We start from the raw sequence: 72089 nt of genomic DNA on the forward strand, positions 1-72089 counted from the left end.
TTTATGCACAAGTCACAATAATAAATAATATCTTATCTTATCACTGAACTGCATGGCATCAAATTATTATACACCGCTCTTTATTACACAATGCTGTTTGATTATGCATTAGACGGCGTCAAGTTGAAATAAATCATTTCATTTTACACTGCACGTACTCTTGTTGTATTAAACGGCTTCACATTGAGCTGCATGGAATCATGTTTTGTCGGATGATTTCATATTACGGTGTATCGCAACAAATCTTAAATGGGCAGCATGAAGTTTTGTATTAAATGGTTTCAAAATACAATGCGTTGAATTTGAATGCAAAATCATTGGACGGGATGGTGTTTTAGACTAGACGGCGATGAAATGCCCTACACTGACTGATTTGTTTGTGGATGGATTACTAACCCCCGCCCATTGTTGTCCACTATCTGCTTTTGCACAGGCTTCCATTTCGAAGTCTAAACCTCAAGAAAGACACCTTGTGTAATCTACAGATGGAATAAAGACCAGGCCAGAATCTTTAAATTACTAAATAATAAATATTTATTGCTGAAAATGCATGTACAATTTCTTTGATACTGTATAATAAAACATGTAGGGAATTTAGCAGATATTTTTTTTCAGAGACTGGTTCCAGAAGATTATTTTGTCATTTATGGAAAATATTTGAATGTTTGTAAATACATCATGAACATTGAAAATTTCAAAGGATAAGACAAACGTTATTTTCCTGAGAAAACATGGTCAAACTTTCTCAATATGTGAATCTGACTAACGATTTTAACAAAAGTGTTTCGCAGCAATATTTATTTCTTACAATGAAATAATAAGGATTTTCCTCAGATTTTTTTCACGCTGTTAGCTGAGTAAAATATCCGTAAGGTCCGTAACCGAAGTTGCTGGTTGAAGCCTCGATGAGAGTAAAATGTGACCGTTGTCTCTACTCTCTATTTCCAGCCATTCCATTCATTTTTCATAAGATCTCGCGGAATTAAAATGATGCAGCTCGTCGGGTTTTTTTCTGTCTTTCTTTATCTATATAGAACATATTACACGAATGTCTTTACATATTGAAATGATTAAACTAGCTGCTCCGCCGAGCATTTTACTATTTTTATTCAACGAGTCTTTACTTATCAATTCGGCCAACCTATTGTATACTTAAGAACGTTATATATAAATCCAGTTTAAATATCATCCTTCACGCCGGGTCCAAAAGCTTAGCCAGACAACTTACAATGCTATGACAGTAAATTTATCTGCTAGGAAGTTGAAATTTAAAAGCTTACTTTTTTCCTGTATCCCAAGAGCTTAGGAACGTATTTCATCTTTCAAAGCATGTAGGTAAGATGGTGAACACATTTGCTGCGTAGTATTTGAGTCCGTTTGAAAACCTCGACCGCTATGCTGTCGTCACACGGGTCTGCAATTACTTTGCAGACCTTTCCTGTTAGGTTGACTATTACTTTTCAATGATCATTATATTTCTGAAGTAATAAGATAAAACTTAAGCAAAAGAGACATATAATTTTAGTATATTACAATTTGCGTTGAAGTTTTAACAGTTTTGCAAATAAAGTCAGTTCCATCATGTATCGTTATACATCTGACGTACAGCGAACATGTCTGGAGTCATTTTTGACTTGTTTAATTGCTGTTTTATCAAAACAGGGTTGTACTTACGCAATTACATTCATTAATAAATGATTTCATATTGATTTGTCATTGATTTAGCTGATATTTTATTTCGATTCAGTTTTTCAGTAGATTGGTTCTAACCAAAATCATAGAATTAATATCTTGTTTGGTGAATTCTTTACCTTTGTTCGAAGAGTATATCAATGAAACTAACTGCTTTGATAATTTTGGAATCTGTATAAAAGATGATTACCACTTGTCATAAAAAAGGCATGGCCAATTACAACAATTTATGTTATGTTCTTCTGTGATATACTGAAATTTATCAGTGAAATAAAATTGATATTTTCACTGTTTCAAACAGTGAAAATATCATTTTTATTTTTCACTGGTAGGCCTACGTACGGAACTACATTTGAATGCGAAATGATATGAACTATAAATAATAGGAATTTCCTTGCAAATGTTCTTCAGTAAAGGTAAAGATGTATAATAATGATAAAAGGATCATAAATATTTACATTTTATCATGGTGAAATGTAAAAGAAATCAGGAAACTAAAACAAAACTATTTATAGTTCTTTCTACAAAGCACGCCGACGTCACGACATTATGATGCGATGCACGTGACGTTGCGCGGACAAACTGAATATAATTTGGTTAAAAATATTAAAAATGCATAAAATAAATAGAAAATTTGTTTGTTTCAGTGTAAGATCGAAATATTTTTCACTCGTGAACACCATAATTTACATTTTCACTCGTGGCTGCGCCACTCGTGAAAACATTGCATTATATTGTTCACTCGGTAAAATATATTTCGATCTTACGCTGAAACAAACAAATATCCTCTATGTACGTTCATATTACAGTAGCTTTATCTCACAGTTAAATATTTGAAGTTAAAATATATGCTAGTTAGGTACTCTATCGAACAATGACGACGTATTTTTCGCACTTGTTTATAGTCGTATGTTAGAGATAAAGGCGTTTAAAGGCTAGATTTTGGCAGTGGGCCATGGGATTTCTGTCTTCACCTGCACAGTTGGGGGCTAATGACCATCACAGTATGGTTCCAATAAACAAGGGTCGTTGTTTATTGGAGAGAGTATGTCTACCTTACAAGTGTATCAATTAGTGAGAAGTGGAAACAATGTAATTTATTTTAAATTAATGAATAATTGATAACTTTTAAAGCTATACTAGTTGTTTTTTTTACATTTCTATGTGAAGAAAAATATTTGTTGATCAAACACAATAATAAAATAATCAGAAACTTATTTCGACAATAATGAAATAATGAGAAACTTACTTAAAGAAATATGCAAGTTTTTATTTTTTCAAATTCTGTTTGGAGAATTGTGATATTTCAGAAAAAATGTGACTTTCACTCATCTAAAGCTTGCAGAATACTGTAAATAACATTTGTCTAAAACTGAAAACAGAATGTGCATTTCAAAGTTACAAAGCAAAGCATGAAAAAGTCACATTTGGCAACATACTGAAAATGAAAATTTAGTATAGATGGAACACAATAATTTTATATTCAAATAATGTTGATTACAGGAATACAAGAAAATCAATTTTCAATTGGAAAAATATTGTTTGTCAGCACAAAGAACTCATGAAGTTTTCACTATACTTGTGTTGTATTATCATTATTATTTTCAATATTATTACTGTATATTTTATCATCCTATATATAATATAATAATAATAATAATGATTATTATTATTATTATTATCATCATTATTATAACATTAAAGTAATAGTTGTTATATCATATAATATCAAAATAATAACTTTTATTATTATCATTCCACATTCACTGAAGAAAAATTAATTTCTTTCAACTCCACTGCACACATCTTCATGGTTTAGTTGGGGTCCCTGCTGTACTAATTGCCCTCTAATCAGTTACTATTACATAATCGCTGATAAGCAGCAGATAAGATGGGAGTTGTATATTGGATTTGCGGGGGGACACTTATATAGTAGTGAATCTAGGCCTTTAAATAAAACATTGTATTCATTAAAAATATACATGGATTTATCATAAACAAATATAATCCAGTCACACATTTAGCGATGAATTTGTTTATTTTCACACTTTAGTATGGTACAAATGGCAGTGAATCTTGAAATTTCGGATTAAGTTCGTTATAAACGAGTGAAATACTAGTATCATGTTGGGACATAGAAATGTGTTCCTTATATCAGAGTTATGACTATATCCGAGTTCGTTATATCCATATGGTTTTTATATAAAATATATAGGGGGGAAATCGGACCAGAAAAAAATGGTTCCTTATATCAGAGATTTTCCTATTACCGAGTTCGCTGTAAGTGAGTTTTACTATATTTTATTTTGCAGGAAGTTGATTTTCGTGGCATTTTCCGGACTCTTATTAAACCCAAGAAGCGATCACTGCCGATAGAAGACAAACTGAGTGATGACAAATCATCGAAGTCTTTCAGATATGATAAAGAATATGTTTCTAGGAGGTCAGTTGCTACAGGCTCTAATACGTTAGGTCTAAAGGCGCCTGGTTTGACCCATGCGGAAAGCTCTTACAAGCGTCAACATGAAATCGCTGCTGATGGTAATAAAGGGCCGCAGACAGGACAAAAATATAAGTCAAAATCTCAACAAAAGCGAGGTCCTGGAGGAAACGCATGTGGATGGAATAAAGACTTGTGTCAAGGATAATTAAACACAAATGGCATAAACCCAAAGCTCGGAAATCTGTTTATCATGAGACAATCATGTAGCAAAATAAAATGTTACAATTTTACAACCTGTTGATGTTGATGTTATTAATCTGATAAAAACTGTATCAAAATCAATAATGTGACAAAAAAAGTGGACAACCATGTGAAAAGTGATGGGCTGGAAGAAAAAAGTAAATAAATAGTTCCGTACCAAAATTTAAGTAAACAATTAACTTGGGTCTAAGAGTTTCAAGTAAATAAATTATTTGGCAGCATGTCAAGCAAGGATGTTCAATAATGTAAAACAGAAATTGCCCACTTAGTACACAATAACTTTTCAATTCAACTAAATACAATATCGAGGATATTATTATAATATAGACTGCAAATAAAGACTTTAGTAACGTCTGTCATCATCAGCATATCTTAACTTACATAGGCTTCAACAATTAAGCTGACTTTTGTTTTGAAAATAGGTGGTAAAATTCTAAATGTACGCCTAGCTATATACATGAATCTTTCATTTTTTATGTTCTTTACAAAATATTTACAACCTTGTATACCCCTTTTCATTACATGTATATTGTCTATTTGTGTTAAAATTCATATAGAAAGTTATAAAACAAGAGGGTCATGATGACCCTATATCGCACATCTGTTACACTTGTCCTTGGAATCATCAAGATAAACATTCTGACCAAGTTTCATGAATACAGGGTCATAAATGTGGCCTCTACAGTGTTAAAAAGCACTTCCTTTGATTTGAGTGGTGACCTTGTTTTTGACTCCACATGACCCAGTTCGGACTTGGAAAGGAATCATCAAGATAAACCTTCTGACCAAGTTTCGTGAAGATAGGTTCAAAGATATAGTCTCTAGCCTGTTAACAAGCATTTCTTGATTTAAGCAAATGACCTAGTTTTTGACCCCATATGACCTAGTTTTGAACCTGGCATCGGAATCATCAAGATAAACACTCTGACCAAGTTTCATGAAGATAGGGGCATAAATGCGGCCTCTAGTGTGTTAACAAGCTTCTCCTTTGATCTGATCTGGTGACCTAATTTTTGACCCCACGTGACCAAGTTTCGATCATCATGATAAATTCTATGTGGCGGAAAGGGCCAGAATAGAAAATTTTCTCTAGAACCCAACGAGGAATCTAGCCGGTTTTCGAAAGGAGCCGAGATAATATTGTGAATTTAGTTGTGTGAGTGTGGGTAAAATCGAATGTAAAATGTCACTTCTATCGTGTTCAGAAGGAAAAAATTAACAATTTTTGGCTCTTTCAAGTGTTAATCAGGGGCCCTAACTCCGGAACCTATGACTGGACCTGACGGATTCATCAGTGAATCCAAGATCTATTGTAGTTAAAGATATTTTGCAAGTCTGCATCTAATAAAAAAAAACCCTACATTACCCAGACTCCAATTTGACCTTGGGATCGTCAAGATAAACATTATGGTCAACTTTCATGGAGATACGGTCATAATTGTGGCCTCTAGAATGTTAACAAGAGGGCCAAGGTCGCTCACCTGAGTAACACACCATAACAGTGTAAGTATGTTTGACCTAGTGATTTCATGGAGACAAATATTCTGACCAATTTTCATTAAGATTGGACCAAAAATGTGACCTCTTAGGTGTAAACAAACATTTTCCTTGATTTGACCTAATGACTTAGTTTTTTACCCACATCACCCAGATTTGAACCCGTCCAAGATTTCATGAAAACAAAACATTCTGACAAAAGTTAGGGAAGATTGGAGCAAAAAGTGACTTCTAGAGTGTAAAAAAGCTTTCCTTTGATTTGACCTAGCTTTTTACACCAGGTGAACCAGATTTGAAATCATCAAATGATAACAAACATTCTGACCATGTTTTATAAAGACAGAATAAAAAATGTGGCCCCTAGAGTGAATTGGGTTTTACGGCGAATCGACACAAAATGGTCATATATCGCCGATTGTAAACAAGCTTTTTCTTTGATTTGACCTGGTGACCTAGTTTTTAACCCCATGTGACCATTACCAAGTTTCATGTACATCAAATGAAAAATGCAGCCCCTATTGCATACACAAGTTTTTTCTTTGATTTGACCTGGTGACCTAGTTTTTGACCCCAGATGATCTAGATTTAAACTTGACCTAGATTTTATAAAAAAAATCATTCTGATTAAATTTCGCGAAAATCCAGTCAATAATGCAGCCCCTATTGCACACACTCAATTTTTCTTTGATTTGACCAGGTGACTTAGTTTTTGATTCCAGATGACCTATATTCATACTTGACCTAGATTTCATCAAGACAAACATTCTGACCAAAACTCATTTGTTTCAAACTTAAAATGTGGTCTCTTAGAGTGTTAACAGGATTGTCCTTTGAACTGACCTAATGACATAGTTTTTGATCTAACATGACCTAGATTCAATCTTGGACTAAAGATCATCAAAATAAACATTCTGACTAAGTTTCATAAAGATTTGGTCACAATTGTGGCCTCTGGAGTGTTAACAAGCTTTTCCTTTGATTTGATCAGGTGACCTAGTTTTGACCCCCACATGACCCAGATTCAAACTTGACAAAGAGGTCATCAATAAAAACATTCTGACCAATCCTCATGAGTTCAGACTTAAGATGTGGTCTCTAGTGTTAACAAGATTCTCCTTTGATCTGGCCTAATGACCTAGTTTTTGACCCCACATGACCCAGATCCAGACTTGGTCTAGAGATCATCAAGATAAACATTCTAAGTTTCATAAATATTTGGTCACAATTGTGGCCTCTGGAGTGCTGACAAGCACTTCCTTTGATTGGACTAGGCAGGGGTGTGGAATTCCTATGCCCGACTTGTCCGACTTTTTGCTGGCGGACTGGTGCATTTTTTCATTCCTTTTGCCCGCGGGCAAGCATACATTTTCAGGTATAAACTGAGCAACAAGAGGGCAATAATGGCCCTATATCGCTCACCTGAGTAGAGTTGTTTGCTTGAACAAATTTCCTAGCTGAAGCTTTAAGAATGGCAAACTTATGCTCAAATACTAGAAAGTAGGTCAGTAGGTCACATTCATGGTAACTGAAAGTCAGTTTTAAGATCGTATGCAAAACTGTACATGTCATCCAAATTTCAAGGCTGTATCTCAAAAAACAAGAAAGTAGGTCAGAAGGTCAAGGTTACAATAAGGTGACACGTAATCACTTGGATACAACAGGTAAATATAATTAAACTGTCCAGGAAATATGATCTGATAATTTTTGAAGTATTTTTCCTATATAACTCATATAACAAGTGACCACCAGGGTGGGGCCTCTTTTCAACCCAGGGGCATAATTTGAACAATCCTGTTAGAGGTCCACTAGGCAATGATACATACCAGATATCAAAGGCCTAGGCCTTGAATTTTCAGACAAGAAGATTTTTATTTTTTTCCCTATATAAGTCTATGTTAAATTTGGGACCCCCAGGACAGGGCCTCTTTTTACCCCAGGGTAATAATTTGAATAATTTTGGTAGAGAACCACAAGGCAATGCAACATACCAAATATCAAAAGCCTAGGCCTTGCAGTTTCAGCCAAGAATATTTTTAAAGCTTTCTCCTATATAAGTCTATGTAAAACTTGGGACCCCCAATGCGGGACCTCTTTTCACCCCAGGGGCACAATTTGAACAATCTTCACAGAGGACCACAAGGCAATGCTACATACAAAATATCAAAGGCATAGGTCTTGTAGTTCCAGATAAAAAGATTTTTAAAGTTTTTTCCTATATGTCTATGTAAAACTTGAGGACCCCGATGCGGGACCTCTTTTCACCCCAGGGTAATAATTTGAACAATTTTGGTAGAGGACCACAAGGCAATGCTACATACCAAATATCAAAGGTCTAGGTCTTATGGTTTTAGACAAGAAGATTTTTAAAGTTTTTTCCTATATGTCTATGTAAAACTTGTGACCCCAGGGGTGGGGCCTCTTTTCAACCCAGGGGCACAATTTGGACAATCTTGATAGAGGACCATAAGATGATGTCACATGCCAAATATCAAGGCTCTACGTCTTGCAGTTTTGGACAAGAAGATCTTTAAAGTGTTTCCTTTCGGTTGCCATGGCAACCAGAGTTCTGCATGGAATTATATTCTTTGAACAATTTTGAAAGGGGGCCACCCAAGGATCATTCCTCTAAAGTTTGGTGAAATTCTGCCCTGTAGTTTTCAAGGAGAAGATTTTTTTAGAAAATGTTGACGGACACACGACACACGTCACACGACGGACATTGAGCGGTCACAAAAGCTCAGCATGAGCCTTTGGCTCAGGTGAGTTAAAAAACAAGAATAATTAAGTAACGCTGTTGCTAGAAGTTAATGAAGGTGATAAAATCCATGTTTTACTCACCGAGGGCCTCTCGATTGCTGCAGTTTTGGAAAAACCATACACTTGCGTATAAATTTAGCATATTTTCCACGTTTTGATTGGCTCTTGGTCTCGGTCTCGCGTGATTTTGCACACGGTAACTCTACGAACAGAGACCAGAAACGTAAACAATTCTCGCAAACTTTTGGACAAATTTGTTTATAGAATTGTTCGCCAACAGTCAGGTAATAACAAAAATCAACAAGAGGGCCATGATGGCCCTATATTGCTCACCTGAGTACCACTGCACTTAATGCTATGATCAAGTTTTGACATAGACCACATAGGCACACATATTAAATATCATCATATAAATATTTTCTTGTAACTGTCCCTTTTGACCTGTGGGTCACATACTAGTCAGGGGCAATCTCCATATCAAGTTTGAGGGCCCTAGGCTCAAACGCTGCATTTTTGTACTACTATTTCTTACCCTAAAAGACTTAAATAACATTTAAAACCAATCTGATTAGATGCTGCTGAGGTATATTCATTTATATAAAATAAAGGGAGGTAATTTGTCATAAATTCAGTCAAAAGTTATCTACCCTGATCGTCCGAGTCCATCTGATGACATAAATGAAATTCCAAATCAGTATCTTCATTGGTTACTGAGATACACCCATTTTAATTTGAAACAAAGGAGGGCAATTTGACATAAAATCAGTCAATAGTTCTCTACCCAGTCCCGATTGTCTCAGTCCAACTAATGAAATTTCAAATGAGTTCTATAAATACTTACTGAGATAAATCCATTTTTATTGAAATCAGGGGAGGTTATCATGCATTGGTATATGCATGTAGAAGATACAGAGTACAAGCCTTTACAACAATATATTAGAAAAGTATTCATATCGATAAACCTTCAATCAAGAGTTATCTAACATGACTATTTCTTACCATGGAAGACATATAACGTTTCAAACCAGTCTCATTAGAATCTGCTAGGTATATTCATTTACATTTAAACAAGAGCTGTCACTAATGGTGACAAATGATCCCGCAGCACCTTGACCTTTGACCTGGTGACCCCAAAGTCAGTAGGGGTGGTGTACTCAATAAGTACTATCAGCATGTGAAGTTGGAAGGTCCTGGGTGAAGTGGTTCGCGAGTAAAGTGCCTTCATGCAAAAAGTTAACATTGACCCCTGTGACCTTGACCTTTGACCCCAAAGTCAGTAAGGGTGGTGTACTCAATAAGTACTATCAGCATGTGAAGTTTGAAGGTCCTGGGTGCAGTGGTTTGCGAGTAAAGTGCCTTCATGCAAAAAGTTAACGTTAGCCCCTGTGACCTTGACCTTTGTCCTGGTGACCCCAAAGTCAGTAGGGGTGGTGTACTCAATAAGTACTATCAGCATGTGAAGTTTGAAGGTCCTGGGTGCAGTGGTTCGCGAGTAAAGTGCCTTCATGCAAAAAGTTAATGTTGTGACGAACGAACTAACTAATGAACGGATGGACAGTTGAAAACTAATATGCCTCCCTTCGGGGGCATAAAAATAAAGGGAGGTAATTTGTCATAAATTCAGTCAATATGTATCTTCACTGATTGTCCAAGACAATCTGATGGCATAAATGAAATTTCAGATCAGAATCTTCATTAGTAATGGGGATATACCCACTTTAATTTTAAACAAGAGGGCCAAGATGGCCCTAGGTCACTCACCTGAGAAATACACCATAACAGTGTAAACATGTATGACCTAGTGATTTCATGGAAACAAATATTCTGACAAATTTTCATTAAGACTGAACCAAAAATGTGGTCTCTTCAGTGTAAACAAGTATTTCCTTCAATTTCACCTAGTTTTTGAGCCAAGATGACCTACTTTCGAACTTGACCTAGATGTCATCAAAGCAATCATTCTGACCAAATTTCATAAACCTCAACTGAAAAATACAGCCTCTATCACATACAAAACGTTATTCTTTGATTTGTCCTAGCGATCTAGTTTTTTACCCCAGATGACCCATATTCAAATTTGACCTTAATTTCATCAAGGCTATCATTCTGGCTAAATTATATGATGATCAATGGAAAAATACAGTCTCTATCGCATACACAAGGGTTTTTCTTTTAATTTGACACAGTGACCTAGTTTTGGCCCTAGATGACCCATATTCAAACTCGACCTAGATTTCATCCAGACAAACATGCTGATCAATGATTTCATGAAGATCCTACACAAGGTTTTTCTTTGATTTGACCAAGTGACTTAGTTTTTTACCCCCAGATGACCCATATTCCAATCTGACCTAGCTTTCATCAAGGCAATCATTCTGACCAAAATCCATGAAGATCAGTTTAAAAATATAGCCTCTATCGCATACACAAGGTTTTTCTTCGATTTGTCCTAGTGACCTAGTTTTTGATCCCAGATGACCCATGTTCGAACTTATCCTAGATTTCAACAAGGTAATCATTCTGACAAAATGTCATGAAGATTACTTGAAAAATACAGCCTCTATCGCATACACAAGGTTTTTCTTTGATTTGACCTAGTTTTTGATCCCAGATGACCCATTTTCAAACCTGGCCTAGATTTCATCAAGGTTATCATTCTGACAAAATTTCATGAAGATCAGTTGAAAATGTACAGCCTCTATCGCATACACAATCTAAAGGTTGACAGACAGACAGACAGACGACGGACATCGAGCGATCACAAAATATCACCAGAGTATTGCTCAGGTGAGCTAATATAAGTAGGTAATTTGACAAAGTCAGTCCATAGTTATCTATCCTGATTGTCTCAGTCCAACTAATGACAATAATAAAATTTCAAATGAGTTCAATAAGTACTTACCGAGATAAATCCATTTTGATTAAAATCAGGGGACGTAATCAGATATAAAATAACTCCAGAACCTAAAACTGGTTCTGACAGATTCATCATGGAATCCAACATTTATTGTTGTTGAACATATTTTGCAAGTTTGTATCAAAACAAACCATAAATGAACCCGCCCGCTTAGCTCAGTAGGTAGAGCGTTGGTCTACGGATCACGGGGTCACGAGTTCGATCCTCGGGCGGGGCGTATGTTCTCCATGACTATTTGATAAACGACATTGTGTCTGAAATCAATAGTCCTCCACCTCAGATTCATGTGGGAAAGTTGGCAGTTACTTGCGGAGAACAAGTTTGTACTGGTACAGAATCCAGGAACACTGGTTTGGTTAACTGCCAACCGTTACACGACTGAAATACTGTGGAAAAACGGCGTTAAACCCAAAACAAACAAACAAACCATAAATGAAGTCTCTATATGGCTGCAAAAGCCAAAATAGCAAATTTTGGACCTTTAAGGGGCAATAACTCTAGAACCCATGATGGGATCTGGCCAGTTTTCGAAAGGAACCGAGATATTAAGCCAATACAAGTTGTGTGCAAGTTTGATTAAAGCTGCTTGCAAAATGTGGTCTCTATCATGTTCACAAGCTCAAAATAGCAGATTTTGGCCCTTTAAGGGCACATAACTCTGGAACCTATGACGAGATCTGGCCAGTTTTCGTAACCGAGATGTTATGCCAATACAAGTTGTGTGCAAGTTTTATTAAAGTTGATTGCAAACTGTGGTCTCTTATGTTCACAAGCCAAAAATAGTAAATTTTGGCCCTTTAAGGGGCTATAACTCTGGAACTCATGATAGGATCTGGCCAGTTTTCGAAAGGAACCGAGATATAATGCCAATACAAGTTATGTGCAAGTCTGATTAAAATTGAATGCAAACTGTGGTCTCTATCGTGTTCACAAGGAAGTTTTGTTTGTTTGTTTGTTTTGGGTTTAACGCCGTTTTTCAACAGTATTTCAGTCATGTAACGGCGGGCAGTTAACCTAACCAGTACTCCTGGATTCTGTACCAGTACAAACCTGTTCTCCGCAAGTAACTGCCGACTTCCCCACATGAATCAGAGGTGGAGGACTAATGATTTCAGACACAATGTCATTTACCAAATAGTCAGGGAGAACATACGCCCCGCCCGAGGATCGAACTCGTGACCCCGAGATCTGTAGACCAACGCTCTTACACAAGAAAGTGTGAATGCACGACCAACGGACAGACGACAGACCATCACATAAGCTCACCTTGTCACTACGTGACAGGTGAGCTAAAAACACAGAGAGATCGTGAGTTCTATCCAAAACAATTCAGATCATTTCAAGAGTTTCTGATACTAATACGTTTTAGCTTGATTGTGATGAAAGCTTATTGTAACCACTCTCGAGTCCGCTTCCTGGAAAAAACCAGTACTAGCGTAATATGAGGTCGTGGTTGTGACCCCAGTGGGGCTCGAAACCACAAACCCTGGATTGAGCGGCCAACACCTTATCCACTAGACCACCGCTCCACTTTATGTCAAGCCTTTTATGAGTTAGTGTCCAGAAACCAAGAAAACCATCGTACCGACAAGCTCTCTCCTATATATGCCCCCCCAAACTTCGTTTGTGGAGGTATAATTACCTCTGACCTTAAGTATCCCTGACTTTCAAGTTAGTTGTCCTAAACATGCACATGGCCCATATCATTATGGAGTACATTTATGTAAAGTCCCTTAATGAAAGGCTGAGTAACATCTAGGGATCTCGGTGCGAAAATGACTTTTTGTCTAATTATGGGTTACCTTTGTACCAAGTTATATCAAACCAACTTGAAGAATAATGGACCTGGATCGGACCAAATTGTGGACAGACAGAATGACAGATAGTCCATGATGGTCCTGAATCGCTCACCTGTCCCCACGTGACCCAGTTTTGAACTGAGTATGACGTCGTTTTTTCTATTATTTGACATAGTGACTTAGTTTTTGAGCTCATGTGACCCAGTTTTGAACTTGACTTAGATATCATCAAGATAAAAATTCTGACCAATTTGCATGAAGATCCATTGAAAAATATGGCCTCTAGAGAGGTCACAACGTTTTTCTATTATCTGACATAATGACCTAGTTTTTGAAAGCATGTGATCCAGTTTTGAACTTGACCTAGATATCATCAAGGTGAACATTCTCACCAATTTTCATGAAGATCTCATGAAAAATATGGCCTCTAGAGAGGTCACAAGATTTTTCTATTATTGACCTAATGACCTAGTTTTTGACCACACGTGACCCAGTTTCAAATTTGACCTAGATATCATCAAGGTGAACATTTAGACCAATTTTCATGAAGATCCATTGAAAAATATGGCCTCTAGAGAGGTCAAAAGGTTTTTCTATTTTTAAATCTATTGACCTAGTTTTTGATCGCAGTTGACCCAGTTTCGAAACTGACCTAGATATCATCAAGGTGAACAATCAGACCAATTTTCATACAGATCCATTGAAAAATATGGCCTCTAAAGAGGTCACAAGGTTTTTTTATTATTTGACCTACTGACCTAATTTTTGACGGCACGTGACCCAGTTCGAACTTGACCTAGATATCATCAAGGTGAACACTTAGACCAATTTTCATGAAGATCCATTGAAAAGTATGGCCTCTAGAGAGGTCACAAGGTTTTTCTATTTTTAGACCTACTGACCTAGTTTTTGACCGCATGTGATCCAGTTTCGAACTTGATCTAGATATCATCAAGATGGACATTCAGACCAACTTTCATACAGATCTCATGGAAAATATGGCCTCTAGAGATGTCACAAGGTTTTTTTTATTATTTGACCTACTGACCTAGTTTTTGAAGGCACTTGACCCAGTTTCAAACATGACCTAGATATCATCAAGTTAACATTCTGACTAATTTTTATTAAGATCCATTGAAAAGTATGGCCTCTATAGAGGTCACAAGGTTTTTCTATTTTTAGACCTACTGACCTAGTTTTAGAATGCACGTGACCCAGTTTCGAACTTGGCCTAGATATCATCAAGATGAACATTCAGACCAACTTTCATACAGATCCCATGAAAAATATGGCCTCTAGAGAGGTCACAAGGTTTTTTTTTATTATTTGACCTTCTGACCTAGTTTTTGAAGGCATGTGACCCAGTTTCAAACTTGACCTAGATATCATCAAGATGAACATCCTGACTAACTTTCATGAAGATCCATTGAAAAGTATGGCCTCTAGAGAGGTCACAAGGTTTTTCTATTTTTAGACCTACTGACCTAGTTTTGGAACGCAGGTGACCCAGTTTCAAACTTGACCTAGATATCATCAAGATGAACATTCAGACCAACTTTCATAAAGATCCCATGAAAAATGTGACCTGTAGAGTGGTCACAAGCAAAAGTTTATGCACGCACGGACGACGGACGCTGCGCGATCACAAAAGCTCACCTTGTCACTTTGTGACATGTGAGCTAAAAATGTGCAATCCTATAGTCTACGAAACGGGGGTTTTTGCCAGTGGGGGACTTACAAACTTTCCCTCACTGTCATCAATATATAAAGTTTCATTAAATCCCCTTTCCTAGTTCTTTTTTTTAAGTTATCATCTGTGCAAAATTAAAGGTTACTTGACTTTAAACAAAACAGAATTCTTCAACTGTTCTGAGATTTTTTTTCCCTAAAGTCTTAAGCAATCTGCTCGATTCATGTTCACTATATACATGTATTCAAGGCAATTGCAACGGCTATACAGGACAAACAGTCAACAAAATAATTGCAAGAAAATGTTTTTTACATATTTATTCAATACAAATTCAAAACAAGAATAAAAATATTTCATTTCCATCACTCTAAATGATTTAAGCGATTAGAGATTGAGTTGAATCAAAACATCACTATTCTTGTGCTCTCATTTAAATTCTTTTCGATGTTAAAAATTCAGTAATAAGCATTTTAACAATTCTTCATTAAAAATGAAACTGGATGGTATTCAGATGAAATTCAGTACGAAAAGTTGTAATCATTTAAGTAAATTTCCTCCCATTTTTCAGCCAAGCTTGGACCTGTCTTTCAAATAAGTCTTTCTTGTCCTGTTCTGCCTGACGTGCTGCTAGAACGTTTGGTCGATTGTATTTCCATGTGCTGAATTTAAACACAGCAACGTAGATGCCAATACATACAATGCATACCTGAAAAATAGCAACAGACGAGCATGTTGTGAAAACTGGTTTATCATAATGTTACCATACTGAAAGGGTCAGCCATTTTCATTTAAGAGACACCTCCCCCTTGTGCGCACTGACATCCAAAATACATGTACAACTCCTTACATGCCAGACATCAAGCAGAAAAGAAATCAACAATTCCTTTATTAACCAGCCAACATGGACTAAAACCTTCAATCTTGTGTTCCTAAAACAAAAGTGTGAACCACAAAGCAAAGGCATATGGAATGCTGGGCATTGAAATATATTTTTAACCTGAATTCCAGAGCATTCAGGTGCTCCCTAAAATATATTGTCAGTTCAAACCGGTGCTTTATGCACAAAGGGCAGTGGTCTGTTAAAAGAAGTTCATTGTTTGGTTACAGCCTTTACTGGTTCATCTTATCAGGAGGGTTTTTGTGCTTTGGTATTACATAAAGCTATCACTCTAAAAAATGTTACCAGTATTACTGAGTAAAAACAAGAAATATCAGTAAAACTGATGGATGCTCCCCGAAATTTGCATATAAAAAGAACAAAAGTTGAATTCACTGACTGGGCATATTATAGTTTACCGATGCTAAATGATCAAAGGGCAACATCTCATTGAAAACTAATTCCATTGATAATGAAGAAAATATGTGCACCTCCATGTAAAAATTTTACACTCAGGTTCATGCATCAAATCACAGGACCCTCATTCGAGGACCATGATTCTGTCCTATTCCTCTCTCTAAAAAGTATGCTTTTCTCCCAGTTTGGAAAAAAAAATTAAATGAGCCGTGCCATGGGAAAACCAAGATAGTGGCCTTGCGACCAGCATGGATCCAGACCAGCCTGCGCATCCGCGCAGTCTGGTCAGGATCCATGCTGTTCGCTTTCAAAGCCTATTACAATTAGAGAAACGGTTAGTGAACAGCATGGATCCTGACCTGACTGCGCAGATGCGCAGGCTGGTCTGGATCCATGCTGGTCGCAAAGCCACTATGTTGGTTTTCCCATGGCATGGCTCAAATACATTTTCCATCTTACAATCTTATGAATGTATAAATTGTATGCCTATATATAAATTTACATTAATTTTTAAAACATTTAAAGACAACATGCAGGGATTTTTTTAACATTTCAAACCTGGGGCCTGGGGCCCAATCAGTTGGGAAAAATGGCACGTTAAACCTGAAAATTGGGAAATTTCAAAAATAAGGTTTACAATTATACGAAATTTAATTCAGCATTGTAGGTCAGTTTGCAAATAAAAGTAATTTTTTCTGTTGTTGTGTTTTTTTTTTTTTGTATCTTGGAAGTGTCTACTAAAATGTTCAAAGAAAGTCACAAAAACCCTAAAGGCAATGAAGGATCAGTAAAACCTTCAGATTATGATGGGTTAGTTCCAGCTGCACATGTGTACAGTCTTTTATCCAATGTTTTTAACCGGGCTTGGTCCAAGGATGTGCAGAACAGCGCTAACTTGATTAAAAATAAGGAACAAGAATCAAATCGGAAACCTGAAAATTGAGATTACCGCAAAATTGTTATTTTTTGACAGATTTTTGCGAAATTTAAACCTGAAAATTGGGAAAAAAGCACATTTCTGCAATTGGGACTGGGCAGAAATTCGGCCCCAAAATTGACCTTAAAAAATCCCTGACATGAGTTTTGAACTATTTTCTTCTAAAATACTATCACATTTGAAAATTCCCCCTTTTGTTGAATATACACGTCGAATTTATTTATTTCCTACGTTTTAACCATCAACAAACTGAATCGTGTTGGAACTACCTGTGTTCAGCCTGTATCCAATAATGGTGTCCCAATGGTTGTTAAATAATCAAAGGGCAAAAACTTAATGAAAATCATCCGACCGGAACATGAAGAAACATGCGCATCTCCTCTGGATAGTGAAGCTTCCGTATTCCAGGCAATATTTGTACTATAGGATACTATTACTATTACTATTGTTGAATAATCAAAGGGCAATAACTCAATGAAAAATCCTATGAAACTTGAACTTCACTAAATTCAAACCTGTGGTTGCAGAGAAATACTCTGGACAAGAATTGTACTATACTATTATTGAATAATCAATGAGCAATAACTTGGTGAAAAATCATCCGACCGGAATATGAAGATAATAATGTGCATTTCCTCTTGATAGTAAAGCTTCAAGTATGAAGTTTCGCTAAATTCCAACCAGTGGTTGCTGAGAAATACTCTGGACAAGAAATGCGGGACGGGCAAACATACGGATGAAGTGGTGACTATATTCAGGGAGCAAAAAAAACGTATTATATCCGTTTTGAGATACAAACATTAATAGTTGCAACACCGTCAGTGACACAAAAAACTCGAAATATTGCAGTTGTGAGCATTTCTAGGTTTTTGTTTGTTTTGTGTTTAATGCCGTTTTTCAACAGTATTTCAGTCACGTAACGGCGGACAGTTAACCTAACCACTCCCAGTGTTCCTGGATTCTCTACCATTACAAACCTGTTCTCCGCAAGTAACTGCCAACTTCCCCACGTGATTCAGAGGTGGAGAACGAATGATTTCAGACATAATGTCTTTCATCAAATCATCACGAAGAACATACGCCCCGCCCAAGGCTCGAACTCACGACTCCGCGATCCATAGACCAACATTCTCCCTATTGAGCTAAGCAGGCGGGTTCATTCCTAGATTTCCAGAACTTTATCAGTGCTAAAATTAAGTTGTTTTTTTCTATCATTTCCATATTCAACTTACACCGTATCTGCCCTTGATTGTATCAAAATTGAAATATTTCTTCCATCCTTTGTTCAGTCCGTTCGCTACGGACACCGCTTCAGGCATTGTCATTCCAGTCATCTTGGCTGTTTTTTAGGATTCTAGAAAGAAAAAGTGAAAATTTTAAGGGATATACCATACATGCAAACAAAACAAATGTGATTGGCAAACAGAGCAAAAACTACACAATACTGGTTCAAGTCGTAAATTCGGCCAGGTCGTAAATATTCGGCCACCAACTTTAAAGCCTTTTTTCGAGCCAGATGCTTGAGAACTCATATGTGTCATTACAAACACTTGCGTTAGCAACAAAGTCGGCAAAAAACAACAAATTGAGGTGAGTAGAACAAAAGTTGTCCTTCCCTCAAGTTGTGTACTCTAAATAGCAAATATTTTGTCTCGCAGGTCGCGTGACGTCGTCATTGCACGCGCTCGTTTATGCTGAGGCTCGGCAAGGGTTAATTCAAACCTAAACCTTATAACACGAGAAGAACATAATGCGCTAACTCGCATAAAACGAGTTTAAACCAAGTAAACCTCGATGTCACTGAATTTCCATGTCTACGTTGTTTTTTTCACGTCATTTCGTTTTGAATTATCCATTTTGGGGCCCTATTAAATATGTACATGCTTTGACACGGAACGCGCATTTATTAAAAGGTGATATAACAGCACGTGAGCGAGAGAATATCTTTACGCTCCAGTTAAATCACACCCCAAAAAGTTAAAAGAACAGCATTTTTATGCTAGAATGTGTGATAAACAGTGACATAAAAATTGAACTACGTCATCTCTGTTGGCAAATATTTCCAACGAGGTATGCTATTGACAACTTATTGCAGTTTGTTGAAAAACAGAACGATTTTGACTGTAGCATCGCTTTATTTCCAAGACAATGTTGAAAATATAACCAATTTTATGTTTAAAAAGTGGCCGACTATTTACAACCTCCAGAAGGTAAAATGTGGAGGCTAAACCTGTCCGTTATTTTAAGCGCGGATTTATTGTTTACCATACAGTAAACGGCTGTTAATGATAGCAATCAATGTTGCTTGTATTGAAGCACAAATGGTAGAAATTTTGTACAAATCAATTGTATAAAGGAAGAAATATTTACGAAAAAACGCAAAAAGTGGCCGAATTTACAACTCAAACCAGTATATAACAAGCAAATTCGATGAATTGGTATCCCCCGCTGAAGGTACCTGGGTTTGTGGTGAGGAATGGCAAAAAAATATATCCGGCAAAAAGTTAAGGATGTTAATAAGAAGCAAATAATTTCATTAGTCAAAATCAATTTAACAGAAAACGAATGTTTAACTAGAAATTGCTTTTGTAAAAAAGCGCATGTCTCCACCAATGCAAAGTCCTATAGGCATGAAGTCAATAGGGGTCAGGAGCGAAAGTCAAAGAGACACTGATGGTTGGCTGCAATAGGGATCATCTACTTGGCATGTCCAGTCATCCCGCTAAATTTCAACACTCTTGGCCTAGTGGTTCTCAAGTCACTGTTCAGGCTCCTGTGACCTTGACCTTTGATCAAGTGACCTCAAAATAAATAGGGGTCATCTACTCTGCATGTCCAATCATCCTATTAAGTTTCAACATTCTAGGTCAAGTGGTTCTCAAGTTATTTCCAAAAAATGATTTTACATGACCAGGCCCCTGTGACCTTGACCTTTAATAGACTGACCCCAAAATCAATAGGGGTCATCTACTCTGCATGTTCAATCATCCTATGAAGTTTCAACATTCTGGGTCAAGTGGTTCTCAAGTTATTGATCAGAACTAGTTATCAATGTTCAGGCCCCTGCAGGGTTTTTTCTGGCTAATCTGGGAACATAGCCTATTCCCCTAAAATTGGGAATTTTGACATGTAAATGTTCCAAATTGGGAAATACTTAGTCCCATAGGATATAGTAAGGATATGTTTTAGCACTTTCTCATACACTTGTTGCACATTGTAGAACCTCTTTAACATACTTCCATTATAAAATTGTCCATAATTTGGTCATTTTTTGTGCAATTTTGATGAAATTTTTTTCAGAATGTAGATTGGGAATTTTTGCACTCATTGTGGGAAAAATACATACTTTTTGGCATTGGGAATATAGCCGAATAACGGCTATAAAAACGGCCGAAAAAAAACCCTGCTCTGTGACACTGACCTTTAACGGAGTGACCCCAAAAACAATAGGGGTCATTTACTCTGCATGAACAACCATCCTATGAAGTTTCAACATTCTGGGTCGAGAGGTTCTCAAGTTATTGATCAGAACTGGTTATCAATGTTCAGGCCCCTGCGACCTTGACCTTTGATCAAGTGACCCCAAAAACAATAGGGGTCATTTACTCTGCATGAACAATCATCCTATGAAGTTTCAACATTCTGGGTCGAGAGGTTCTCCAGTTATTGATTGGAAATGGTTTTCCATGTTTAGGCCCCTGTGACCTTGACCTGTAACAGAGTGACACCAAAATCATAAGGTGTCATCTACTCTGCATGATCAATCATCCTATGAAGTTTCATCATTCTGGGTCAATTTCAAGTGGTTCTCAAGTTACTGACCGGAAATGGTTTTCAATTTTCGGGCCCCTGTGACCTTGACCTTTAACGGAGGATCCCAAAATCGATAAGGGTCATCTACTCAACTGTTACCTATTCAGTATTGTAATCATGGGTTGCACACAACAGAATTTGAATAGCTGCGGAGCAGGGCTTTAAACAATCCAGTTGTGACCTTGACCTTAAGCTGGCAGGGGTGAATTTTGAATTCTGCAAATTGTCTTGATTTATAAGGGAAATATTACAGCCAAGTAATATTAAAATCCTTCAAGGGGTTTATGAGATACATGTACAGAGCAGACATAAAATGGAAGGCTCAAACCTTTGACCTTGAGCTGTGACCTTGAACTTGAGCCAACATGGCTGACTCATGTGTTGTGCATATCGTCTTGATGAGGTGATTAATTGACCAAAGTTTCATGAAAATCCTTCAAGGGGTTTAGAAGATACAGAGCGGACACGAAATGGAAGGCTCAAACATTTGACCCAGAGTTGTGACCTTGACCTTTAACCAACATAGCTGATTCATACATTCTTCATATCGTCTTAATGAGGTAATCATTTGACCCAAGATTCATGATTATCCATCAAGGGTTAAGGAGATACAGAGCGGACACAAAATTGAAGGCTCAAACCGTTGACCTCCAGCTGTGACCTTGATCTTGAACCGACGCAGCTGACTCATGTGTTCTGCATATCGTCTTGATGAGGTGATCATTTGATCCAAGTTTCATGATTATCCTCCAAGGGGTTTAGGAGAAACAGAGCGCACACAAAATGGAAGGCACAAACATTTGACCTCAAGTTGTGACCTTGACCTTGAGCTGACATGGCTGACCCATGGGTTCTGCACATTGTCCTGATGAGGTGATCATTTGACCCAAGTTTCATGAAAATTCTTCAAGGGGTTTAGGAGATACAGAGCAGACACCAAATGTTACGTAAGGAGACCATTCCTATAACACCTCCCACCCCCACCCTGGGCTCCAGATAAATGTTTTGGCCTTTTGAGTATTTACTCATCATTATTTTTGTGAAGGAGTAAAATGGTAAAGTTTGAAATTGACTAGGAGTAATCTTACTCTTGAAAATTTGTAAATGTGGAAAAAAAAAACAGAAATCAGATTTATAACATATTTATTGAGTGTAACACCCATGAATTCGTTTGCAGTTCAGTTTCAATTCAGCATTCAAGTTTTTGCTTCTTTTTCGCCCTTGGCTTGCTTTGGCTTCACACTCACTATCGAATCAAATAGAATATTCAATATACCTTTAACTATGTTTTTGGGAACATTTTTGTTGGGTTTGTTCACTTTTTACATTCTTAGAGAGAGACATTTTGGTAATATGTTTAATAAAGGGGGCCGAAAAAGAAAAAGGGGGCTGAAATGACCTATTTGAAACTGCCGGGGGAAATTACCTAATTGGGGACAAGTTGACTGGGGGACAATTTGACTGTAAATCCTCTGACTCTTAAAGTTAAGACAGAGACTTTTGTGGGTGTATTGTCTCATAAAAGTATTGGAAGAAATATTGACAGTCTTGCCCTTAAATATGACATATTCTGCAATGTTGTTCTATTTCTATAGCTATATATAGCTTGACTTAGCTAGATTGTAACTTTTCTGGGACCCGTTTTGGCGTTGGAAGTGGCTAGGTAGCCGGCTCTCTCTCTCTATATATATACATATTGTATATGAACATCTATAGATATTGTATATGAACATGTAAATCAAGTTAGCCGTCTTTGATAAACTGTATTACAAAGGATCATTATCAGGGCTCCGGAAATTTTGATAACTCAATCGGTCCGAAACGAAAATCCTGACATCGGCGCTACCCCACCCACCGCATTCATATTTTGTAAAACGTGATAGAGTAAAGAAATAAGCATGTCATGCATTAAAACTGAGTTACTGGTCACTGCGTGTTTACATACAATGAAGACAGTTATTCAGTGTTGTGTGATCGTTACTTCGTTTAAATTTCGATTTTTTTCCGAGAAAATACTTGTAAGGATAAAATTACCGAGGCATTGACACCGTGTGCGTAACTAGTCTAAAAGCCAACGCACGTGACCGGTACCGTATACACGGCAGATACTTTGTGATGTTTCCTCATTCTTTGACGGAATTCTATAAAATACAATGCGTCAAAGTGAATTACACGACACATATTCTCTGCTAAACAGTCTCAGTATTTTAAGAATACTCTGCCGCGGACCGAATATGTACGTTATATGAACGCTGAAATCGAATTTCCCGCATGTATAGTACCAAAAGGTCACGCGTGTTGGCCATGGATATTTCATTTCACTTATGTTGTACTTCAATAAGCAACTACATTTTATAAAGTTATATGTTCTCTTCTGATGTAAACAAAATTTCATTTTGAAACGTTTTTTAAAAGACCGATTTGATAAACAGCGCCACTCTGGTTTTCTTTATCATTCGTGTTTGCCAGTCCATTTTTTTTTTCTTTTTCTTTTTTGCACAGTCAGGTTGCAAAGACGATTTTCTGCATTTGTTTCAACTGGAGCCCCAACAAATGAATCTTGTAATTTTTTCAAATCAAGTAATTATAAAAAATATTTTGATCGGTTTTCCGTGTGATGTCTCATTAAATCAAAGACCTATAATGTACAATTATAGCTCTTTGATTAAATGCAGTGACCATTTGTTTTTTACCGTGATCAAACATAGCCTTTTGAAATAAACCATCCGTCGGATTCTAAATAAAAGAAGTGGATCCCCGTCGAAATGATTTGGATCCAGTCAGACATATTTGGAAACCAGTCAAAAATGTTTAATACATTGCAGTCGGCTGTCTGCAAACATTAAAGGATGTGCCGCGCGAGCACTGATTGCGTCACATGCTAATTACGGACCGATTATCAAAGTGACAATCAGACCGTTTGACACGTTTATTGATTATCTGAGGGTGCGATCAACAATTTCCTGCTTGGCAGATGATGGTGTATTGAGATATCAGACCGAAATTTATACTTTTCTCCATTTTTACGGGACCGATTTTTTTCGTTTTTTCACTTCATGAATCGGTCTGAAAAGTCAAAAATCGGTCCAAAACCGACAAACCAGCAAATTTCCGAAGCCCTGATCATTATATTAGTTAAATAAATTACATTTCTTGTAATTTATCATTTACTATTAGTGATTTACCTGTTCATTTCGCCGTATCTATGCACTAATATTATCGTCGGCTGATATTTTGTTGTGTTATCAATAAATGATCAGTGTCGTTATCGCCATTGGCGTGTTTTTGAATTCTTAAAATAAACTTTTTAATTATTTTTGTAATTTATTATACACAAATGTATATTAAAGAAATATATTTGATAGACGATGTCAGTTGTCGGCGATCCTTAAGAATTAGGTCTTTTGATATGTAATAATAATCTTTCACATTTAGTATACGCTGGCCGATATGATAGGAGTGCGTAAATACGGTGAAATAAACAGGTTAAACACAAATACTAAATAATAAATCACAAGAAATGTAATTAATTTAAGTAGTATAATGATCCTTTATAATACAGTTTATTAAAACCAGATACCTCGACTTATATTTCATATACGCTACTGGTTGGCGACCCAGATTCGGACAATTTTACTGCCTTTTCAGCTGTCAAAGTTTCATTTTTAATTCAAGATCCATGAAATGTTACCTGAATCAAGTTCAGTTCTTTGGTGTCACAAAACGCAAATTTGTTTGTATATAGAAATAAACTGAACCCGTCACTGAGGCCCGAAAGAGGGTACGTAAATTTAACGTTTTTAGCGTTTTGCAGGACCGAGAAATCGGACAGTAGGAAAACGCTAATTATCATCATTTCTGTCAGGAAGAATCACTTTTAGGTCGGCGTTAATGATAAAAAGACATGTTTACCTTGTTTACATTCAACTATTAATGCTTGATAAAAGGATGTCGGGATTTTGAAACATTCAGCTGGCCTAAATACAACACAGAATTTTAAGTAAAAAAATGATTTAAACGCATTTAACTCGTGTTACTGACGCGAAAACTTGTTTTAAAACACGCAATTTTCATGTCTGCATTTAGCAGATTGTACATGAGTACCCCTTGAATAATGTTGGGGCCCCAAAACAAGTATGCGCATACGCACTGAAAGCACATGCAGCTTCCCCCCAGCGAGAGCTGTCACAACCTTTTGTGAAGAAATGTAGATATTCCAATTTTGTTAGTTTCACTTACCGATTTGCAATTGTTGCAGTGGATGTTGTACATAAAGCAAGCGTCTGTATACTTGTCAACAAATAATAAAAAATAAAGCCACAATAAGCGTTTACACGACTGTCCGATTTTCTGGGTTGTCCGAAATTCTGGGTCGCCAACCAGTATGTATATATAGAACCGGCTACCTAGACCTTTAGTTTAGGAACCGGCTACGTAGACTAAAGGTCTAGGTAGCCGGAACCTGCTACCTAGCCACTGCCTTTGGCGTTTACCATGTTTACCCCACCCATATCATACATTTTAATCAGTATTATCAATAATTTATAATCTACTTATTAACTGCCTTGTGTCCTGAAATTCATTACATATACAAGTGAATAAATTATCATTTCTGAATGTAATATAAGCATTATTTATCACGTTTTTAAAAAGTCAATACAGAACATAATTTGGTGGTCTTTGACCCAAGGTCATCACATTATTTTCAACAAGGTATTTTTGCACAAGTGCAAACGGATATAACTTCATATCAATGAAGAGCTACAAAAAATACAATTCTATCTTGGCTGGCAGAGAACAGCTGAAAAACGTCCGACTTATTAATGAAAAATTTAAAAAAGCAAACCCGTTACCTCACCAACAGAAAAAATAACGGTGTTAACGTAAAACTTTATAGACTGTGATTATCATCGTATCTAAACTACAGGAAAGAAGCGAAATGGGAACAAATAAAATATTGAACGGAACGGATCTACAAATCTGGGGTCAAACATTTCTTTTCACGTTAGAAGACAAAATTACGGTTTTCTTAACAGAAAAAAAAATCAGAACGGGAAAAATAAAATATTCAACCAAGTGTAACAAACTATAATATCCCCTGGAAGCACTGAACGCACCCAAAGACATTATAATATGATAGGCTATGACACGGCAGAATACAATAATTTCATTCGCATTCAGTGCATACATTAACAGAACATTAACTATGCTTAGCTTTTTACTGACATTTGATAACAAAATTAAAAAATGAAAATAAGAATATAAGATATTACATAATTTAACACGATTACATCCTTGGCTAACAGCTAGAATAAAAATAGGCTACAGTTTAAATATAATTTAAGACATGTGAGAACTGCATTAAATTTTGACAAGTGTCCAGGCAGTTAAAATTACAACAGACTTTGTTTGGTAGTGCTTGTTCATGGGAAATAATAAAATGTGCAAAACCCAGAAGTTTAATCGCGTAAACTTTTAAAAAGTAAATTTTACAGTCTTTGCATATGATAGCATAAATATTTAAATGACTGAATGGTAACTAAACTCAACTCAACAATTTTATTTTGCAATTAAAGGCCACCGGCCCACAATACACATACATACAAATAAACACATACAGTTGTGTACCCAGCATTTTAAAGAAAGACAACTCTTTTAGGCTTAATCCATTATACATATTAGGGCAAAGTGAGCATTCTCCCTTTAACATTCACATCCATATTAATTAAGTAAATGGTGAATACATGATGAGTATCTGTGAATTAAGTAAATGTTGAACAAACTTTCCATGGAAACAAAATGGCCGCCAATGTGACCAAATATTTAAATGCTCATAACTTTCTTATTTTTACTCCGATTTTGAAAATTCTTTCACTTCTTTAAATGATTTAAGAAATCCCAGCTGTCAAAATCAACGTAAGAACAACGTTTACTTTCCCTTTAAGATATTAATTTAGAGCGAGCGTTAGCGAAGCGAGAAATTTATATCTTAAAACTGCTGTACTCAACTTATAACCGTCTTACACTTCGCCATTAATTTTAATACATACAACTCTATGTGAATTAGAATGGCCAGATTTAAACGAAATGGAGCAATTCCATTGACAGTGCAACTTGGGCGAACTGTAATATCAAGCAGGATGAAAAAATCCAAATGCATGATCCTCTAAAGCCCTAACAGTGAGAACTTTTCGTGACTCTTATCAAAGGTTTGACAGCTTGAGTATTTTTTCAAACATTTCAAAATTCCACATGTAATGAAAGTCTCGATAGTTTCAGTCTGTCAATACTAGTATTGATTCTTAACATTTTAGTATATTGCTAAGTAAGAATTTATGTTAGTTCTACATTTTTACCGTAAAAACAAAACGGTAATTTTGCTAAACTACTAGTAGTGCTTATACATTACCCGCTCAGTTGTTTAGAATTATGCATGTAATGCCATTACTTTTGATTAGCAAATATACATTACCTAACAGCTACAACAAAACATTCATCACAAACATATATGGAACAGAATTAGGGCAAAAACTGCATTGTGGTTTCGTATATCCAATCTTGTGATTTACATATATGCATTCGTTATTCTCATGTTCACATGCTTCCTTCGGACATCCCTTTTTGCATTGTTACATGACCATTTGTGTTTACGTGTTCCTTTTTGACATTCATACATGCTTAATTGTTTCATTTTTATATCATGGTTACTTCTTCATTAGTCTATGACATTATCTTGCTTTCGGTCATGCTGCAATGTGACATGCATCAGTCGGTGCATTAGCTTGTGGTTAACCTAGACACACCTTCCCCATGTGTTTATGTTGTCTATATGCTGATGATATGGACAGAAGTGGCTCTTGGACAGGTTGAATGTGCTTGTAAACTCGTACGCATGAATAGCTAACAAAGTTTTAAACAAACACAATCTCACTTGTCACAATGCAGAATGCAGCATAGCACTAAGCATAATGAGGTTACCATAATGTACATTTCTCATGATGATACCAGAGGGCGCTTTTATATTCGTGCTCGGCAGCTTCCGCTAAGTCACGGAAAAAAATACGACACTGCGCGTTTAAGCTATGTGTCCGGTGACTGGACCTAACCTGTTTGAATTGTCTAGGCGTCCGGTAATCAAGTTCGAAAATTCCTGTGTATCATCAAACATGTACGCATCTATTTTAATGCATAAGGTCAATTGAGATACCATTCGTTTTAGCTCGACTATTCACAGAATAGTCTAGCTATTCTACTCACCCTGGCGTCGGCGTCGGCGTCACACATTGGTTAAAGTTTTGCATGCAAGTACATAAAGCTATCATTTTAAGGCATATATCTTTGAAACTTGTTTTTTCCTTTTTCTAGGTCAATTACAAACCTCACTAGGTCAAATCCTATAATTCTGACATGTATTTTTGCCAATTAAAGCCCCCTTTTGGACTTAGAAAATCCTGGTTAAAGCTTTACATGCAAGTTACTATCTCGCAAACTAATGCAGATATTGAATTCAAACTTCGCATATGTCTTCTGGGTTATAAAACTAGGTGATAGCATCAAGTCCAATAACTCTGACATGCATTTTGGACAAATTATGCCCCTTTTATACCTTGAAAATCCTAGTTAAAGTCTGGCGGACAAGTTAATAATGATAGTATCAAGTCCCATAACTCTTACCTGTATTTTGGCCAAATCATTTCCATTTTTAGACTTAGAAAGTCCTGGTTAAAGTTTTGCTTTCAAGTAAATATAGCTATTACTTTAAGGCATATAGCTTTGAAACTGTATTTTTGTAGGCCGATTACCAACTTCACTAGGTCAAGTTCCATAACTCTGACATGTATTTTGGCTAAATTATGTCCACTTTTAGACTTTAAAAATCCTGGTTAAAGTTTTGCTTACAAGTTACTACCTCCAAACCTTAAATCCAGATACTGGATTGAAACTATATAGAGATTTTGACATTTAGGGTTATATTCATGCTTCTGGGACAACAATTTGAATAGTCGAGCATTGGCTGTTTTACGGACAGCTCTTGTTATAAGCAGCATTTAAAAGCAACTTTTTTAACAGGCAGCTACTTTAATTGTTAATTATGTAATATATGAGTGTTGAACTTAAAAAAGTTTTATTTCACTTGGATTCTGATAAGAATATAATTTTGTTGTTTGGCCAGTCACCGGACGTGTAGTCTTAACACTCTCGGTACTGTTCGTGTATTTCCGTATTTTAGTACAAGGGGGTTATCTCCACTTGAACAAGAATTTGAGAATATAAAAATATATGTTGTCACAACGCATCATAACCCATAGCTAAATTTATGTGTAAGCATCAAAACTCCTTGCATTTAAACATTTAAGGAACACTCTTCATCAATAAGCATACACCATTGACGCTCCAAAGAAGACACGATGCAAGTGACCACTAGTAAATAAGATGAATGATGGATGTAGTTTGTCAGATTATAGCATGTCCGAAAGTAAAATGAATATTTTAGAAAAATAAAGTAAGCACAGATCATTTCTCAGAATTAAGCATGTATGAATATCAGAAAGAAACACGCAAACATAGGATGCACAAATGGTCATGTAACAAAGCAAAGTGGAATGTCAGAAGGACGCATGTGAACATGAGAATCACAAAGGCATACATGTAAATCGCAAGATTGAATATATGAAAGCACAATGCAGTGTTTGCCCTAATTATGTTCCATAAACATATAATTCTAATTTTGGACAAATGCAAAAGTAGATAGCAAATTTGCCATAAATTACTTCCAATTACTTATTATCATATATGTGTATACGATGATTTGGTAGGGGTGTTGGGTGGGTGGGGGATTGTGTGTGTTACATGTGTATCAGGACCTAAAGTTTGACAGGATCGATCCCTCTACGGTAACATGTGATATATACCGAATGAGATATATTATCGAATTAAAAAATGTGTCCTTCCGGCACGTGCACAGAGCATCTGACTTCGGAGTTTTTGGAAGAATACGCTTTTTCCTTTTGCCTAATCAATCGTCCACGTAACTTGTCTGAACCGCAACATCTTACACATCAATACAAATATGGACAGTATTGTCTTTATTCCAAACTCTACCTTTGAATTGATACAAACGCATATTTCTGGGCAAGCTGATGGACTGCAACGATTCCCGATTAAGGCAGTGCCTCATTTCATATTATTTTTTTCACATATTTTATATACCCAGGTTAGTCAGATTTCGTAGCCTCAACGGCCGAGCACTTAAGTAAGCTGGCGTTGAATAAGTTGTTTCTCACTGCTAAACCTCCTTCGGGCTGTAGAATTGCTTCATGTGAGGAAAACATTCAGCCGGCTTGAGTAAGGTCGACGGTTCTTACCAGGCGCTGATCTGTGCCTGAAATAATGCACGAAGCGGGTATCTATAATCTTTCTCCATCATAAAAAAGATTAAGAACGCTATAGGACCAATATTTATGCAACGTTAAACCCAAAGAAAAAGAAAAAAAACATGATTAGTTATTGTACACTTATGTATATATGTATTGCTTAGTAGTATTTTATAAGAACAATTAGTATTAATTCGTCGTATTTTATAACGTTTTAACGGATGTACATAATTTGCATTTGCATTTGCGTTCGTGTGCTTGTTTTTGAGATATTTACCCATGATTTAAGTGATCCGCACACTTCAAGCTGGCTTTAAGCCATTGTATTTTCATATATATTATGTTTATATGTATTCGTAATTTGATATTAAGGTATTGGACCCCTAATAGTAATGTTTGGTATATTCTTAAAGTTGACCATGTTTCGCACTGTGTTGCAAATTTTAAACAACTTTTACCATGCCGTTTTTTGTTAATTTTGTATAATTTATGGTATTTCCTCGAGCTCAAGTGGAGACAAATTTCAATGCGATGGCCATTATCTAAAACGTGTGTAGAGAATTCATTACAGCATTAATTTTTATAAAAGAAACATCAAACTATTGTTTAACAATTATAAAACACAAAATAAAACTGTAAATATCATTTTTCTAGGGTGCCTCAAGTAAACAGATTTAATGAGACAGAATTCTAACTCCAACATTGAAAAATTAAGGTCGAATCCTGTGGGTCTGTTTTGATTTTTGCTCACTTCATTCCGAAAAATAACCTTGGGGCATAATTAAAACCTACCTGCATTTCTTCCACAATATGTATTCTAAAGAATGAAGGCAAAATAGAGAACTTTTACCGGATGTAACTCAGTATTTTTAAAGATTTCTAACTCTACCCCTCCTGATTCAGAGGTAATTTCACTTTGAACAGCAAGAAATCGCTTATAAAATGAAATTTTTCCACTTTTGTACAATACATTCATAATAAGTCTTGAAAGAAGTAAAAACTTACTAGAAAAAAAGGAAAATATGGAGAAAAAAATTTTGGTCCCAGTGGGGCTTGAACCTACGCCCCCTCTGAAAATTGCAGCCAAAGTAGGTTTATGGTAGGAACTGAATACTCTTCAAAAAGGAGGTACTCTATTACGGGTCCAATACCTTAAATGGCAATTCAATTTCATTCACATACTAAAATATATTGGATATCATTTTGAAATGTTTACATAACCTCAATATATTATGTAATTAGCATGGCTCAGCAGTTACACATTTAAGAAATTGTGCTGTCATTTATCTGAGAATAAATTTATTGTACCTACGAAACTTTTGCATCTACTGGAAAATTCCCTAATTGCTTAAATCTAATATCACTATACATGCATATTTGACAATGAAAATGATTTTAATGGATGTACATAATTTGCATTTGCGTTAATTCCGTTCAATATGATGTTTGCAAATTTCAGTTTAGTTTAGACTAGTTTAGTTTGCTTCTTTGAATCACTCTTGAGTCCGCTTCCATGCTGGTATCTGTCATGACCCGAAATCCCTGTTAGGGAGGAGGTGAATAAAAAAAAATGATTTCTTATTTCCAGACTTATCGTACCAGAAAAAATACTAAGTGCCGAAAGTCTTGAAGGCAATAGTAGGAAGCCAACAGTTATAACTTATATCGATTTGCTGCAGGCATTTCCTGTCTATAAATATTCCCCTACCTCACAAACTTCTAGCGTCTCTCTATATTTTTGCAGTGTCTTACTAACCGCATGTAGTATATTTATGAAATTTCTCGTATATTAAGAAAAGTGTGTCTTTAATAACATATTGAAATTTTAACAAAACCAAGTGTGCATGTATTTTTTCTAGAAGAGAACAGGTATTTAATTAAAATGCCAAAGTAGCATAAACGTTTTTTCAGTATGTTAAAATAAATCAATTTTTCCAAAATTTAAGAAAAAAGCTGCTTACGTACTATCAGTTTTTCCACTGTTTAACCCCTACCCTGCTATAATGAACTTGTCCATCTTTCAATTTGGACAGTACCATTAGCTGTTAAAAGGGTTTCTTACCAAAAATTTACTGACTGAATGGCGAACAGTGCAGATCTTGATCAGACTGCTCGGATGTGCAGGCTGATCAAGATCTACACTGATCGCAAAGGCAGAATCAGTCGTGTCCAGCATGATAAGGGTTAAGCAGGAAAATGCTTAAGGACCAGTATTCGTAGTAGCATCTAACGGTGAAAACACACACATATATGTAACAGCAAAATGAAGTTAAAATGAGTCCATTATACCCCTATAAATTACGATTTACAAAATGGACCTATAAATTACCCATTTAGGGAGTCATAAGATTAAATGAGTTGATAGCAAGTAGTCTAGTACAAACAATTTCAATTCTCCAATCTGATAAGTGACAAAATGATAACTTTTTGACTCCTTTAGCGAATTTTACGTTCCCACATTTACGCAAGTAATTTAAATTTCGCCGGTGTCAAAAAACAACTATCTAAAATATTGTTAAAGTAGATATATCCGCTTATGGCCTTTTGCTTTCTCCCTTAACCTGAAAATTTCATTGTTTATTTAAAGTTAATTTTAGCTGTACCAATATTGAAATTGTTGAAATGATAATGCTTTATACCTAAATTCCTTTAAAAGAGTGGTAAGGGCGGTACGAGGTACGGATGTGGTTCAATTACCGAAAGGCCCTCGTAACAGGCCGACAATTGGTCTACGTATAAATACTAGTTATATGCGTTTAGTAATGCAACTACGATATAAAACGCGATAAAATAGCGTTTATCAAATACTTTTGTGGTATAATTCAAATATCTTATTACAATTTGTATCAATTGATAGATTTTATCAGAAGTATCAATCTTGTGACCGGCCATTTTAGCGAGAAAAGTGTGAGAATAAAATGTACTTCGCTAGCCAGGTCGTACTTAGACAGCACCTAAAGGTGTGAAGTAAGAACATATCTGTGGCCGGGCTTTTATGCAACAGCATTTAAAATAAATAAGTTTTGATTCGAAATTTTCGAAAGTTGTAATGAATTGTTATTTTATATTTCAGTATTTGCGTAAAATGTAGATCTTACTTAAGATAAACTTAATTTTCAATTGTATATATTGGCGCATAAATTGGAATAATAAATATTTCATGAAATGGAAAAGAAGGACACTTTGACAAAGATATTATAGATAATCATGTATTTAACCCATAGAAAACGTTTATTCCCGCGCAAACGCGAAGGCTGCCTATTCCTTGATCATTGGTAGAACAACAATTTACATTACTTGACGAATGTACATTATATGGCAAGATAAATGTATATTTTTCCCTTTTGGTTTAACTGTCAAACTTGTATGTGGCAAATAGCTGAGTCAGATAAAATGCGAATATATAATCAAATTTTATGATCAAATCGTTCGTTGCGAGTTCGAGTCTTCTTAAAGATTTTTCTTCAGAACAATATTTATGTGCATCTGTTCACAACGAAGCACTGACCCTGAGGACTATGTATGGGAAAATATAAGAGTGAAAAAAATACATTTAATCCAGTTTTCCTATTTAAGTTCTCCTTTCTGTTCTCTTTTCGAAATTTCTTAAACAATTTTATTTATTTAAATGTATGCGTTTAATTAACATATTTTCATTTTATATTTCCCGTTGATACGTTTATCTATATATGCTTTAAATTAACTAATGATTAAATTATATTTGGTTCGATACTAAATTTTCTTATCCTGAAAATGGACCATTGCGTCATAAGGGAAAAAATCGTCCAGATTGTAACTATTTCAAATATCTTAATGTTCAATTTGATTTTTTCTGCAAAAATACATAAAAAGATTCGTACCCACACAAAAGTAAAACATAAGCATAGAGTTATTTTGGTACAGGCACGAAGAGTAGAAATGATTAGTTTTTGATAATTTGATTTATTCCTTTTGTTTCATTTCATTCTATTTATAGTTATTTCTTGTGATTTGGGGGAGTCTGGGAATAACACCTTTATAAAAATTGCTACCCGATAGTAGGGCATTCTGTTATCAAATTTGAATTAATTTCAATTCTGAAATGCTTAATATATAATTTCACCGTTGACCACTCATTGACAGGTGGATTTAAAAACACTCAAATACCAGACAGTTGCTATGGAATAAATATATCTTACCAAGCAAATAAACAAAAAATACTAGTACGTATCTATTGTAAATATTTATAGTAAAATGTTGAAATATCTAACTGAAGCATTTTAATTTGATAATTTGACAACATGTTGATAGTTGGTATGGAACATTTGTTTAATCCAATTGAGGGGCCATGAAATAAAAGAACAATTGGTTGTGTTTACTGATATAGACTCCTTCAACATTTATTTTCGAATACAATTTCATTTTTATATTACCTAAAAGTTGGAGATCAATCTCGGCAAGTGCAGATGGTAATAAAATTACATTTCCATTTGATTATCTCATGTTTATTAAATTTGTTATCATACATATACTTTAATGCATTTAAACTGTAACAAATATATGGACGGTAGGTGATAGCAGTTGATATCTTTTGGTCACTGGTTCGAAACCGGCTCGTGGAACTGTCTCTTTTCTCTTTGAAGTTGGTTTGAAAAATAATGTACATTGCAAATGTTTTGATAGCTCAGTTGGTAGAGCGGAGGACTGTAGTAGATATTTATTGTCATCCTTAGGTCACTGGTTCGAAATTGGTTCGCGGTAAGCTCCTGTTTTCTTTATGTCTTAAAAATATTTCACTCGATAATAGCAAATGTTCTCGTGACATTCGAATGAAAACGTAAACACTTTTTTTTTCTGTTTAAGACATATCAAGACTGATGCAATCATTGGCAATATGACATATGATCAATTATTTTAATCGTTTTTATGACATATGATTGTGTAAAGTATAAATAATTCCATATTTGTGTCCCTTGTGAGGACTGTAATGAATCTGATATTTGTAGTTGTATGTCCTTGGTAACAGGTTCGAATCCGGTTCATCTTACATCTGTCATTCTTTCTTTGCAATGGCATTACCGTATTTGGTACATCAGTCAATAACAAGCGAGAGAATAATATTTTGTAGGCCATAATATACTTGGTTGTGAAAGTGTCTAATTGTTTTAGCACATTTTTGTTATACATACCTTTTTGGTAATGCGTACATAAGGAAAGAACGAATACGCCACTGTGCCAAAATGGCTAATTTGATAATACTTAAATTGCCATTCGTTTTTTTTTTTTTTTTTTTATCTGTAGTCCGATTTTCATACTTCTTTGCCAATTTATATTTTTCATTAAATTCTTTCAAAATACATACGTTGTCAAAATCAAGGTTGAACATTCCCCAAAAAAACATTTACGCTGCATGCACATGAATACAAAACGGCTTGAAATATGATCTGAATAATGATAATTCAGCTTTAACAAAGTACATAAATAAAGTGATACCAATAATTTTAAAGCATTCAATATTCGTTTTACTGCATCATTTCATGATTACAGATATATATAAATACGTGTAAATCTTATTGATTATGATGTCATATTTAGTATTATAATTCGTGATAGGGCGAAGGACTGTACATAGTGTTCGCGGGACTGTCTCTTTTTTTAACATCTTACACCGACACCCGCTGAATCATACTATATCCCTACTCGTTCGACTAATCTGGGAGCTGAGCTCATTTTATGATCAATGGGACAGTCGCACAATACCCCGCTAATCATTAATTTTAATCTGGACAGTCGATCAAGTTTGTGTCCCGAACGTCCTATTATTTCGACTAAAGCATATTAAGTACTCCAAAGTTACACTAAATCCAGTTTTTACAGCGAAATTATTCATAACGAATACATTAGTGACATATTCACATTAATACATTTGTAAAGGTTGTCAATCGTGTTCCCGTGATAGCTCAGTTGGTAGAGCGGAGGACTGTAGTGGTTAATAACTGTCATCCTTAGGTCACTGGTTCGAATCCGGTTCGCGGGACAGTCTGTTTTTTTAAAACAGGTTACATCGGTTTTATAATGTGGAAGGGAATCTGAATGAATCATTTTTGATTATTTTTAAATTTTGAAGACTGAATCCAGATTTGTTTTATTCCTGTGAAATTACACATACCTAATACTTTGACTTTATTAAAGTCATTAAACTTAGCGTGTTTCTGTGATAGCTCAGTTAGGAGCGTGTGACTGTTCGAATCTGGTTCGTGAGACTCTCTTTCTTTATTAACACAAGCAATTTTTTATGGTTTATCAGCAATTGTAATTTTCTGTAGTTGTATAAAAATTTAGTCTTTTACTCAAACATAATTTAAACTTGATTTTCAATGTAACTTGTTTTAATTCAACGCTTAGTTGCTTTCCAGTTTCTTAACCGTTACATGAAACAAAATTTCTGAAATTTGACATACAATGTTCGTCTAAAAATTATCTTGTGTCTGTTGAAAGAAATTTCAATAATAATATTTAAACCATCTTATATTTTAGCTCATTTTATGACCACGTCCCATTTTTAAAAAGACACAAATATATATATACGCTGAAGTTTGGAAAGTTAGCACAAGAACAAATCATAAAACATACAATAAAACCATTGTTTTGTAACAGCCAGAAAAATAATAAAACTGTCCTAGCTAGTATATTTTTGAGCACATTTATGTCCAGCCAAAAAATTCTCTCATTTACGCTACTCGCGCTCATACTGTCGGTCACTATATTGTGACTATTGTGAAGATCTTCCTATACCCATAGTTTTATGTAGAAGCATAATTTGCATAGGAAAATAAATGAAATCCCACAAACATTCGCAAATGTTTTCAAGTGTCTTCGAACAAGCTGTCCCCCTATCAAAATAGGGGTCAAATCGCAGAAGTTCATATCGGAATAATTCGCCCGCGGTATTTCCATTTTACTGTAAAAACGTAATAGTTATTATCATCTACATAATATCAAAATAATAATTATTATTATTATCATTCCACATACCCCCCCCCCCCCCCCCCCCCCTCCCAAATCCAATATACAACTCCCATCTTATCTGCTCCTTATCAGCGATTATGTAATAGCAACTGATTAGAGGGCAATTAGCACAGCAGGGACCCCAACTAGACCATGAAGATGTGTGCAGTGGAGTTGAAAGAAATTAATTTTTCTTCAGTAAATGTGGAATGATAATAATAATAATTATTATTTTGATATTATGTAGATGATAATAACTATTACTTTAATGTTATAATAATGATAATAATAACAATAGAAATAATAAAAGATACAGTAATAATATTGAAAATAATAATGATAATAAAACGCAAGTATAGTGAAAACTTCCTGAGTTCTTTGTGTTGACAAACAATATTTTTTGATTTGGAAACTGATTTTCATGTATTCATGTAATCAACATTATTTGAATATAAAATTATTGTGTTCCATCTATACTCAATTTTCATTTTCAGTATGTTTCCAAAAGGGACTTTTTTTCATGCTTTGCTTTGTAACTTTGAAATTCACATTCTGTTTTCAATTTAGACAATGTTATTTACAGTATTCTGCAAGCTTTAGAAAAGTGAAAGTCACATTTTTCAGAAATATCACAATTCTCCAAACAGAATTTGAAAAAATAAAAACTTGCATGTTTCTTTAAGTAAGTTTCTCATTATTTCATTATTGTGAAAATAAGTTTCTGGTTATTTTATTATTGTGTTTGATCAACAAATATGTTTCTTTACATAGAAATGCAAAAGAAAAAACTAACTAGTATAACTTTAAAAGTTATCAATTATTCATTAATTTAAAATAAATTACATCGTTTCCCCTTCTCACTAATAGATACACTTGTAAGGTAGACTGACTCTCCAATAAACAATGACCCTTGTTTATTGGAGCCATACTGTGATGGTCATTAGCCCCCAACTGTGCTGTTGAAGACAAAAATCCCTTGACCCACTGCCAAAATCTAGGCCTTTAAATACATTGAGGTATTAAGATAAATAAGTTTTTTACAGTCAAACCTGTATCAAGCAGCCAACCACGGCGGGAATGACACGATCTGGCTGTTTATGGCAGGTGACTGCTTAAGGCAAGTTAAAATTAGGGCAACAAGTCGATTTGGCTGCATATTACAGGTGGCTGCAAAGACAGGTTCAACTGTATATGGTTGCATTATTTAGTTTTGCTGTAACTTTGACCTGTTATTAACCATCGATCTTTTAAATCACCAGATATTTGAAGAAAAAAAATGATTTGTTAAGTGTATAAAAAGGCAAGTACTTCGCTAAGGTAAGTTCGTTTTTCATTATTATGACATTGGCAGTTATTGTTTTTCAATAAAACCAAGTTACGGAGTTTTCACTATACATGCGGTTTATCATCATCATCATCATCATCATCATCATCATTATTGTTATTGTTATTGTTATTGTTATTGTTATTATTATCTTCGTGGTCTAAGCTGGGGCCCCTGCAGTGCTAAATGCCCTCCCAATTAAGTACTGTTGCATAATCGCTGATAAGCAGCAGATAAGGTTGGAGTTTTTCATTGGCTTAGGGTTGTGGATACTTATATAGTCGTGGATCTCGCCCTTAAGTATCTTACAGCGTACGCAGCGGTCCAGTAGTAATAGTCTCACTATGAACTCAGCGGTCGTGAGTACGAGCCCCCGCTCCTCCATCTATAAATACTAGCATTGAGATTAGAGTTCCGTGTATGGGTATGGGTGCTTTTTAACTGACACACTAAAAAACCAGAGGAGCTTCTGGATATGGAACGACTTCTGTGTCTTGCATTACCCTACCACTAATATTTTCACTATTTTTTGGAGGTCACCCATATGGGTTACCGGTGGCGACTATGAATAAGCTCACAAACAAGCAAGCTTCTACGTCATATATGTAGACAATGCTTAAATTGAGATGAATAAACATCTTTAATTACTAGTATATGTCATTCGTGAGACAAATAGTTCAGTTAATAGAGCGGAAAACTTCAATTAGCGTAACTTATTTTATTTATTTTTTTTTTGAAGTTTGATATAAATGCAGTGATGTAATTTGGTACACATGTTAGTAACGATAAGTGTGTCCCAGTTATAGCTGGGGTGGTAGAACGGATGACTGTAGTGGATAATAACTACCATCCTTACATCACTGGTTCGAATCCGGTTCGCGGGATCGTCTCTTTGTTTGTAAGCCCCTTTATTCAAAATTGTATATCAATTTATCAAGAGCGACCATGTGGTAACTCAACTTGTAGAGCGAAGAGTTGTAATGCATAGTCGGAATAGAATATAATAGAATGGAAAAGAACAGAATAATTGTCACCCTTAGGTCACTTGTTTATATGCATTTCACAGACCTGTCTCGTAGAACGGGTGAAGCCACTTGCTGGAATCCGGTTCGTGAGCGCGACTCCGCTTTAGAAGCTGTGTGTCAAATATTAGAAACATCTTAAGAATTGCCTAGAAATAATAATAGTAATAATGCTATTAACTGCTAATGATTTAGGAAACTGTGTCAGTTGAGCAATATAAACATGTTAAATCGTTCAATGTGAGTAAAGAAAAATATTAACAATTTATTTAATGACGGATTTGTTCATTCATATTCATTATATAGAGGATATTATATGAGTGTCTTTTCATTTAATGACTTGAATAAGATAATAAAATGTGAGGCTTTGACGAGCATTAAACGAGTTTAATAAATTCAGAATGAAATATTCTTTTTATCATATATTAGCTTTTCCTGTTGAAACATCAGACTTCCTTCTATCTTTACCTAAGATATAGACCAAGTCATTTCTAACCTAAAACGACGCCAGTTTCAAAGCTTTATTACACTAGTATAATACCAAAATTATGTAACTGCTATACTTTAATTCCAGTACGTAAAACATGTGATAAAAGTAATACACGTGTAAAAAAATTATATAATTTTTTATATTATAAGTTTTCCTACCTGATTTATACGCTTTTATAATCAGTACGAAGTAGATACAAATAAGACTTAAGAATCTATAAGACACATCTTCTAATTGATATTATTAAATGACATATAAGCGGGTATGATATATTGTTTAACGAAACTGTTATTATATATAGTATATACACAGTAACAAGCGTGTTCCCGTGATAGCTCAGTTGGTAGAGCGGAGGACTGTAGTGGATATTAACTGTCATCCTTAGGTCACTGGTTCGAATCCGGTTCGCGGGACAATTTCTTTTTTTTAAACTGGTTACAGACGTACAATTTTTGAAAGAAAACGCCCGCTGAATGATTAATTTTCAAATTTTGGAGATAGAACCCACTTACGCTCGATAAATCTAATGTACATAAATACATTTTTAAACAACGACAAGCGTGTGCCCGTGATAGCTCAGTTGGTAGAGCGGAGGACTGTAGTGGAAATTAACTGTTATCCTTAGGTCACTGGTTCGAATCCGGTTCGCGGGACAATTCCTTTTTTTAACTGATAACAAGTCGTACATATTTTGAAAGAAAACGCCCGCTGAATCATTAACTTTTAAATTTTGGAGATAGAATCATGTTTTGTTTTATTTTAGTTAATTGACACAACGATCGATATATCTAATGTACATAAATACATTTGTAAAGGATGTCAAGCGTGTTCCCGTGATAGCTCAGTTGGTAGAGCGGAGGACTGTAGTGGATATTAACTGTCATCCTTATGTCACTGGTTCGAATCCGGTTCGCGGGACTGTCTATTTTTTTGAAGCGTATCGATACTATGTGTGTCTTCCCGTTAGTTAAACTGACTGAGTAGAGGACTGCACAGTGCTCTCAACTTACAAACGAAAATGAAGTGATCAGCCAGTCAGAGCCTTTAAATTTATTTAACTAATCAAAGATATTGTGTAAACCTGATAACGATACATTAAGGTGATTTAGACAGTACAGTACTTAGTACTTATTAACTGTCAACCTTAGGTCATGGGTTCGAATTCGGTTCGCGGGTACATATATATGAGCCGTGCCATGAGAAAATCAACACAGTGGGTTTGCGACCAGCATGGATCCAGACCAGCCTGCGCATCCGCGCAGTCTGGTCAGGCTCCATGCTGTTCGCTTTTTAAGCCTATTGGAATTGGAGAAACTGTTAGCGAACAGCATGGAGCCTGACCAGACTGCGCGGATGCGCAGGCTGGTCTGGATCCATGCTGGTCGCATACCCACTATGTTGGTTTTCTCATGGCACGGCTCATATGTGCATGATTTATCAGCAGTTGTCTTAAACAGTCTTTATCAATAGTTTTGTAAGACGAAGATAAACTTGATTTAGAATATAAGTAATAATAAATTCAAATGATCAATATATGAGCCGCACCAAGAGAAAACCAACATAGTGCGTTTGCGACCAGCATGGATCCAGACCACCCTGCGCATCCGTGCAGAAGCGCAGGCTGGTCTGGATCCATGCTGATCGCAAACGCACTATGTTGGTTTTCTCATGGTGCTGCTCAATTATATAAGATTAAAACTAGCGTGAATAAGACAGGATAAATAACGTAGCTTTAAAAACATTTTATTGGTATCGTTTAGCTGTGTGATATTAAAGGTCACATCTCTGTGATCCAAGTCCCAAAGGTCTTAAAACCGATGTGGTGCAAAACAGTAGCAGAATACATCAGATATTTAATACACGGTTTAATTTAGAAAATATGTGTTGTGGAACTTAAGAGGCAGGCTTCAAGGTGTACATTTTAAATTCACATCTTTATGAATATTTTGGTATTAGCTATAGAGGTTCCCATACAAACTTTTTGAGTATAATGATATTCCATACCAAAGTGTCTTCTTGAACTAGATGAACATATTCAAATAGAAAAGTATACATTTTAAGAATCTGCGATAACTTAAACGGAATTTCAACAGATGATCCGCTGTATAAAAATGTTGACATTTTATGTTTTGTATGACGCAATCATTGGCAATATATGATAGACTTATAAAATTTAATCCCGTGATAGCTGAGTTGGTAGAGCGGAGGACAATATCTTTCTGAGCGGATTTTTAAAAAATCATTAATACATCTATCCGAAAATGCTATTATCTCTTAAAAGTGAGAGTAATTATTGACCAAGTGTTTCGCTTAATATAACCTTTGACTCAAATTGATCAAATGTCGTCACATATTTCCGTATTTGTGAATAATGTATATATATATATATATATTAATATATTACTTCGTTACTTTTAGATTTATTCAATACATGAAATAACTTATAAAGCAGAATATGAATATTATATGTACATATATATAACGACTTATAATGTGACTTGAAAAATGATTTTACAAAGCACATAAATAAAGTTTAAACCAATAAAAACATTACTACATTATTTGTTTTCACGAAAAGAAATCCTAACGAACAAGTAAAAATTTCATTTATATCGTGTTTAAAACTTGAATTTCACCATCGGATTTCATATTCTCATGAAATGTCCGTTTTGGCAACAACAAAAAAATGATTATCCAGATTGGAATTACTTCAGTTTCCAATTGTTAAGTATACATTTGCATTAAGAAAATACCCGTTTACTAGTATAAAACAAAACCTGATAATATATAATAAATTACTTATTGACTGTGAATCATATACTTAATATAGGCTTAATACTTATTTAGCGTGATCCCGTGATAGCTCAGTTGGTAGAGCGGAGGACTGTAGTGGAAATTAACTGTCATCCTTAGGTCACTGGTTCGAATCCGGTTCGCGGGACAATTACTTTTTCTAAAAACTGGTAACAAGGCGTGCATATTTTGGGAGAAAACGCCCGCTGAATTATAAATTTTCACATTTTGGAGATATAATCCACTTTTGTTTTAATTCAGTTAATTGATACTACGCTCGATAAATCTAATGTACATAAATACATTTGCAAAGGCTGACAAGTGTGTTTCCGTGATTGCTCAGTTGGTAGAGCGGAGGACTGTAGTGGAAATTAACTGTCATCCTTAGGTCACTGGTTCGAATCCGGTTCGCGGGACAGTTTCTTTTTCAAAGCTGGTTCAGATTACTAGTTGAGCTTTAACTTCCACTAGAGTTTAATCTGCTTATTGTTTGATGCATTTAGTATTAACTGTACGGAGGACAATATCTTTTTGAGCGGATATTTAAAAAAAATAATAATATATCTATTCGATAATGCTATTATCTTCATAAAAGTGAGAGTAATTATTGATCAAGTGTTTTGCTTAATATATTTTTGATCAAATTGATCAAATATCGTCACATATTTCTGCCTTTGAGACCAGTGTATATCATGATGAACCAGTACATCCGTGTAGTCTGATCAAGATCTGCACTGTTCGCTATTCAGTCTGTATCTTTTTGGTAAGCAACCATTTTACCAATTAATGGTACTGTCCAAATTGAAAGATGGTCAAGTTCATTATAGAAATTTAGCAGTGTAAGGGTTAAACTGCGAATGTTTTGTGACAACGCCACAACAACATTTTCTACGTAATAGTTAATCAACTCAGCCATTTATAATTGGAAATCCTTGTCAACGAATGTATTCATCATTTGATGATGTGACGACTTTTATGGATATTTGATATTCGTTACCGACGTTCGAGTCTCTGTATATCTCAAATGCAGGCTTCACGGTTCATATAGAACAAACACTTGGCCACTCTTCTATACGCTTCAGGATAATCTTCAAGCAAACTTATCAAATTAATTTATTATAATAATATCAGATCTAATGTTAAAATACAATGAGATATCATTGTGATAAACTACCATGTTGGGTGAAAGTCATTGTTGATAAATTTGTCTTTTAGTGTCAATAAAAAAATAAAGATCTAATTAGTCTCCTACAGTATGTATATTCGGAATAAATTAATGTATATTATGTAATTATAATGCTTTTTACATATATTTAGTTCTTATGCATCATGCTTTATATTTGATAACTATTATATAGCTAAGAAAACAGTTCCCGTGATAGCTCAGTTGGTAGAGCGGAGGACTGTAGTGGTTAAGAAGCAAGCCATCCTTAGGTCGCTGGTTCGAATCCGGCTCGCGGGACATGTTTCTCTTTTATCAAATTAAAACTACAACAAAGTAACACTTATAACCAAATCAAAGAATGTTTGTGTGAGTAAAAGAAAGGAATAGTCACAAATGGAATAAAATGTTGTTTTTTTTTCATCAAGTTTACAGCTACAGGAATAGTCACAAATGGAATAAAATGTTGTTTTTTTTCATCAAGTTTACAGCTATCCCCCTACCCAACCCCACCACACCTATCCCATCCCATCTCGTACGATACAAAAAGATTTTATTTTAATCACTATTTCCTGCTTGGGGTGGGGGACAGTATTTTTGTACAATGACTTGTTTCAATTTTTTAACCTTTTTTGCGTGATGTCGGGGATATAACCCTCTGTAACTGCACATCTAATATGACATACAACTGATATGAAGACTGATGACACGGTAATCTCAAGCAGGGAATACTGTATAAAACACATTAAAAATCTGAATTATAGGGGCTTAGCCGTAGTTTTATGCTTTGGTGAAATTTGGTGTTGGGTAAGCCAATTCATTCCTTGTAGTGACTTACATCGTTTCACAAGTAGTAGGTTTCTTAAGTGTAAGTATACAGATTTAAAATGAATTTCCAAAAAGCAATGTATATGTTTATATACTTTCAAAATATAATAAAAGAAGATAGAAACATTTCTAAAGTGAAGCGCCGAAAAGAAATTTCATTTCTTCTTAATGGATTATCCACTACTTTAACCTAAAAACTAGCAACTTTGCGTGCTCCGTATTTATAGAATATCGTGCATCTTACATATGAGCCGCACCATGAGAAAACCAACATAGTGCGTTTGCGACCAGCATGGATCCAGACCAGCCTGCGCATCCGCGCGGTCTGGTCAGGATCCATGCTATTCGCTTTCAAAGCCTATGGCAATTAGAGAAACCCATAGCGAACAGCATGGATCCTGACCAGACAGCGCGGATGCGCAGGCTGGTCTGGATCCATGCTGGTCGCAAAGCCACTATGTTGGTTTTCTCATGACACGGCTCATATATAGCAATTATATTTTCGTGCTAGCTACAGGGATTCAATCGTTCCTTTGAACGTGTTTATTATAAAAAAGGGCGCTATATTGAGTATATAAATCTGGTATAAATATATAAACCGTAAACGATGGTGTTTAAACTAGTAATATGTTTTCTTGTCCGCAGCTCTTTGGTTTAAAACTACGTTTTCAACATGCAAAGTTTTAGATTTAATGATCCATTTGTTATAAATAGTCCCATAAAGAGATACAAAATAGAATGCTAAGAATGTAACGTATTTGTTACCTACGTTACGTAACGTAGTCCATAATGATGCACTAAACAATTTCGGTAAGTCAACAGCCCTAAAACACTGTAATTTGTGTTATATATGCGGTAACACTGTACGAACGGATGATGCGTCAGGGGTAGACAATCATCAGTAATTCACTTTAAGGGTATCATTTAATGTCCGGAATGTTAATGTAATAGAAACATTTCAAATACTTCGCTAATTTTATTTATTTGGAAATAATTGCATTAAAGTTAAATAACTGATCGTAAAATTGAATCTCTTTGTGGTTTATTCGAATTTATTTAATTACTCTGGGCTGAATCACTTCAGATTCGTAATGCTCATATCAATTGAAAAACATATATTTGTTGCGGATTTTGAACAAAAACGTTATTTGAAAAATCTTCAAATGAAGATGTGTAGTCACTGATGGTTTTAAAGAATGCTAGATGACAAATCTATATTACTACACTCTGTCGTGATATTATGTAAAGCAAAAGCAAAAATACAGAAAGAAAAACATATATTTGAACAAGTCACCTTTATGATTCAATAAAAAATCCTGTATCTAGTCATCTATCAAGATACAATAAAAACAACATGTATGTATGTAAACTCGCACTTTTATACTGATTTCGGAGACATAAAATTTGGAACGTAGATATGCACATTTCAAAACTGGCAAGAGAAATGTCTTAAGAAAGTGTACATTTTTCTAGTGTACCTCAACTTCGGAGTTAGACCTGGCTTTTTTAAAATGGTCAAATCATTTAGGAGACCTTTACCAAACCTTCAATTCATTTCATTTTCAAGGATTTTAGAGAACAACTTAATTTCAAGTAGATAAGTGATTCTCCAGTTGCGTTGGGTGCCGGACCGCAAAACTAGAGAAACAAATCTTTCATGGACCATAGATTTGCCTAAAATGCACAAACAAAGCCTATAAAAATATAGACTGTCATGTGGTTTCTTTTGTAGCTTTTGGCTATCACTGAGCTCTTTGTGTAGGCCCTACCAGATGCAGTTTTGCCTGAGCTTCATACCTACTAAAAGCAGAACGAAAAACTCGTGCATGTTATCTACTCTTGTGTATTATCAGAGCACTGAGTCACATAAATAATGTACTTCCTGTTTAAACCTAAGAGGCAAGTGTCAACAAGGGTATTCATTCCGCTGCATCAACTGTATAGGATACCCAGCACCAGCGACAGACCGAGCACCGCAAGTGACAAAGAAAAGAGAAAAGTCGTTCGTACGTCGTCCACAGGTACAAAGTCAGAAAGGCTAGAATAATTTCAGGTGCAGAACATGCTTTGTGGCGCCGAGAGAATACAAATCAATCAAGCAAAGTTTGATCATAGCGTAATTAGATAGTTTGTTTAAACATTGATATAAAGCCACCGCTCGTGCAAGGCATTCTCAATACATTTGCTGTAATCTTTTCACTGTAATTTAGAGTTCCGAGGCCCGCCCCCGTCCCTGCCCATACACACATTGCGATAGTTAAATCAGCGCGCTCTAAATACCGGGTCTTAGTGACCATCAGTTGGCCGTAGGCGAAAGTGACCGATAAACATCTTGAAAACCCGATGATCAAAGTATTTTCACTTTGTATATTACAATTTGACATGAAAACTTATCAATTATCCGATCTTTCTCTTATGAATTGGGCGTAATTTCGTCTATCGTAGGTCGAGCCCCTATGTGTTTGGCCGTGCCACCCTGAACAAAACAAGGCGTTTAAACAATAATTGTACCAAATAGGGTTGAAGTGACACAAACGAGATGGTTCTTTTAATGACCAATGACCATTTGTGGTTATCTCCAAATTTGATCAGGATCAGAATGTAAAAAGTGAGAGTTTAATTTCATAAGTCACACCGCCCCTTATAATCACGGGTATAAATTGAAATGACCAGTGGTCAAAAGTCAAACCCGCTTCACTTACTCTAATAGTCACTTTGCCATTATGAAAAGAATATGTTATTTACTATAAATATATTTTTGAAGAAAGAAATGAAGACATTTAATAGAAAGTGCATGTAAAAGGTGGCAGACAAAACGAAACGGAATTTGGCGCAAAAACGGACAAAAGTTAAAACTAATGATATTTGTATTTATACACTGTGATGAAAATAGTGAATAACTGGAAATAAAAGTATATTTTTGTACAAACTTTAATAAAATAGAGAAATTAACAATGGAAGAAAAGAAAACTCTATCGTTTTCTATAGACAGTATTTTATCATCAGAAAACAGACGGCCGACGGTACCAAAGTTTTCTCCGTATGTTGAAGACAAATACACGAACCCACGGCCAAGTTTTGGAACTGAGGCACTAGATAGCAGATTAAGACAGTCATTGGGTAAGTCAATTTTAAAGTGTCTATTAAAATTGTTTGTTTCCGGTATCCCGACCTACCCTAAATTTTTGGCCCGACCCTAAATGTTTTTATGGCCTAGGAGAGTATTCTTTTTCAACTTTTTGACAAAAAGTTGCAAAACTGCACTTTTTATGCTTTAGACGTGGTCAGTGATGTTAGAAATCAACTTAATGATGCTCTAAAGGCATAACCCCCTTATTTGTATTCATTTTTTGACACAAAAATAATTTCCGAAAAGTCTCCGTTAATAAAAATTAAATAAATAAAAAAAATTCCGACCTTCCTACCCTAATTTTTTGAGCATGTTACCGGAAACAAAGAATTTTTTAGGCCTTATTTCTTTTACTTTACGTATAAACGTATTTGGTTCTCTTATCATGCATGAGCGAAAAGAAATTAATAGGAAAATTCCGGGTTACTATTTTTCAATTTTTATTATGCGTAATACATATTCATTTACCCACTTTTTACATGCGTTTCTTTTTCAAGAATTATCGATTCTTCCCCATTTATATAAAAATATGCATGCAATCGTTTCGTTTTGTCGCTACAAAATGTTTGAAAATATACAAATAAAAAATCTAACCAAATAATTGTTGGTTTTTAAAAACGTTTAGACTTTCTGTTTATCTTTAGAATAATATATAACACCTTTTTTTATTCTTTTAACAATCCATAAAAAAACAATCTGTTACTGTGAATGTGCAAAACTAATCCTTATTCTAATTAGTTTCTGTTTTCCACCTGAACAAAAAAGCGTGACATTTATTTATTTATTTTGTTTTACGACGCACCAACACAGTATAGGTTATATGACGCCAAACAGGACTACAAATTTTGGTTCCACATCTCATTTACATCGAAAAAAAACACTAGGTATGGAATCAAAATTTGCATACCTGCTGGAATCACAGAGTTACTGCAAAACCAAGTGTTAAGATCCTATTAGTCGCCTCTTACGATCATACAAGGGTAAGGCAGCGGTTCCAATTCTTTTCATACACAGATCGTCCCAGAACCACATGGGGCTATCATATAGCATATTAGGCCTTACCCTGCTAAATTTCTATAATAAACTTGCCCATCTTTCAATATGGACAGTACCATTAACTGTTAAAAGGGGTGCTTACCAAAAAGATACTGACTGAATGGCGACGTGCAGGCTGATCTTGGTCTGCACTGGTCGCAAAGGCAGAATCACTTGACACCAGCAGGCTAAGGGTTAGTGATATTGCTGGAAAATACATTTCAGTGTACAACCGAAATATCTTTCATCCGTTACCAGATGCAATAGTTTCACGGGTGGTGCGGCCATAAGTGAAAATGTAAGATCTGGTGTTCACGAGCGAAAGATAGTTTGATCTTTCATATGACGCAAACACTTTTTTTTTCATTTCATTTCACAGTTTTAATGGTTCTAACCAAATTTTGCACACTTTATTTTTCCGTACCAGTTAAAACTATTTTTTAAATATATTTTTCACTCATTGAAAACGTTACTTTATATGTAGTTGTATTTCATAAAATCTCTAAGAAAAAACAAACAATATCATAAAATGTACTCTCATAATAAATTACTATAATTCAAAAGAGAAATGTTAATACAGCCTTAATATATTCAAACACAGCAATTCGTATGATTTGACATTTCTACCGAGAAAGAAAATGTTAAAGGAATAAACGCCAATATAAAGTCAATGAATGATAGGAATTTAGCATAATACGAGGATACAACTCTCTTTTTTTAAAAAAAGAATTTAACCTGACTGTTGCATTTTTGTTCTATTTTACAGGAAGCGAATCTGTAGACGATGAGAAACATTCTGGTGACGACAGCGGTGACGAAATGTATTCGCCATCTTCAAACACTGATTCTAACGAATCCATACAACATTCGCCAAGAAAATTGCTCACGGACTCAGAATCATTAAAATGTAAATCAAAAAAGAAAACACGGACTGTATTTTCTAGACAACAGGTATTTTATTTGGAGGCAGCATTTGACGCCAAAAGATACTTGTCAAGTGCTGAGCGCTCGGAAATCGCCACCTCATTGAACTTAACAGAGACACAAGTGAAAGTCTGGTTTCAAAACCGTAGAAATAAATGGAAAGCTCAAATAAATGGTGATGGCAAAACTTCTCCTACACAGGAAACCCCGCCAATTTTTCTGTCACCATTTCTATGCAACAGTGTTGCGGCTGCCGCACATGCGCAGAGAGGACAAAATGCTGGAGTGCCACCAGTTCCGTTCTTTCGACAGCCTGTGTTCTATTAAAACTGTACAAATAGATTAATGACTATATTAGATGCAGATTACTTTATTTTTGACTCTGAACTTTTAACACAAAGAAAAGTTGTTCGGTGTTTTGAAATGATTTATGACAAGCAAGATTGCTTGTTATTCATCTAACCCGTTACTGATATTAAATACTATTAACGAATATGTTGAATGTTTTTCGTGAGGAGTTTGTATATGCTATATCTTGTTTCTTGTTATGTTAATTTTGTACCATTAAAATCTTAAAGAAACCAAGACAACCTGTTTCTAAATTTCTTTACATAAAATGTATATTTATTTAATTCAAATCCTTAATGCTTCGACGAACGTCAATGTCGGTTAGTCAATTTGGCCTCTTTTTACACTGGCAAACTGATAAAATGTATAAGAAGCCGTTGTTTTTGATTTGAAAATAATGTTCAGCCTTCAATATGAGAAAAATCTAAAGCCAGATTATTAAGTAGCTTTAAACGTTTACTTCCGTAAAACGTGCTGTTGGTACCAGTTTAAAAACAGTCCGGTGAACCGGATTCGAACTAGTGACCCAAGGATGACAGTTAAAGTCAGTTCACAAATTTAAAGCATTAAAATACACTGGGTTACTTGAGCGTAGTATTAATATTAACGTATTTAGTATGAGTAATTTCACTGCAGTCTGTGCAAAAGTTAATAGTAATGAAGTATAATTAGGCCGAATTCACTTTCAAAATATTAAACCCCCTTTTAACCAGTTTAAAAAGAGTGATAGTCCCTCGAACCGGATTCGAACCAGTGACCTAAGGATGACATTTAATATCCACTACAGTCCTCCGCTCTACCTTGTTTAGCTTCACGAAGTGGTTTTCGTCGAAGAACATCAGATTTAACAGATTTATTTAAGACATTAAGTATGTTATATAAGTAAACTAGATTCTGTCGGTGCAAAATTAAAAGATTATGAAATATGATTTATAGTCAGTTTACTTCTATACTGAATATGTACCCTTGATACCAATTAAAAAAAGAAGTGTTCCGCGAAGCAGATTCAAACCAGTGAACTAAGGATGACAGTTGATATCAACTACAGTCCTCCGCTCTACCAAATGAGCAATCACAATCACGGGAACACGTCTCACATTGTACCAAATTTAGTTCATTGAAGTACATTGGATTTGTCGAGCGTTGTATTAAAACAGTGACGGTAATTTAACTGTTATAAAAAAACTGGATTCATTCCTTGTAAAATTTAGAAATAATTACGTTTAATTCTGTCGAATTCACTTCTAAAATATTAAATCGTTTTAACCAGTTAAGAAGGAGAGTGGCTTACGGAAGGTCGGTGGTTCTACCCAGGTGCCCGCTCGTGATGAAAGTATGCACGGAGGGGCACCTGGGGTCTTCCTCCACCATTAAAGCTGGAAAGTCGCCATATGACCTAAAATTGTGTCGGTGCGACGTTAAACCCAACAAAATAAATAAAATAAATAAATAAGAAGGAGAGACAGTCCAGCGAACTGGATTCGAACCAGTGACCTAAGTTAAGTATTGGGTATGAGTAAATTTACTGTCATATAAAACAACTAGATTCAGTCTGTGCAAAATTTAGAAATAATGAATTTTAATTCTGCCAAATTCATAAAAAACAGTGATAGTCTAGCAAAGCGGATTCGAACCAGTGACCTAAGGTTGACAGTTAATACCAACTACAGTCCTCCGCTCTACGAACTGAGCTATTACGGGAACAGACTTGTTTAGCTTTACGAAGTGGTTTTTCTTGAAGAACATCAGATTTATCGATTAGCGTATTGCCGGGTAGGAGTAATTGCACTGTAAGGAAAAAAACTGGATATATTTGTGCAAAATTTCGAAATAATGAAGTATAATTCAGCAAAATTCACTTCCAAAATATAAAACCCTCTTAATTAGATTTAAAAAAAAAAAAAAAGACGGCTCGCGAACCGGATTCGAACTATGACCTAAGGGTTATAGTTAATATGTGCTATACTGAATGTTCCGCTCTATCAACAGAGCTCCTGTCATCGTTTATAAATGTACTTATGTTCTTAAGAATAATAGAGCGTAATACAAATTAATGCATTACATATGTGTCAGTGCAAAATTTAAAATCTATGACGTATGACACCGCGTGTGTTACGGGTTCTATAATATAACTTTAATTAAATATGTTATATAAGTTAACTAGATTATGTCGGTGTAAAAGTTAAAAAAGGAACAGTCCCGCGAACCGGATTCGAACCAGTGACCTAAGGATGACAGTTGATATCCACTACAGTCCTCCGCTCTACCAACTGAGCTATCACGGGAACACGCTTCCCCCATTTTACCAAATTTAGTGCATTGAAGTACATTGGATTTGCCGGCAGTTGTATTATCAGTAATGTACTTGGTATGAGTAATTTTAAAATATAATGTAATTAGAAAAAACTGGATTCAGTCTGTGCAAAAAGAAGTAATGAAGTTTATTTCTGCAGAATTCATTCTAAAATATTGAACCCTTTTAACCAGTTTAAAATAAGTGATAGTCCCGCGAACCGGATTCGAACCAGTGACCTAAGGATGATAGTTAAATGACCATTACGTACAGTCCTTCGCTCTACCAACTGAGCCACGCTTCTCACATTGTTTCAAAATTTAGTGCATTGAAGTATATTGGATTTGACAAGCGTTATGAATTGGGTATGAGTAATTTTACTGTAATTAAAAAAAAACTGAATTCAGTCTGTGCAAAATTTAGAAATAATGAAGTTTAATTCCGCCGAATTAACTTCCAAAATATTAAACCCTTTTAACCAGTTTTAAAAGAGTGATAGTCTCGGGAATATAACAAAACTAGATTATGTCTGTGCAAAATTAAAAGATTATGAAACATGATTCAGCAGGAGTTTACTTCTAAAATATGTACCCTTGATACCAATCTGTGCAAAATTAAAAGATTATGAAACATGATTCAGCAGGAGTTTACTTCTAAAATATGTACCCTTGATACCAATTAAAAAACAGACAGTCCGGCGAACCGGATTCGAACCAGTGACCTAAGGATTAGAGTTAATTACCACTACAGTCCTCCGCTCTACCAACTAAGCCATCACGCGAACAGGCTTGTCTAACTTTACTTTACAATTGTGTTTTCCTGGAAGACCATTAGATGTATCGATTAGCGTATTTTGTAGGAGTAATTGCACTATAAAGAAACAAAACCGGATTTATCTGCGCAAAATTTCGAAATCATAAAGTATACTTCAGCCAAATTCCTTCCAAAATACGAAACCCTTTTAATCAATTTAAAAACAAAAGACAGTCCCGTCAACCGGATTCGAACTATTGACCTAAGGGTGACAGTTAATATTTGCTACATTTCTCCGTTATATAGTAGAGCGTAATACAAATCAATGTGTTACATATGAGTAATTTTATTTTGGATTCAGTCAGTGGAAAATTTAAAAACAAAACTATGACCTATGATACCGCGTGTAACGGGTTACTTCTACATGTATAATATAACTTATATTAACGCATTAAGTATGTTATTTAACAAAACTAGATTCTGTCAGTGCAAAATTAAAAGATTATGAAATATGATTCAGCGGGAGTTTTATTTCTCTAATATGTACCCCTTGATACCAGTTAAAAAACGGAAAGTCCCGCGAACCTGCTTCGAACCAGTGACCTAAGGATGGCAGTTAATATCCCCCGCTCTACCAACTGAGCTATCACGGGAACAAGTTTCCCACATTTTAACAAATTAAGTGCATTGAAGTACATTGGGTATGAGTAATTTTACTATATCTGAAAAAAAAAACTGGATTCAGTATGTGCAAAATTTAGAAATAATGAAGTTTAATTCGGCCGAATTCACTTCCAAAATATTAAATCATTTTAACCAGTTTAAAAAGAGACAGTCCCGCGAACCGGATTCGAACCAGTGACCTAAGGATGACAGTTAATATCCACTACAGTCCTCCGCTCTACCAACTGAGCTATCACGGGAACACGCATAACTAGCTGTACAAAGTTTATTTTAATGAAGAACATAGAATTTATCGATTAGCGTATTGCACTGTGTAATGAAACAAAACTGGCTTTAATTGTGCAAAATTTGGAAATATCGAGGTATAATTCAGCAAAATTCACTTCCAAAGATGAATCCCTTTTATTCAGTTCTATAAAAAGACGATCCCGTGAACCGGATTCAAGCTATTGACCTAACGATGACAGATAATATTTGCTACAGTTATCCGCTCTGTCGCTATCGTTAATAAATGTACTATAATGTTCTAATAATCGACCGTAATACAAATCAATGTATTCCGTAGGAATAATTTTCTTTGGATTCAGTCTGTGCAAAATTTGAACACTATGACGTATGAGTCCACGCGTGTTATGGAATATTTCTATAATATGACTTTAATTAACGCATTAAGTATGTGTAACACATCACTGCTATAAAAACAAAACTAGATTTTGTCAGTCCAAAATTAAAAATATATATATATATGAAATATTATTCTGCGGGAGTTTACTTCTATAATATGTACCCTTAGAGTCATTTAAAAAAGACAGCCCCGAGCACCTGATTCGAACCAGTGACCTAAGAATGACAGGTACAATGTATTATCAAGTACAGTCCTTCGCTCTACCAAATGAACTATCATGGGAACCCGCCGCTTGTCTCAGTTTACAAAATGTATTGCATTGAAGTGCATTAGATATATCGATTTATGCAACGATTATAAGAAATTACACTTTAATGAAACAAACCTGGATTCAGCATGTGCAAGTTTTCGAAATAATAAAGTTCAATTCAGCCGAATTTACCTCCAAAATATAAACGCTTTTAACCAGTTTAAGAAAAATAGACAATCCCGCGAACCGGATTCGAACTATTGACCTAAGGGTGACAGTTAATATGTGCTACAGTTCTCCGCTATATCAACTGAGCTCGCGCCATTGTTTATTAATGTACTAATGTTTTTAAGAATAACAGAGCGTAATACAAATTGATATATTACACATGAGTAATTTTACTTTGGATTCAGTCTGTGCAAAATTTAAAAACTATGACATATGATACCGCGTGTTTTACTGGTTATTTCTATAATATACCTTTCATTAACGCATTAAGTATGTCATATAACAAAACTAGATTCTGTCAGTGCAAAATTGAAAGATTATTAAATATGATTCAGCGGGAGTTTACTTCTGTTATATTTTGTTTATATATTATATATATATATAATTCTGTTATATATATATATATATATATCTTGATACCAGTTAAAAAAAAAGAGAAAGTCCCGCGAACCGGATTCGAACCAGTGACCTAAGGATGACAGTCAATATCCACTACAGTCCTCCGCTCTACCAACTGAGCTATCACGGGAACACGCTCCTAACTGTATAAAGTTTATTTCATTGAAGAACATAAGATTTATTTATTGACGTATTGGGTTGGAGTAATTGCACTGTAATGAAACAAAACTGGATTTATCTGTGCAAAATTTCGAAATAATATGAAGTATCATTCAGACGAATTCACTTCCAAAATATGAAACCCTTTTAATCAGTTTCATAAAAATTAAGACAGTCCCGTGAACCGGATTCAAACTATTGACCTAACAATGATAGTTAATATCTCCGCTCTATCGCTATCGTTAATTTAACATTAGAACTAAGTTCATACCTCAAAGATATAGAAGTAGGCCATATATGGTTAAATTCATAGAATTACTGTCATCTTGTCACATTGAACTATTATACAGACTTGCCAAATATTTGTTGAAAGCTTTTGAGAAAAGCAAATCACTCCTCAATGCAAATTGTTTGCATACGATTTATTAATAAACTTCTGTTCTGTTCTGCTCTGCTCTGCTCTGCTCTGCTCTATTCTTGTTCTTGTTCTTGTTCTGTTCTGTTCTGTTCTGTTAATAAATGTACTAATGTTCTACTAATCGACCGTAATCTATATGAATGTATTACGTATGAATAATTTTCTTTGGCCAATCTGTGCAAAATTTGAAAACTATGAAGTATGAGTTCACGTGTAATGTGTTACTTCTTTAATATAACTTTAATTAACGCATTAAGTATGAGTAGCATCACTATTATAAAACAAAACTAAATTATGTCAGTCCAAAATTAAAAAAAAAAACAACAAAAAAACAATATGATTCTGCGGGAGTTTACTTCTATAATATGTACCCTTAGTACCATTTAAAAAAGACAGCCCCGAGAACCTTATTCGAACCAGTGACCTAAGAATGACAATTAATATCAAGTACAGTCCTTCGCTCTACCAACTGAACTATCACGGAAACCCGCTGCTTGTCTCAGTTTACAAAATTTATTGCATTGAAGTGCATTAGATATATCGATTTATGCAACGATTATAAGAAATTACACTTTAATGAAACAAACCTGGATTCAGCATGTGCAAGTTTTCGTAATAATAAAGTTTAATTCAGCCGAATTTACCTCCAAAATATAAACGCTTTTAACCAGTTTAAGAAAAATAGACAATCCCGCGGACCGGATTCGAACTATTGACCTAAGGGTGACAGTTAATATGTGCTACAGTTCTCCGCTATATCAACTGAGCTCGCGCCATTGTTTATTAACGTACTAATGTTTTTAAGAATAATAGAGCGTAATACAAATTGATATATTACACATGAGTAATTTTGCTTTGGATTCAGTCTGTGCAAAATTTAAAAACTATGACATATGATACCGCGTGTTTTACGGGTTATTTCTATAATATACCTTTTATTAACGCATTAAGTATGTCATATAACAAAACTAGATTCTGTCAGTGCAAAATTAAAAGATTATTAAATATGATTCAGCGGGAGTTTACTTCTGTTATATTTTGTTTATATATTATATATATATATAATTCTGTTATATATATATATATATATATATATCTTGATACCAGTTAAAAAAATAGAGAAAGTCCCGCGAACCGGATTCGAACCAGTGACCTAAGGATGACAGTCAATATCCACTACAGTCCTCCGCTCTACCAACTGAGCTATCACGGGAACACGCTCCTAAGTGTATAAAGTTTATTTCATTGAAGAATATAAGATTTATTTATTGACGTATTGGGTAGGAGTAATTGCACTGTAATGAAACAAAACTGGATTTATCTGTGCAAAATTTCGAAATAATATGAAGTATCATTCAGACGAATTCACTTCCAAAATATGAAACCCTTTTAATCAGTTTCATAAAAATTAAGACAGTCCCGTGAACCGGATTCAAACTATTGACCTAACAATGACAGTTAATATCTCCGCTCTATCGCTATCGTTAATTTAACATTAGAACTAAGTTCATACCTCAAAGATATAGAAGTAGGCCAAATATGGTTAAATTCATAGAATTACTGTCATCTTGTAACACTGAAGTATTGTACAGATTTGCCAAATATTTGTTGAAAGCTTTTGAGAAAAGCAAATCACTCCTCAATGCAAATTGTTTGCATACGATTTATTAATAAACTTCTGTTCTGTTCTGCTCTGCTCTGCTCTGCTCTGCTCTGCTCTGCTCTGCTCTGCTCTGTTCTTGTTCTTGTTCTTGTTCTTGTTCTTGTTCTGTTCTGTTCTGTTCTGTTCTGTTAATAAATGTACTAATGTTCTACTAATCGACCGTAATCTATATGAATGTATTACGTATGAATAATTTTCTTTGGCCAATCTGTGCAAAATTTGAAAACTATGAAGTATGAGTTCACGTGTAATGTGTTACTTCTTTAATATAACTTTAATTAACGCATTAAGTATGAGTAACATCACTATTATAAAACAAAACTAAATTATGTCAGTCCAAAATTAAAAAAAAAAACAACAAAAAAACAATATGATTCTGCGGGAGTTTACTTCTATAATATGTACCCTTAGTACCATTTAAAAAAGACAGCCCCGAGAACCTTATTCGAACCAGTGACCTAAGAATGACAATTAATATCAAGTACAGTCCTTCGCTCTACCAACTGAACTATCACGGAAACCCGCTGCTTGTCTCAGTTTACAAAATTTATTGCATTGAAGTGCATTAGATATATCGATTTATGCAACGATTATAAGAAATTACACTTTAATGAGACAAACCTGGATTCGGCATGTGAAAATTTTCGAAATAATAAAGTTTAATTCAGCCGATTTTACCTCCAAAATATTAAACATTTTTAACCAGTTGAAGAAAAAGAGACAGTCCCGCGAACCGGATTCGAACTATTGACCTAAAGGTGACAGTTAATATGTGCTACAGTTCTCCGCTATATCAACTGAGCTCGCGCCATTGTTTATTAATGTACTAATGTTTTTAAGAATAATAGAGCGTAATACAAATTGATATATTACACATGAGTAATTTTACTTTGGATTCAGTCTGTGCAAAATTTAAAAACTATGACATATGATACCGCGTGTTTTACGGGTTATTTCTATAATATACCTTTTATTAACGCATTAAGTATGTCATATAACAAAACTAGATTCTGTCAGTGCAAAATTAAAAGATTATTAAATATGATTCAGCGGGAGTTTACTTCTGTTATATGTACCCCTTGATACCAGTTAAAAAAAAGAGGAAGTCCCGCGAACCGGATTCGAACCAGTGACCTAAGGATGACAGTCAATATCCACTACAGTCCTCCGCTCTACCAACTGAGCTATCACGGGAACACGCTCCTAACTGTACAAAGTTTATTTCATTGAAGAACATAAGATTTATTTATTGACGTATTGGGTAGGAGTAATTGCACTGTAATGAAACAAAACTGGATTTATCTGTGCAAAATTTCGAAATAATATGAAGTATCATTCAGACGAATTCACTTCCAAAATATGAAACCCTTTTAATCAGTTTCATAAAAATTAAGACAGTCCCGTGAACCGGATTCAAACTATTGACCTAACAATGACAGTTAATATCTCCGCTCTATCGCTATCGTTAATTTAACATTAGAACTCAGTTCATTATTCATACCTCAAATATATAGAAGTAGGCCATATATGGTTAAATTCATAGAATTACTGTCATCTTGTCACATTGAACTATTATACAGACTTGCCAAATATTTGTTGAAAGCGTTTGAGAAAAGAAAATCACTCCTCAAAATGCAAATTGAAGTCTTTGTTAATGATTGAAAGTAATATTTACGACCATTTCATGTTGCTACGTATATTATTATTGTCATAATGTATCATGATATTGTATATGCATAACATCCGGAGATTACATGATCACTGTGATAGGATCACAATGTCTTTAATTACGCCGTGTTATTATTTTTATGACATCTATTACGTGGTTTGCGTTGTACATGCTCTCATTTCATTTCATATATACTTATTATGCATGCACATATATGTAATTCATTATCTAATTGTTTAATCAATGTGCTGTTTGCATATGATTTATTAATAAACTTATGTTCTGTTCTGTTCTGTTAATAAATGTACTAATGTTCTAATAATCGACCGTAATATATATGAATGTATTACGTATGAATAATTTTCTTTGGCCAATCTGTGCAAAATTTGGACACTATGACGTATGAGTCCATGTGTGTATGGATTACTTCTTTAATATAATTTTAATTAACACATTAAGTATGAGTAACATCACTATTATAAAACAAAACTAGATATTGTCAGTCCAAAATTAAAAACAAATAATATGATTCTGCGGGAGTTTACTTCTTTAATATGTACCCTTAGTACCATTAAGATAAGACAGCCCCGAGAACCTGATTCGAACCAGTGACCTAAGAATGACAATTAATATCAAGTACAGTCCTTCGCTCTACCAAATGAACTATCATGGGAACCCGCCGCTTGTCTCAGTTTACGAAATTTATTGCATTGAAGTGCATTAGATATATCGACTAATGCAACGATTTTAAGAAATTACACTTTAATGAAACAAACCTGGATTCAGCATGTGCAAATTTTCGAAATAATAAAGTTTAATTCAGCCGAATTTACCTCCAAAATATTAAACCCTTTTAACCAGTTTAAGAAAAAGAGACAGTCCCGCGAACCGGATTCGAACCAGTGACCTAAGGATGACAGTTAATATCCACTACAGTCCTCCGCTCTACCAACTGAGCTATCACGGGAACACGTTTGTCGCTGTTTACAAATGTACCTAGATGTGAGCGTAATATTAACGTATTGTTTAGTAATTTCTCTGTAAAAAGCAAAACTGGACTTAGTCTGTGTAAAATTGAAAAGCTATGATATATATCAGCGGCTCATATTTCCATATTATGAAGTCTTTCGTTAACAGTTTTAAAAAGAGTCAGGCCTGCGAACTGCTTTCAAACCGACAGTTTAGGCTACATGTGCTACAGTCCTCAGCTCTATCAACTGAGCTCCTGTCATCGTTTTAAATATACTCAGCGTCACTGAAAAGTTACCACCCTAGTGGCCCTTATATTTTAAAAATCGCACTGGACTGTGTTAAAAGCATAACACGACTACATTTTTGACGCAGCTGAGACGTCACTGGTGTAAAGATTTGTCAAATTCGATTAACTCCATTTGAGGCGCGGGCTGCACGTGCAAAATGACTTTTTCCAGCAATGTCGACAGGTACGAATTTTCTATCGCAAATCATTCATCGCGCTTGAAAGTTAGTCGACAGACTAAAAGGAATACGTTAAAAAACCCAGAATATCCTTGCAAAGAATGCCACGTTCAGGGCACGATCAACGCCATCAGGCCATTGGCATGGTTGACGCCGAACTTACATGTGGCGAAATTGCACGTCGTATATGCTGTTCTCACCTGACAGTCATGAAATGGGTTAGGAGACATGATCAGACAGGGTCTATGAGTAATAGACCGCGCACAGGCCATGAAAAAGTGACGTCGATATTGTATAAAATAGTAAAGAGGTATATATTAGGTGGTAACTTTTCATTGACGCTGAGTATATATTAATTAACAAATAATCAAGGCCTTCGAGTTGTTTATCGTCTGATTTACCACGGTTCAGAGTTCTGATGCGTAGGAATTGAAACACAAGGGCGTTAGCCCGAGTGGTTAAATACTGAAGCATCTGAACGATGAACCGTGGTAAATTAGACGATAAATAACAAGAAGGCCTTGATTGTTTTCATTCTGACATGCTCATTGATATAATTTTAATAGATATTATACTGGACTTCGTTTATGCAAGGAGTAATGTATCGAACGTCATGTGGCAATATGACGTCATAATTGACGTCATAATGCTCTCTTACCTGTCCGCGCGTCAACCGTTGTTTATCGCAGAATATATAGAGCTTGATTTTCTTCTTTGCTTAATTGGAAATCAAATCGAGCCATGTTAGAATGTAATTTAAACTTATAGAGCAAAATACGAACTAATGTTTTACGTATGAATAATTCTACTTTGGATTCAGTCTATGCCAAATCAAAAATAAATCAGAGCGCTGAAAGCACAGAAAGGTTGAAACCTTTCGAAAACATGTGGTTCTGGTAAGAAGTTAATTCAATAACATTAAATTTGCACAGGGCGCATTTTAATATTTGGACGTTCAACAAATCCCTGTGTCAAGTTTAACTGAATGACAGCCATTTACATAGCAAAAATTTCAACCTTATTTTATTGGAGTGTAATGTAGGAAAACTCTCAAACACGTGATATATTGGTTTACCGTAATTTAAACTGCGCCAGGAATTACTTCCCCGACACATAGCACAGACTATTCTAGCGTAATTTAATTAAATATAATGAACAATACAACGCACTAATAGAAAAAAATCTGCGGCCATTATTTAACACACTTGTACCGCCGAATACATGTAGACTAGATTTTTAAACTGCTTTTATATGAACTCATAACTTAATGAAATAAATTTTAATTTAACACAACCAATAAATGCTGCTTACACTTATCAATTATAATCATATGCACACTACACAGACAATACCTTAGTAACGGGCCGCATTTTTTATAAAATCCGACCATGAGAATACTTTGCGTCTAAAATCATTTTTTATAATAAAGAAAATTGGACAGTTTCGTGTTGTGATGCAAAAGCGAATGGATGTAAATTTCACTTTCAAAGTGAGGACAGGTCTTCGCTAATTTCAGTAAGACAATATGTTCAATGGATGTGTAAAATAGGTTTTCTTTGTCCGTTGTTGGTATTTACCTATCACATTTTAGTCACTTCCACCGTGAACTTGTAAAACCTTCCGCAAGATATTTTGCGGAAAGGTCTACCGGGAAATTTATAAAAACTCCGATTAAACATCGGACTATATGAAATGTCAAAATCGTAAAATATTGAAGTTCTACGTTTACTTATCGAACTAGTAAGAAGTGTGTATGTAACCTTCACTTTCACAGGAGCTGGTATTTAAGGCATGAACGTAGTTATTCGCCGGATATGCCACCATGGTCTACTCGAATTTAGTCCATATAAATAGATTTTTCCCGACTAGTAAAACCTATTTTCATGTCAGATATCAGCTTCATTTATGTTCGTTTGTAAGAAAAATGTCTGCTGATGTTTTAAGTTACGTTATATGCTTCAAAAAGTTAGTAGAAGCTGTTTGGTAAAGTTAAAGTAAAGTCTGTATTTCCGGCTGTCTACCTATACAATATTTGCGTTTCCAAACAATGTTTATTCAACAGAAACTACAAACTAATTGTGTACATAAATGCGCTTCCCTTGTTTCCAAACTGCGCTAATCATTCAAGAAAGATAAAACAAACAAACGTGTCATTGTGGTCCTACTGCTCACCAGGGTATCAAATGCTATTCTCTAAGTAATCAGATCTCCGATAGTTCAACTCCAATATTATTTATGTTTTTGCTCTGTGTCAAGTTTTTTTTTTCTATAATTGTAAGTTGAAGCATATTTCCAAGAATTGCTAAATTGTGGTGATAAATTAGTAAATCAAAAGAATTATCAAGCGTAAATTAGAAGGATATGAAAATAATATTGTAAAATCAGACAACTACAGGCAATGCACATCGTACAGTATCAGAATGCACTTACTGCAGGCACAACACACAGAAAAGTTCAACTCCAAACATTCAACACCTCAAAAGTTAAACTCCAAGATCATTCTCCAAGTAATCACTGTATGGTAACTACAACGGTAGCCGTGTGTTTGGATCTGTCCAATATGGCCGTTCAAACAAAATAAACAATGGAATTTCATGTAAGTTCTGGAAGATATTTACTACGCCTTGCTATGTTTCGTTACCAAACTTTGTTCAGAAATCGCGGTAATGTCTAAAGAAGTAATCGCCGGACTGATATGGCGGTCGGAATCATATTTAGCATAGATATATCTTATTAACTCATGGATATTGTCCAGTTTTCGGTTAGATGTTCCAAAATTTCATTTTTATTACCTGTCAAATTGAAATATTTGGACTAAATGGATGTAATTATACTTTAGAATTATCTCTAGTATTAGTATGCATAAACTGTGATATGTACAAAACACCTAAGATTCAACTTAGGACACAAAACGTACTGTGTAGTAAGAACATGAATGCAGCGGTTTGGATAACAAGACTTAGTGTACACCGGTTTGGATCACTTAATCTCCTTGAATGTTTGCGGTTTGGACTAACATTTTTAACTGCTAATTTTGAAAAACTGTTACTAAGTAATGTTTTCATATTTTACAATGGTACATGTTCAGATATATCTTCCGGCATACCAAGCATGGTCATCAAGTATTTATTTTAGATTATTTTAGATATATATTCTTGTAAAATAAGGATGTATACTTTAAAGAAATACACTCATATGTTGATCAATATGAAAGCTGTTATTGTTAACAATTTTAAAAATCAATATTTTTTTAAATGAATATACACATATCCTTGCAGATGACCATGCGAAAAATGTGTTAAAACTGAGTAAATGATCAATGCATGCTGAAGACTGCTTCAGTTCGGTAGACATTGACGCACACCTCACAAGTGATATATGCGTTAGCATTTGCCGAAATGAACATCCTCGTGGAAGCCGTGCTCCATGATCTGCCGGAAATACGTTAAGCGACAGGTTTAATATATAGTGTTTAATTAACACACGACTTGTACACGTTATCACCTTCCTGTATGTACTAACAAGTTCATAGCCTGGTGGTGATTTTGTCAATGACAGTTCCAAGGTGACGCCCAGATGAGTGTTTGTTTCTTTCTTCTACCTTACAAAACTAATACATTATAGTATGTCTTTATATTTTGAGAATAGTTTAAATAATGCACACATCTATACACACACTGCCGTACAATTCAGTTTCAAGAGGTTTTGATTTTACGAGTACATCGTTGTATTTCCTATTGAAAATGTTTCCCATTCTAAATTTCTTTAATTAAGCGTAGCAGTGAAATTTTCCAGTCTAAAACACCAGTGGGAGGGGAATGGCCACGAAATGCAATGGTTAACACCAATCTCCGTTGGACATTTAAACGCACATGTCTACTTCTACATAAGATAGGCTGCAAATGCATAATACATAATATTGTTAATTTAGCAAGACAGTTAAATAGTTAGGCCCCATTAAAAGCTTTTTTTCTGTCTTCTGATCTTACATTTCAAAACAAAGCTTTTGAAAGGAATATGATTCACTTATTTGGTTACTAATATACTGACTTCTGTTCTAATTTCACGATTGTTTATATGTAACTCGATGAAAAAAGGCAAATATCAAGTTTGATAGTGCCAACAAAGACCAGCTATTCAAATGCTATGTCACTAATAAAAGCTAACTGAATGAATAAATGAAATAAACAAATACAAAAGGACCAATAATTTTGGTAAGACGTATGATTCAGTTATAGAATTTTCCCATCTTCTGATGCTAAATAAGATATCTGCTTACATAGATGAACTTAACCATAAGTTCTAAGTCAATATAGCGGCACAATGAAATAGCAGGAGATTCTTGGAGCATGTGCCCTGCATGTCAGATCATTAGAGTAATTAAGTGTTTGAAGTTTCATTTCATTCTTTAAAGTGATAAATGAAGTTCTTGCTTACATACCAAATAGTACTCGAATACCAAAGCTAAACCAGTATTTCTTAGCTAAAGGAAGAATGAATTTAAAGCCAGACTTGCAGACTCTTACTTTGCATGTTAGATCGTCACGGAGATGTGTGAAGTTTTGATTCACTGTAACTATTGATTATTGAGATACCTGCGTAGGTACAAAAAGTTTCAAAACTCAGTTTTGTAAATCGGGAAAAGGGTCATACCTTTGTACAAAGCAAACTAGAATAATGGAACATGTATATTGCATATCAGATCATCACATTGAACAACTTTGTTTCAATAAATTCCCAGTAGTCATTACTGATATAACATCTTAGAAATAATTAACAAAGAGCATGCCGAAGCTGACGAACGGATGTGAACAATAGCCTTTCGTATTCTTCAAGTAGTCGAGATAAATAACCTTTTGGAATGATGAAACAAAACTAATGTTTTAAGGGTCTGCTTGTAAGTTGGTACAGAAAAAGGCAAACAAACGTTATTATTATTATTATTATTATTATTATTATTACTATTATTATTATTATTATTATTAGAAATATCTAGGTAATGTATCATGGCCTAGTAGACAGAAATACTATTCTTTGATGTCAACTAATAATAAAACTAAACTAGTTAACATAGCCAAATATATAAAAGAAGCTATGAATATACGTATTAACACCCTTGAACAATGAACTGTTTCTGTGATTATTACATGTATATATGTATATATTGCAAATGAAATGTTTTTGTATTTGTACCTGTCTTTGCCATAATGTATTATGTTTTGTAAAAACATTGCCAAAGGCAATTTTATATTGCTGAATTTTGCCAATAAACTTGTAACTGTATTATTATTATTATTATGGGCCTTTTTTCTAAGCATTTACTAAAGTCTCTTCTAAGCAAGCAGTTGGCAAACAGGATAAACAAATGAGTATTTATTAAGAAAAGAAATCAAATTACCCTCGAGACGGCAGATGGCAGGGCTTCAAAAAAGAACGAATTTGATATCTATCCAACCCGACACTCAAACGTACTTACGCTGCTATTTGTTAAAGTCGTTTTATCGTACATATCAGGTTATATAGTGATTCATTTTAAAAATGTTCTCGAAAATACATTCGTTATAAAACCTAACACATTATTATGCACCGGTAACAAAATTAATTACAGTAGGTGCAATGTTCGTTTATACATACATATCCTTTTACCTTAGATATTTAGTTTTATGAACTTCAGTTTATTTATTTCTTTAGATTTTACGCAGTCCTTACAAAAAAGTTACCTCTGATATCCCAGAAATAATTGAAGGAGAGAGATGTGGATGTATCAACTTTGATACCGGACTATCGTGCAGGAATGTGAATTAAGTTGCGATCCAAACCGGTGCATACACTAATTCCAAACCGTTAACAGTTTTTCATTTACTTGTATCCAAACCGTTACATACTTAATACATGTGATTAACTTTGGATGGTACTTTTTCGAAAACATACTATACTTTTAGTTTAGAGACCGATGACAAGATATGTAAAAATGTTTCTTCTTTCTTCTTAACTCATTTTTCTGACGATACAATTTCAAGAGCTTTGATAAGATCATTTAAAAGTTTCGTTTTCGCTTCTTGATTGCCATAATCTGCACGTTTTTATCACTTACTAACTTGAACTGACATGATTAGATCTTTTTATATCGAATAACTTGCACCTTAGAATGAAAACTGAAAACATAGTAATTTTTATGTATAAAGATTTGTTAAATCGTACAACATATCGTAACTTAACTGATGTTTTTGACAGTTTTTGCTCGGGAGAGGGCATATTATACAGATCAAAACACACGGCTACCGGTGTAGTTATCATGCAGTGAGTAATCAGATCGCCAAGATTTTAAATTTGCTAAAATGACTGTTTGCTAGGTTTCAAGTATTTTTTTTTACAGTTGCTAAATCGTGAGGCTTAATAGATAAATTAAACGAGAATTATGATTTGTTCTAGCAGGATCGGCATATAAGTGAGAACTGTTCTAGAAAGGTTCAGAATTCAAAAGCTACACATGTATACCATCTTGGATGTACCTCTGCGTGTAGGTCTTTGGATTACAGTATGCTATAGCGTTTCGAAAACTAAATAACAAATCTACAGTTGGCAGCAGGCAACAACAAATAATACACATTCTTGACCTAATCAATACTACTTTCTATGTTCACCAGTCTATTGTACATATATTGTTTGAGTGAATGTTTTCTTGACAAATCGTTATGTATTAAAAAATAAGGCTACTTATTAAGAAGAGCCATTTTGTCGACTTCCACAAATCAAAAACACAATTTTCAGATATATAGAATAATGTTTTGACAAATAAGAATCTTATTCTTTACTTAGTCTGTAAGCTAGAAGACATGCTTTAAAAAGTATTTCTATGTAGCTAGGTTCAAAGTATCGAGTAGAATAGAAAAATCTAATTATTTTTCAAAATTTAACACGATATCACATAATACACCAACTTTCACAATTCTTGGAGCAAGGGTTGTATAATTCTACACATTTCTGCGAAATCAACTTCTTGTTTAGCCGACCCTAGAAATAAAATGTATTGATGTCATGACTTAAGTAATCGTGACACCAAAACATTAAAAATGTTGCAACCCCACTTCTTTAATTCATGGGTTGTTGTCTTTAAACTCCGCTACCATGTTAAAACTGTTTGTACTAACGATCGACCCGGCTAAAACAACAGTAGAAGTCAGTGGGGCCCACCAAGCTAGAAACTAGACCTGTATCTACCCCCAAGATCCTGCTGTTTTGACTTCCATGCAGTTTTGAGATAAGAAAAAGAACTATACACATGAAAATCGTCGGAAGAAGACGCAAATGCCCCGTTGCTGAAGAAGACGCAAATGCCCCGTTGCTATGCTTTGATTCAATTTTGCTTAAATGAAATCACAGTTTCATTTATCGGGGACACATATGTAGGCCAACATCAAAAACTTCACATCAGGCAAACACCCACATTTGATTTTCTAAGATAAGATTGATTAATTGAGTCGGAAAGACAATTACAAGTAACATAAACTCTGATGAGATTTTTAACCGACTATAAATTCTCGTTATGTACTGCTTTGATTCTATTTTGCTTAATAATCTATTTTAAAAACTCTGTAGCTTTTACTCTGTTTTATTAACGTTTATCAAAATGACAACTTTCATGTGAATTTTTCAATTCAACAACAATTAAAATACAAATCCGGAACTGATGTTATGTTGTTAAAAGTCATAGTAAAGTACCGCTAATATCTAAATATATTCAGGATTTGCAAGGAATGTCAATTATTTATCTTGTAAGTACTAAAATAGGTTGCTACGTTAAATATTGAGACAAATATTTAAAGGTTATTAACTTTGTATCGGGAAATATGCACGAGTTCTTCAGCGGAAATATTGCGCGACTTTAGGAGCGCAATATTCTTCCGCTGAAGAACGAGTGCATATTTTCCGATGCAAAGATAATAACCTTTTTATTACATACGCATCTACACGTGTATTATAATGTAAATATCTTAGATTTGTTCAATAGCCTGAATAGGATTGACAATACTGAACAAAATAAAAAAATTGTGCAGCAACACACACTCAATTACGTCACGCACCCGATATGAAATTCAGGCGTCAGTGTATGGAAAAATATTGTCGTTTCCGGTACCAGTATAACTTAACGGGGAATAGAAACGAGTATGTAATAAGTAAGTTAACCAGACGTGCACATGCAGCACGCCATTTGCTTAAACTTAAATGTGTAGCTTTCCGCAGTGGAATATTATAGCAATTAATATGAGCCGTGCCATGAGAACAAGGCAGTCTGAAAGACAGCTAAATCCTCCGCCACTGCTATGGATAGTGAAAGGGTAAACCTTTGATTTTAGCTGTGACCTTGACCTTGAACTGACATGGCTGACTCATGAATTCTGCACAACGTCTTGATGAGGTGATCATTTGACCCAAGTTTCATGAAAATCCTTCAAGGGGTTTAGGAGATACAGAGCTGAAACCTTTGACCTTCAGTTGTGACCTTGACCTTGCGTTGACATGGCTGACTCATGAGTTCTTGATGAGGTGATCATTTGACCCAAGTTTGATGAAAATCCTTCAAGGGGTTTAGGAGATACAGAGTGGACACAAAATGGAAGGCTCAAACCTTCGACCCTTAGTTGTGACCTTGACCTTGAGCTGGCATGGTTGACTCATAATTTCTGCACATCGTTTTGATTAGGTAATCATTTTACCCAAGTTTTATAAAATTCCTTCAAGGGGTTTAGGAGATATAGAGCGGACACGAAATGGAAGGCTCAAACCTTTGACCTTCAGTTGTGACCTTGACCTTGAGCCGACATGGCTGACTCATAAGTTCTGCACATCGCCTTGATGAGGTGATCGTTTGACCCAAGTTTGATGAAAATCCTTCGAGAAGTTTAGGAGATATAGAGCGGACACAAAATGGAAGGCTCAAACCTTTGACCCAAGTTTTATAAAATTCCTTCAAGGGGTTTAGGAGATATAGAGCGGACACGAAATGGAAGGCTCAAATCTTTGACCTTCAGTTGTGACCTTGACCTTGAGCCGACATGGCTGACTCATAAGTTCTGCACATCGTCTTGATGAGGTGATCATTTGACCCAAGTTTCATGAAAATCCTTCAAGGAGTTTAGAAGATATAGAGCGGACACAAAATGGAAGGCTCAAAACATTTGACCCTAAGTTGTGACCTTGACCTTGAGCCGGCATGGCTGACTCATGGGTTCTGCACATCGTCTTGATGAGGTGATCATTTGACCCAAGTTTTATAAAATTCCTTCAAGGTGTTTATGAGATATAGAGCGGACACAAAATGGCAGGCTCAAACTTTTGACCTTGAGTTGTGACCTTGACCTTGAACCGACAAGGCTGACTTATGGGTTCTGCACATCGTCTTGATGAGGTAATCATTTGACCCAAGTTTCATGAAAATCCTTCAAGGGGTTTAGGAGATATGGACCGTACACGATTTTGTTACGGACGGAAGGACGGACGCAGACAATTCCTATAATCCCTCCGCCACGGCGGGGGATTAAAAACAACATAGTGGCTATGCGACCAGTTTGGATCCAGACCAGCCTGCGCATCCGCGCAGTCTAGTCAGGATCCATGCGGTTCGCTAATGGTTCCTCTCATTGCAATAGGCTTTGAAAGCGAACAGCATGGATCCTGACCAGACTGCGCGGATGCGCGAGCTGGTCTGGATCCATGCTGGTCGCAAAGCCACTATGTTGATTTTGTCATGGTGCGCTCAATTATACTACAGTTATAATTATTTATTAAAAGGAAATATTAAACAAATATTTTGACTCAATTTTACATAAAGCGTACAAAGGTATTAAAACGATGAAATAAAATGTTAAATAATAAATAATATGAATCGGTCATTATAAAAGCTGTACAAAAATAAGGATAAAATAAGAATGAAGGGAAGTAATTCAGAAATCAAATCTATTTTTAAATGAAATAAAGCAGTTTATCATTTAGCTTACTCCTACACAGCGATCTCCCTTGTCATTCGAATCAGGACAGGTATAAAGAATCGCATGCAGATCTATATCTTATACATCTAGAAAAAATGATTCAGATCATATGCTGTTTTATTACTGACGAGTGCATTATATATTAAGGCTAAACTAGATAAATCTTTATTATACGTTTTGAACTATTTTTTCACGGCACATTTTCATGCGCTTCGGTCACGTCTGGGGTTTTTCTGAAGTGTTTTAAAGGAATACACCTTCGCCTTTCAACTTAGCCATGCTCGATGGATCAACAGACTTAAAAACATAATTTTAATGCGAAATGACGCATTCCTTAACCTTATTGTATTTACATATGTATGAAAATATCAACCGACTGTAGAACAATATTCAGAAAACAGTTTATATCAATAAGTAAAGAATATCTGTCGAAACGGGCAAAAAACCTTACAGCGGATTACTAAAATAAGTAATCTGTCTTTCAGTGAAAACGGTTAGTCTGATATTTTTGCAAGCTCTGGAATACGGTATATAGGTCTCAGCCACTTCGTGGTTTCAACCTAAAAACCTATAACATAACATTCCGCGGGCGAACCGGATTCGAAACAGTGACCTAAGGTTGACAGTTAATATCCGTTACAGTTCTCCGCTCTACAAAACTACTACGGGAACACGCTTGTCACATTTTACAAAATTTTGTGCATTGAAGTACATTGGATTTGTCGAGCGTTGTTAACAGTAACGTATTGGGTATGAGTAATTTTATTGTAGTAATAAAGCTGGATTCAGTCTGTGCAACATTTAGAAATAATGAAGTTTAAGTCCGCCGAATTCACTTCCAAAAAATGAAACCCTTTTAACAAGTTAGAAAAAAAGAGACAGTCCCGCGTACCGGATTCAAACTAGTGACTTAAGGATGACCTTAAGTGACCACTACAGTCCTCCGCTCTACCAAATGAGCTATCTAACTTTACAAAATTTATTGGATTGAAGTACTTTAGATTT

At 35.0% G+C, this 72089-nt stretch overlaps 1 protein-coding gene, 1 long non-coding RNA gene and 14 other non-coding genes across 16 annotated transcripts; 8 read left to right on the forward strand and 8 right to left on the reverse strand.

Annotated features, from left to right (window-relative positions):
* Positions 1-15358: 15358 nt before the first annotated feature.
* On the reverse strand, positions 15359-26034 carry LOC128559460 (uncharacterized). The gene is made up of 3 exons (XR_008372387.1): positions 25954-26034; positions 18520-18641; positions 15359-15762 (listed from the first exon to the last, which is right to left on the reverse strand). It is a non-coding gene; the product is annotated as an uncharacterized LOC128559460 (long non-coding RNA).
* A 10368-nt stretch (positions 26035-36402) lies between these two features.
* Trnay-gua (transfer RNA tyrosine (anticodon GUA)) lies at positions 36403-36490 on the forward strand. The gene is given in 2 exon segments: positions 36403-36439; positions 36455-36490. It is a non-coding gene; the product is annotated as a tRNA-Tyr (tRNA).
* A 4132-nt stretch (positions 36491-40622) lies between these two features.
* On the forward strand, positions 40623-40710 carry Trnay-gua (transfer RNA tyrosine (anticodon GUA)). Its single transcript is given in 2 exon segments — positions 40623-40659; positions 40675-40710. It is a non-coding gene; the product is annotated as a tRNA-Tyr (tRNA).
* Positions 40711-40862: 152 nt separating this feature from the next.
* Positions 40863-40950, forward strand: Trnay-gua (transfer RNA tyrosine (anticodon GUA)). The gene is given in 2 exon segments: positions 40863-40899; positions 40915-40950. It is a non-coding gene; the product is annotated as a tRNA-Tyr (tRNA).
* A 177-nt stretch (positions 40951-41127) lies between these two features.
* Positions 41128-41215, forward strand: Trnay-gua (transfer RNA tyrosine (anticodon GUA)). Its single transcript is given in 2 exon segments — positions 41128-41164; positions 41180-41215. It is a non-coding gene; the product is annotated as a tRNA-Tyr (tRNA).
* Positions 41216-43150: 1935 nt separating this feature from the next.
* On the forward strand, positions 43151-43238 carry Trnay-gua (transfer RNA tyrosine (anticodon GUA)). Its single transcript is given in 2 exon segments — positions 43151-43187; positions 43203-43238. It is a non-coding gene; the product is annotated as a tRNA-Tyr (tRNA).
* A 180-nt stretch (positions 43239-43418) lies between these two features.
* Positions 43419-43506, forward strand: Trnat-agu (transfer RNA threonine (anticodon AGU)). Its single transcript is given in 2 exon segments — positions 43419-43455; positions 43471-43506. It is a non-coding gene; the product is annotated as a tRNA-Tyr (tRNA).
* A 956-nt stretch (positions 43507-44462) lies between these two features.
* Trnay-gua (transfer RNA tyrosine (anticodon GUA)) lies at positions 44463-44552 on the forward strand. The gene is given in 2 exon segments: positions 44463-44499; positions 44517-44552. It is a non-coding gene; the product is annotated as a tRNA-Tyr (tRNA).
* Positions 44553-48034: 3482 nt separating this feature from the next.
* LOC123546103 (homeobox protein HMX3-like) lies at positions 48035-50497 on the forward strand. Its single transcript, XM_045332292.2, has 2 exons — positions 48035-48200; positions 50012-50497. Exons 1-2 carry the CDS (start codon positions 48035-48037, stop codon positions 50494-50496), a joined length of 651 nt encoding a protein of 216 aa, XP_045188227.2. The 3' UTR covers position 50497.
* Positions 50498-52714: 2217 nt separating this feature from the next.
* Trnay-gua (transfer RNA tyrosine (anticodon GUA)) lies at positions 52715-52802 on the reverse strand. The gene is given in 2 exon segments: positions 52715-52750; positions 52766-52802. It is a non-coding gene; the product is annotated as a tRNA-Tyr (tRNA).
* Positions 52803-53503: 701 nt separating this feature from the next.
* On the reverse strand, positions 53504-53592 carry Trnay-gua (transfer RNA tyrosine (anticodon GUA)). Its single transcript is given in 2 exon segments — positions 53504-53539; positions 53555-53592. It is a non-coding gene; the product is annotated as a tRNA-Tyr (tRNA).
* Positions 53593-54398: 806 nt separating this feature from the next.
* Trnay-gua (transfer RNA tyrosine (anticodon GUA)) lies at positions 54399-54486 on the reverse strand. Its single transcript is given in 2 exon segments — positions 54399-54434; positions 54450-54486. It is a non-coding gene; the product is annotated as a tRNA-Tyr (tRNA).
* Positions 54487-55791: 1305 nt separating this feature from the next.
* Positions 55792-55879, reverse strand: Trnay-gua (transfer RNA tyrosine (anticodon GUA)). The gene is given in 2 exon segments: positions 55792-55827; positions 55843-55879. It is a non-coding gene; the product is annotated as a tRNA-Tyr (tRNA).
* Positions 55880-57451: 1572 nt separating this feature from the next.
* Trnay-gua (transfer RNA tyrosine (anticodon GUA)) lies at positions 57452-57539 on the reverse strand. The gene is given in 2 exon segments: positions 57452-57487; positions 57503-57539. It is a non-coding gene; the product is annotated as a tRNA-Tyr (tRNA).
* Positions 57540-59095: 1556 nt separating this feature from the next.
* Positions 59096-59183, reverse strand: Trnay-gua (transfer RNA tyrosine (anticodon GUA)). Its single transcript is given in 2 exon segments — positions 59096-59131; positions 59147-59183. It is a non-coding gene; the product is annotated as a tRNA-Tyr (tRNA).
* A 1354-nt stretch (positions 59184-60537) lies between these two features.
* On the reverse strand, positions 60538-60625 carry Trnay-gua (transfer RNA tyrosine (anticodon GUA)). Its single transcript is given in 2 exon segments — positions 60538-60573; positions 60589-60625. It is a non-coding gene; the product is annotated as a tRNA-Tyr (tRNA).
* Between the last annotated feature and the right edge of the window lie 11464 nt (positions 60626-72089).

This window comes from Mercenaria mercenaria, chromosome 9 (assembly GCF_021730395.1).
Source record: "Mercenaria mercenaria strain notata chromosome 9, MADL_Memer_1, whole genome shotgun sequence".
NCBI classification, from domain to species: domain Eukaryota; kingdom Metazoa; phylum Mollusca; class Bivalvia; order Venerida; family Veneridae; genus Mercenaria; species Mercenaria mercenaria.

Coding starts and splice junctions, on each gene's coding strand:
- LOC123546103 (XM_045332292.2), top strand. CDS start 48,035: ATGGAAGAAAAGAAAACTCTATCGTTTTCTATAGACAGTATTTTATCA. Junction 48,201..50,011: donor CAGATTAAGACAGTCATTGG/GTAAGTCAATTT, acceptor TCTATTTTACAG/GAAGCGAATCTGTAGACGAT.